Source organism: Populus nigra, chromosome 7 (assembly GCF_951802175.1).
Source record: "Populus nigra chromosome 7, ddPopNigr1.1, whole genome shotgun sequence".
NCBI lineage: Eukaryota > Viridiplantae > Streptophyta > Magnoliopsida > Malpighiales > Salicaceae > Populus > Populus nigra.
The window spans coordinates 4,329,932-4,402,020 of record NC_084858.1 but is presented as its reverse complement, the minus strand read 5'-3'; the positions used below and the strand labels follow the sequence as shown (position 1 = coordinate 4,402,020).

Here is a 72,089-nt window from a genome sequence, read left to right as displayed (position 1 = left end):
GTTAAAATAAGAGATAAAAGCTTTTTATTTTTTTCAATTGAGAAGGGGGCATACAACGTATTCCACTAAAGTCAACATCACTAAAATCTAGCACAAGAGGCTTGGGCATTGTCATTTTCAATTAAGAAGAATGATTTGATAAGAGGTCTACCAGTTCTTACTGATAAAATACCAAATTTTCATGCATGTTAATTTTGTAAACAAAAAAGGATGTCATCTCTAAAATCAGCTTGAAGGGTCTTTTGAAAGATGCAACTAGTTCACATGGATGTTGTAAAACCTCAAAGAACACCATCATTAAAAGGTAGTATTTACTATATTGTTTTCATTGATGATTTCACAAGAATATGCTGGATTGTTTTCTTGAGATTCAAGTCAAAAGTGACTAGAGTTTTCTGGAAGTTCAAGAAAATGGTAGAAAATCAAAGTGGTTATAAAACTCAAATTTTAAGATGTAATAATGAAAAGAAATACACCTCAATAAAATTTAATTTGTTCTATGAAGAAGCTGTCATTGAACATTAGCTCAATGCTCCCTACACTCTAGAATAAAATGGAGTTAGAGAAAGGAGAAACAAATATGTAATGGAGATGGCTAGATGTATGTTGCGTGAGAAAAGATTGCCTAAAAGGTTTTGGGTAGAAGCAGTTAACACAATATCTTTTCTATAAAATCAACTTCCAACGATTATGGAAGATAAAACATCATTAGAGGCTTGGTATGGGTAAAAACATCCACTAAGCTTTCTTAAAGTGTTTGGTTGTTTGTGTTTTGTTCATGTTCCACGGGTTAAGCATGATAAACTTAACAAGAATGCAATTTTAGGCATCTTCGTGGATTATACTTCAATTTCAAAATCCTACAAAGTGATCATTCACGAACAAGAAAATTGACTATCACAAGAGATGTGTACACTTTAATGAAACAAGCAATGGTGTTGGAACAATCTATAAAGGACAACTTTTATAAAGAACAAACAACAAACCAATAAACTAGAAAATGATCTTTTAATTAGAGGTACAAGGTCATTTTCTGACATCTATTAATGTGGCAATATATAAGTCTGTTGGACATGAAGAAGCTCTTAAAAGCCTAAAATGGAAGGAATAAAAGGAAGAGGAAATGTCAATGATTCAGAAAAGTAAAACTTCTGAATTAGCTAACAAACCTAAAGGTAAAAAAGTCACTAGAGTGAAGTGGGTATACAAAACAAAGCTGAATGCAGATAAGTTCATAAAAAAAATACAAGTGTAGGTTTACAGTTAAAGGATATGCTTAGATTTTTAGTATTGATTACTCTGATATCTTTTCTCTTGCTGCTGGATTAGATACAATTAGATTGTTGTTAGTCATAGCAATACAAAAGGGTTGGAAAGTGTTCTAACTATATGTCAAAACAGCATTTTTAAATGGTGTTTTACAGGAAGAAATATATATGGAGATGCTAAATGGATTTGTGATTCAAGGCGAAGAGGATACAGTCTACTTGCTAATAAAAGGTTCTTTATAGGCTAAAACAAGCGCCTAAAGCCTAGTACAGTAGGATAAATGGTCATTTGCTAAGCTTAGGTTTTGTAAAAAGCCTATATACGACCACTCTTTATGTAAAACAAAAGGACAATGATGTTCTTATAGTGTCTCTTTATATTGATGCTCTTTTGATAATCAGAAGTAATGCACAGCTGGTTAAAAAGTTCAAGCAAGAAATGATGCATGTTTTTTAAATGACAAATCTTGGTCTTGTGACTTACTTTCTTAAAATAGAGGTCAAGCAAAGTCAAAATGAAGTGTTCCTCTATTAATATATGTATACAAAGGAAAAACTGAAGAATTTTCAAATAAAAGAATGCAAAGCAAACAAACACACCAATCAAAAAGAGAAGTTGAGCAAGGAATAGTATTGATAAAGTTGATGAAGGATACTTTAGAAGTTTGATTAGTTACTTAATGTATTTTATTACAACAAGGCCTGAAATTCTATTTGTTGTAAGTCTCTTATCTCAAGTTACGCATTGTGCTCATGAAATGCATTTAAAAGTAGTAAAAAGAATATTAAGGTATATCAAAAAGATTGTTAATTATAGTGTTAAGTTTGAGAAGTGTCAAAGCTTTAAGTAATGTCGATTCTCATATAGTAATTGGGTTGAATCTATTGATGACATGAAAAGTACTTCAAGATATTATTTCAGTCTAGGTTCAGAAGTTTTCTTATGGTGCTCAGAGAAACAGGAGATTGTAGCACAATCCACTACAAAGGCAGAATTTATTGCAGCAACAATAACAATAAACCAAGTTTTATGGTTGAAAAAAAATTCAATGTGATCTACATATGAAGTAAAAGAATAACATAGAGATTCTCATTGACAATTAGGCAACAATTGTAATCTCTTATAATTCAATGTTTCATAGAAAGATTAAACATTTTAACATCAAGTTTTACTTCTCAAGGGAGGTGCAGAAAAATAGAGAAGTGACATTAGTTTACTGCAAATCTGAAAATCAGCTGGCAGACTTATTTACAAAACCACTTCAAGTAAGCAAGCTTAAGCTTCTAAGGCAGAAAAATAGAATTTGTTATTCCTAAAGCAAGGATGAGTATTGAGAATTGCTTCAAAACTGCTATAAGTCTATGTTATCTTTTATTTTATTAGTTTCGAATATTTTGTTTCTCGCAAATAAAGTTGTTCTAGTTTTTAGGAGTTGTTAATTTGTTAACCACTTATAGCAAATTATAGCTTGAATTTCAGCTATTAATTTGCATTTCAATTTGTTTTTCAGCTATTTAAATGTAAAAAAATAATAATAATAATTAAGCAAATGTAATCAAACATCCCTTATATGTTGCATTTTTGTATTCTCTATTATTCTCTGCAGTTTTAATTTCTTCTATCTCCCTATCTTCTTTAAATTTTCACCAAAGAATTGTTTTTTACATTTTCATTGAAGTTTGGCAAACGTAGCGCAAAATTTAAGACATCTCAAGACTTCAGTATTCTTTGGAATTTAAAAAAAAAACGTCCAGGCAACCTCTCTCCCAAAGCATCAAAAGTGTGATTGTGTAGGGAATGGAATCAAGGAAGAAACTTCTCCTCCTCAGGTGTGCAAAAAGCAACCTGCCCTCACCAACAAAACCCACCATTCTCTTACATAATCATATTCTCGTATTCTCGCTCCAAAGCTGTAAGTGCATAGACAAATAGTCGGTGCTTGACCCCATCATCTCTAGGTTCTAGCCGCGTCTTCTATCGTTCTCTTTCCTATGGAAAACCTCCACTTCTGAGCATATTTTTTATTTTATACATATGAAATAATAAAGTTCATCAAGATATTCGACCTTTTTTATGGGTCTAATGCTGACCTGTAGTCCACACCGCAGCCATAACTGCCCTATAAATACCTCTGTTATTTCTTCCTCTCATGTCATCAAATATCAATCCTGTTTTTATACGTTCACTAGCCTCCATTGCTTAATTTCTTTTCTGACATCTTGAAGAACAAAATGGCTATCTTTATTTGCTTTCTTTTCCTGGCTATCTCCTATGCTACTGCTTGTGATCGATGTGTCCACCAATCTAAGGTCGCATATTTCTCCAGAGCCTCAGCACTCTCATGTAAGGGGGTCGTGATTTCTTTTTCAATTTTGATTTTTTTTTATCATATTTTAATGAGATTTTTAATTGGTAATATGTTTTTTTGTTTTGGTGCAGCTGGGGCTTGTGGATATGGTTCCATGGCGACAGGATTTAACAGTGGACACCTCGCAGCTGCTGTTTCTTCCCTTTATAAAGATGGATCTGGATGTGGTGCTTGTTTTCAGGTCAGCACCGGAGACCACACCACTTGCCTGCTTTACCTCTTGTGGAATTTTCAGTTCATTGATCATGTTATTGTAATTACTCGCAGATAAGATGCAAAGACACAACTGTATGCAGTAGAGAAGGGACTAGAGTGATTGTGACTGATCTCAATCGCAATAACCAGACTGACTTTGTTCTTAGCAGCAGAGCCTTCATGGCCATGGCCAACAAGGATATGGGTCGGAACATCTTGAAACAAGGGATTGTGGAAGTGGAATACAAGAGGTGAGACCATGTATTCAAGGATTTATGTTATCTTAATTATCATGATTGATATTAATCTCTCTTGGTTAAGTTAATGATCATCTATTTAATTAATCAGCATGATGTTTTATTTCCTAGTTGCTTTTTCCAGTAATGATTTGGTTACACCAACCACAAGAAGATATCAATATGGCATGGACAAACTTCATATAATTTTATACAGTAAAGTTGGTCCGGTTCCGTGGGACAGAGAACCAGGACAATAAATGCTAGTAACGGTCAAAATAGGCTGTCCACAAAATCGTAGGTAACCTGACTATGACTGATGGGGATTTGCATAAATTTAGACAGCTAGCATTGTCCACGTTTTAGGGTTCCATTGCTAAAGAATTATTATGCAAACACCAAAAAAAAACTTGTCAAAAAAGTGATCTTATGCTAATTTGAATCTGCTTTGTTTCATTGATCAGGGTACCTTGTGAATACAAAAACCAGAATATGGCTGTCCGAGTAGAAGAATCAAGCAAAAACTCAAATTACTTGGCCATTAAATTGTTGTATCAAGGTGGTCAGACAGAAGTGGTAGCTATTGACTTTGCCAAGGTTAGCTTGAACATACCCATGTTACGGTGTTGTTGTTTTTTAAAAATTTTTATTTAAAAATATATTAAAATAATATATTTTTTATTTTTTAAAATTTATTTTTAATATTATCATATCAAAATTATTTAAAAAATAAAAATAAATAAATTTTTATGACATCATTTAGAACGCATTTTCAAACCATGTTTACACGTGCCATTGCAATTCTTAAACTTGTGCTGACGTTTGGATGGTTTTGCTAAATTTTCATAGGTTGGTTCTTCGAACTGGGGTTTCATGAGCCGGAACTATGGGGCAGTGTGGGACTCGGACAGAGTTCCATCAGGGGCACTTCAATTCAGATTCGTGATAACAGCTGGATTTGATGGGAAATGGATTTGGGCTCGGAATGTCCTGCCTGAAGATTGGAAGCCCGGGATGACATACGATTCAGGAGTCCAGATCACCGATATTGCACAAGAGGGTTGCTCTCCATGTGACGATGGGATTTGGAAATGAGGGTCTTGCCTTCCCCACTAATGTGAATATCTATCTCTACGCACAGAGTTTGATCTGATATCATTCTACACGACAGAACTAAATAATGTAGAAGAATAGTATAAAGTTAGCACTATATATTATAGTATTATCCACTACGCTTCAATGTTCTTTTCTTCTTCTCTTTTCTTGCCTTGTGGGGAGGGCATGTCCTTGCTTGTGTTTGATATGTTTCTTTTTCTACACCAGTAAATAAATGCTGTCCCTCTCTCTATCAAATGGCGGGGCAAGGCATGGATGTTGAAGGGGGTAAAGGCCCTTTTAAGATTATTAATAAAATGCTGGATCATAAGTAAAAGCAAAAAAAAAAAAAATGTACATGCAACTGGTTAAGAGGGACAAAAAAATGGCAAAAAGATATAAAATTAGATAATATTTTTCACTTTAACACCTCGTTGTCATGCAATTTTTTTGTGGTCAGATGGGCTTTTGGGATAGAATAGAATAAAAGCCAGTTATTGGCATGTCATGGGTTTATAATAAAGACCCAGCTTGCATATATAATCATCAGCTCAAAGCAGGACTAAGTTTTTTATGGGCTTAAGTGTAAAAAAATCAAAACTATGTCACTGACTTGTATTTTGACTAGTTCGTGAACTATTGCAATATTGGGTAACAGTAAAAAAGAAAGATCAAATAAAGGCCCAGATTTTGTAACTTCAACTCATCACCACGACAAATTTCAAGTTGGCCCAGCGTCCTAAAGTTCCTACTTTCGACTCCACAGAAGAAACATATTTGCTATAATTTCAAACTTCTTCTTTATGAGAGCTTGGGGACGTAGTCCACACGAAGAGGGTAACTTTGTAAAAGAACTAATTCAATTTAAAAGTTTATGCGGTTAAATGAGATTTCAAGGTATAATTTATAATTTTTTAAAATAATTTCTCAAGTAAAAGCTTTTCGGCTTTGAAACTTGCACATATCCATATTACCTTGTGCTTTATTTTTATCAAATAAATAAAGATGGTGAAATTTAAACTTGTGACCACCTGATTATCAAAATTTTAATATCATATTAAAAAACTAATTCAATTTAAAAACTTAAACAATTAGTTGAAATTACAGAAAATGATTTATTATATTCTAACAAACTCTTCATATTCTATTGTAACAGAAGAAAACTGTGGCTGGAGGAGGGTCTCAAACTTGATACGTTAAATGATCTGTGTTGTTCACAGCTGTTATGGCAAACACTGTGTGTGCCTCCTTGACCTTTCAAAGGGATATATATTAGACAATAATCAATCTGTAAAGTTGAGAGAGCTAGATGAGTACGTATAGCATAGTAACAACACAGAGACCCTATGAGATTCTAAGTTCGAAAAGCCTGAGATTAGGTGTTAATCCACTAGGTGTATTATTTGCTAGCTTTAAGCTAAGGTAGGTATACAGACTGCTAAATGTCCCATCCTTGACCCAGTCAAGCTGAACGCTCCGACCCCAGGTTAACAGGACACTACCCTCTTGATGCTTATACTTGGATTTATTAATATTTTGTAGTATTATGGTGAGGGAAGGAATTGCCCGCCAAATCATAGAGTTGTTCTCCTTGCTATTTATGATTGTCAAATTCATTCGTTCATGTCCTTTTCTTCGAGTTGCATCTTTTCCATGGTGCGGCAGCTAAAATTTCCATGCTGTTAATGTGAATTGCTTGGTGTAAAGTGCTCTTGATGGTGGTTTATTTTTTAAAAAGTAAAAAATAAAAGATGATCCGGTGATATAAGAAAGATGTTTATATCATATTTTAAATAAATACAGCTACTATTAACTGTTTAAATTACTCTCAAATTAACGTCGAGCATAATGAACAATTAATCCACTTTTAATGTATAAACAAAAAGGCAACAAATAAACAAAATAAAAAATTAAATTTCCACTTCAAGGTAATGCATGCACGGGGGTGCCACAGTGCATGGAAGCCATGATTCAGAATGTTCTACTAACAAGATCCAAAAACCTCTGATTATTCGGAATTTTCTTTCCAAGTCCTAATATACATTATAATGATTAATGAAGTCAATGATTGGAAAAGCACGTATCTCATGTAGAACATTGAGGAGCATTTCTTAGTAAAGATTTATCGCTAACCTTTTTGCTTTATCCCATGGGTCGTCGTCGTTGTCTTTGTTTCTTGAAATTGCCTGTCGGTATGGAGTTCAAAGATACTAATTAAACTCCTTTTGATACAGTAGAAGACGATTACTGTATTTAAATGGCAAGATGAGAAAAAAAAAATTAGTTAACAAACCAAAAAGGTTGTTCTCTTTTCAAAGTCCGCGTTGAAATCGTGCTCCGATGTATCTCTCTCTCACTTTCACACGTTATTATAGCGAGGTGTAGATTCGAAGCAAAAAGAAAAGGAAAAGGAAATGACAAGGGAAAATTATCCTTTGAATGAGAGGGATTTTTGAAAAAAAAAAATTAGCATAGATTGCTTTGAGTTTTAGATCAATAATATATATTGAAAAGTTATTTGATAATTTAAAAACAATCATATTTTAGAATATTATTTTTGTGGACACACGATCATGTCTCAAAATATATTTTTCTATATAACTGTTGTTTGAAATAATGATATTCAATGAATGTTTCAAAACATCTTTCTCTTGCAAATTAATTAACCTAAATAAAAATAAATAAAAAATTTATGAAAATCTAATTATCAAAAAATAAGATTCAAAATTCAATAGTCAAGAAAGAAAAAAAAGATAACGTGATATGACGAGAGAGGGAAAAGGAAAAAGAAAGAAGAGTTCATCGTGAATACATAGACTTTATTTTCAACATACTCGATACTGTTAGAAAGACCTCAACAAGAATATTCTAACTACACTTTAAAAGAACATAAAAAAATATTGTAATTAACCCTAGATTAACCTCAAACAAAATACCTAATAAATTATGATCAGTTTTTCAAGTTGTGGTTAGAATTATCTTGTTAAGATCTTTTAAATGTTACTAGATGTGTTAGAAACAGAACTCCAGTATATTTCTGATGACCCATTATTTATTAGCCATTGAGTTTTTATAAAATTTTAAATTTATTTTTTATATACGTTGATTAAATTAAGAGGGATATTATTTTTAGAACTGGATTATTTTCAAGAATGATTGTGTTCGGTCGTTGTTTTTAATAGCAATTATGTTTAAATTATGTAATTTTTCTACAATTACTATTACCCTGGAACTTTTATAAAAATGTGACAGGATTCTAAAATATCCAAAGAGAAGTAGAAACGCAAGAGGCTTAAATTCGTTTGAAAAGCACGCTGTCATGGGAATAGCATTGTTTGGCATCCTTCTCAACGTGCAGTAACTTGATGGAATCCATTGATTGACATGCTGGGAGTCCGAAAAGAACACAGTTAACTTAATGTGGAAATAAATCCCTGCCAAAAAGAATCAATAACTTCTTTTGCTCTGATTTAACGGAACAAACACTGTTTCAAGATTTTACTCCTCGAGGGTTTTTTTTCTGGTTGGTAGCTGTGTTTCAATTTTTTTTTATTTTGTGTAAAATTAATTTTTTATATTCTTTAATATTGTGATATTAAAAATTATTTTAATATATTTTTAAATATAAAATACTTTAAAAAACAATTGTTAAGTCTATTATTACATATTTAGATTTTTTTTTCAATTCACAGTAACACACGCATATGAATTCAAAGGAAATGAAAGAATTCAAGTACGGGTTTAGCATATTTTCTTGATAAATTGCACGTTGAAAACTTAGATTTAACATGTAATCCAGCCTAACAGGATAATCCTTTTGATATATCTTGTTCTAGACAAATTGCACCCTGAAAACTTGGTTTTTAACATAAGTTTTTTTTTTTTTTCAAAAAGATAAATCGCACCAGAAGGAATTTTAGATTTATTATGTCCATTGGGTCCTAATGTAAATGAAATATTCTTACAATATTCCTGCAGCAGTTATCCGGTAATTACACAAGTACACTGTACACTGTAAGAAAAATTACATCTTGCTGCAAGCAAGGAAGAAAGAGCAAATCACTGAGAGGCACAACAACGTTGTGGCAGAAACAAGTTAAATCAAAAGGATGGTCGCTCATCACGGTCTTAATTGTATGTATCAGACTCGAGCTCGAGACCCAATATTCATAAAGTGCCTAATGATTCAACTTTTTTTGAATTCCTTGGGAACCACACCCCCTCCCTGCAAATTTCATTTCATATAATTGGCAAAATCTGACGGCTAACATTTTGGGATTATCGTAGCCTGTATAATCCTAGCTAACTTCATTTCTTGGCACCGAGACTGGCTATGGCTCCATGGCTGTGGCACATGCATGCGTGCAAGAAAAGGTCGACAGTTAGCCAATGGCATGTTTTCTGACATTTGAATTAACTTGTCAAAAAGAAAAGCTGGAGTGGAACAGACGAACAGTGATTTTTATGCGAATGCCGACTAAAATCACATCATTTTGCGAGTATTTTCGCAGCACAGTCAAAAAAACTTGTTTTCCAAACTGGCAGATTTGTGAAAATAACTTTCATTCTAACACATAAAATCGTACGTATACTATATACGCGACCAATTAAAATAACAGACGCTTTCAATCTCCACTATCTCAGTTTCCTGTCCATCAAAAACACAGTTTTGCATAGTACAGAAACAAAAACAATAGTTCAAGCCAATATTTTACATGATCACAAAAACAACAGCAATGCCAACAGCCAATATAATCACCTAATTTTCTTAATACTTCTAATTAAAAAAAATTAATCTCATCATCAAAATAATTCATTACAATAAAGAATATCAAACAATTTCATAATTAAATGTCTAACAAATTAGCCCGTTAATGGGCCTACACCATCAGGACCACATGCATGTCGTTGTCGTGTATGATAAACACAATCATCCTCCTTTACTGCACTGTCCAAACGCTATGCCTCTCTAACCTAATCAGGTGAAGAACAACATGATGAGAACTCAGTATTATATCTTGGTGCACAAAGCTTATAATTATCTAGATTACATGTTGGTTAATGCAAAGTACCACGTGGACGTCTCATAACATGCTCTCGTGGTGGTGTTATAAATCTCTTTGTTATATTGATGTACTAAGACATGTAAAGATTTAATTTGATAGGTGGATACAACTCTGTAAGTATATGATCTCTTTTAACGTTCCATAAATTAACATTTTGTGCATGAACCATTGACTAATCATCTTTCTCTTTATGATGATTAATAATATAGAGGTCATCAAGTGTGCCAACATCATCATGTATATGTTGATACAATCCAAATTAATACACTATTCAATCAAGAAAATGCACCTCAATTATGAAAAAACAATGCATAGGGACCACTAATAGTTATAAATCACTTCTCTCCATGCATAATAGAGATGCTCTTCTAATTAGATTCACTCGATGTATGATGTTCATATCACCTATGAAAACCATAAAACACATATATTAAAACATTCACACAAAAAAGAGAGAGCTTGTCAATTAATGGTGAACATGGAGGGAAAGGTGAATGTAACTCAAATTGGTTAAATATATAGCTTATGAGTGGTGGCAGTGACAATGAGAGAAATCCATGGTTATCACGGATGGATAGCTAGAGAGAGGAGTGATGAAGAAAATAAAGAGAGAAAGGTGAGGTATGCCAAGGATATGAGATATGAGACATGGATGGTTTTTTATGGTGAAGACAAAGATAAAATTGCCTCAGTTGAGAGTGGCGCTGGAGGATGGAGAAACAGTGGGAGATACAAAAAAGTAAGGGGAGAAGAAAAAATTAATCAAGAGGTCACGCATGTTGTACATGTGCGACCACCATTTATGTGATAGAAAGAAAATTATTTTTTTATCTGTGCTAGTTTAGAAAATAAGTGTTTTCACTTTGCTAATATTAATGTGGGAAAATAATCTTATTTTGCTGGGAAAAAAAGATGGTAAAATGTTTATTATTGTTAAAACATTAAAAATATGGTCCAACTAGTCTTATCCTTAAAAATAAAAAATAAATACTTTATTTTTCATTTGTGTTTTCATTCGAATTATAGTTTTTCTAAATGATATTATAAAGATTTAATGTTTATTTTAACAAAAAAATCATTATCAAGAAATCAAAATAACACAATGATAAAATTGATTTAAGCAATAATTCTGGTGTGCACAGTAATTTGGAGTTATATTTCAGAGGTAGTTATGCACAAAACTTTTAATAATTGCAAAAATTACAGTATAGATAGTTCAGTGATGACCTCCCACTTACATACCATTTAAGATTAATTTAATTACGTGTTGGGATTTTAGCGATGATCACTACTTCTTTTCATTTATAATTAATTAAATTAAATCATCTAATCATTTCGATTATTCTTGATCACCTCTTGGAACGTTCAAATTTAAAAGGTGTTTTAACACGGTAATTTTTATTTTTAAAATTCACCATGTAAATATTATATTTGATAATGGCTAAAAACTTAATTCAGAATAGTGAAGTATGTTTTCACCGTTAATTTTTAAGTGCATAGTGGAGACATGCATCACTGTTCACGTGAACAGTGTGCATGATTCTGGTCGGATCGGGTCTGATTCAAATTTAAATGCGTTGAACCGGATCCGACCTAGTAAAAAAATTAAATTTTATTTTTTATTTTTTATTTTTAATCGTGTTTTATTGATGATGTAGCATTTGCAGAATTTGATCACAATTTCAATTTTATTCCTGATTATATTTTACCTGATATTGTTGCGCGCTTAAAAAATCAAGAAAACTATATCATTGTCAGATGTATTTCATACGTGATGAAATTGTAAATAGTTTAATTGAACAATAAAAAATATTTTATATAAAGTATTATTTATTTCACGATATAATAACAATAGTTAAATTTACAATATTTAAATTAAAAATCATTAATATATATATATATATATATTAATGATTTTTAATTTAAATATTGTAAATTTAACTATTGTTATTATAAAAGAAGAAGAGGGGACCTCATGTTAAACTTCTGTTTATTTTTACGTTTTAAAAATATTTTTAAAAAAATTTAAAAATTTATTATATATTTTTTTTAAATTAATATTTTTAAATCATTTTAATGTGTTAATATTAAAAATAATTTTTTAAAAATAAAAAATATATTATTTTAATATACTAATATAAAAAATATATTTTAAAAAATAATTATCATTACTATTCCAAACACTCCACGGGAAAGCCACTCCTACAGAGGGTGAGAATGGAGACGCATTCCATGTACGCAAGAGTCGGCGAAGAATAATCATTGCGCCGCTCTTGCTCAGCGTGCCATTACCCTTTACCATTCCCCAGTTCTTCCCTGCACGGCATTTTCAAGTTACCATGGCAGCGCGCGCGCACCCTCAGCTATTCACTGTGGCTTTGTCATCTGATAGCTAGAGCTAGGGGCACACTGATACATTTCTCTCTCCCTTTCTTCGATATGGGCCATGCCCTTCCTATCAGCATAGTTAAACAGTAGCAGCTTAATTAACAGCCTTTTGCCAGCCCAACTTCACATGCTTTAACAGTTTGGCCTGGTTTCTCATTGCCCTCCAGCTGTATTTTTTATTTTGTTTTTGTTTTTTAAATTATATGCTGAAGTTAAAACATTTTTAAAAATTATTCTAATATATTTTCAAATAAAAAAAATACTACAAGTCGCTTAATTACTGCCTATTTACCTTGCATATGTTGAGAGCTAAATAGTTTAATGTCGGCAACAAATCATGTTGGGCTTCGGTGTTGGGTGTTTGGACTCATTTCCTTCGCATCTGACCTCATTTACATGCTTATCAACTGCTGCAAGAAAACTAGATTAGATGCACGTTTATCTTCTTCGTTGTAATGGTTTTGCTGGCCTTGTGTATGCCGAAAAGTATACACAGGACTCTATATTTGATCTATTCCTTGACATTATCATTGGATAATGATGTTTATTACGTGGTTAATTTTATATTTTAAAATAATTTTTACTCGAAAATATATTATTTTACAAACACCAATCCAAGCATAGATTGCAGGTCAATCAGCATGACTTGATTGTCCACCTGGTTTTTTTTTTTTTCTAATTTCAAGTGGTACACACACGTAGTCAATTGTTTCCACAGATCAAATCCCGGCCCTTGCACAAGTTCAACCAGACGTCTAACATATTTTTGACAGAAATATTGAAAATAGTTCTTTTCTGATACTTAAAAATCTCTATTTCATCTCCTTAAAAATTTAAATTTGAAACTTTATAATAAAAATCTAAAAATTTGATTATTAAATTGGGTCCACGAGCATCCTGTCATCAAATTAAGAGTGTGTTTGTTTTTTAGATAAATTTTATAATTATGGTTTGAAAAAAGTAAGTTTTTAAAAAATATGGTTAGGTGTGATTAGTTGAATTTAGATACGTGTTTGATAAAAATTAGGGTTGAGGTTTATATGCAGCAAAAAAAAAAAATGTTTGGTAATTATGTGGTTATGATTGTTTTTCAAAGTATTTTTTACTTAGAAATGCATCAAAATAATTTTTTTATTTTTTAAAAATTATTTTTGATATCAACGCATTAAAATAATATGAAAACATAAAAAAAAATATGAATTTGAAATAAAAAAATTAGATTTTTTCAAAAACGCTTTTAAATCGCAAAAATAAACAAAGTTTTACAAAATTTTGTTTCAAAAACATGTAAAAGCTGCTTCTTAAAAACTGCATTTCAAACTCAATAACTTATTTTTTTTAGTAGATTCTATTATAAAAATACAATTTAGTGTGTTACCAAATATTTTATTCTGTTTTTTACACTATAAACACAAAAACTATAAGTAAACAAACGAAGCTAAACCACAACTTCAACTGTAGCAAGATGTTAACACCAAGACACAACGTGCCCTGATGGGGCCTATCAGGAGTAGAAACGTGCTACTACAAGAGCCCCTATGATCAGCTCGATAGCGCCAATCAAAAGTCATAAAAAATATCTTTCAAGTGAATCCCACGGCCACCCTGTCCCTCCGATAACCGAACGCGCCTTCATTAACAAGATGTGACAAGTGAGGAGGAGGAGGAGGAGGAGGTTTCGTGTGATTTCTACAAGTAAAAGAATTTGAGAGGCGGCTGCTGCTGCTGCTGCTGCAGACTTGACGTTTCAAGTGGGCATTCTTTCATTGATGTGTTGCTTGATAAATTCCTTTTACATGCAAGGCTGAGCTTAATTATGGTCAGTTTTGTTGGAATATACCCATTACCAGCTTGTCTGATTAGTTGAGTTCCTTTTGCTGTCTTGTCTCTTAATTAACATGGTAAGCTAAGGTTGCCGTGAATTTAAGCTGTTAATAACTTAACCGATATTATCCATGTATAATGATAATAGCGATATAACAAGATGAGCTAGCTTTTTACATATTCAAATTGATTTTCTTTCTAATTGATCTTTTAATACGTTATTTCTTGTTTTTACAATTCCTTTCAAAGGCAAATATTGATAAAATTACATTTTCAGTGCCATAAATTTTTTCGTATCCATTTGCTAATTGGCCCGGAGGATCGAGAGCTAATAATACTAATCAAAATTAGTGTACAAACAAGTAATCAATACGTATAATTAATTAATAAATCCTTGTCCTGTCGTTAAATCTTTCTTACGAAAGATGAACAAGACGAGACGCTTGCTAGCTTTCACCATTAGTGAAATATAAATGAAAAAAATTACGTAGAAGATCCCCATGAGATCTCCCTGTTGATATGAACCATGGTTGCTTGTTTAACTGATCTAAGCCCTAAAACGTATCAGAGACAGTCGTAAAGTAGATTAAAAAAAAAAGAAAAAAGATAAAGAAAAGCCCTAAACTAAGTGGGTTAGCGTTGTTCTTTAGCAGTAAAAAGGTCTCAACTACGTACGTCATTAAGGAGGTCTGGATTTAACGAGCTGTGTTAGCTGACAACTCGTGTTTTCTGGGGGACAAGCAAATCTAGTGAAAGTTTAACTTGATATTGAAGTTTATGGACAAGTGACTGTAATGTTCTAAATACATAGTTCCTGGTAGGGTGGAGAGAACAAGAGTCAATTTCTTTGATTTGGCTCAGCAGCAAACAGATTGATTACTTATACTGCACACTTGTGCCCAAAACCTTAATCGTGGAAGTGATAACATAATGATTAGTATTATTATCATTACTGTGATGTTTTAACTACTACAACCACACTTCATTGCAGTTGGGGGTAAATAGGGAGATTAGCAGCAAAATACAAATAAATGATGAATTAACACAGGAACAAAAGGTTGTGATGGAATAGTATATGTTTAGGAGGTTGTGGTTTTAAAAAATATATTTAATTAATATTGTGGGTCAGAAAAATAATATCAATTATAATTTTATTATGGATAAATATTGTTGTTCTAAATCGAAATATAAGATCAAATAACAATTTAGTATGTTTATCTTTCATGTAAGACTAGAAAAAAAGAGTCGAGAAGGTGATGGCAACAAAAGTACGATCAATTTCAAACCTGAAATATGTCTTTCAAACCTGAAATATGTCCAAGGATGCTTAGATACTATGATAGATTTGATTTTTGATTGTTTTAGTACTTGGTGAGTTATTTTAAAGAAATTACAAGGGCATCGTTTGATTTTTAGAGAAAAAATATGGTCTATATGTTATTTAATACAAAGAAGAGTTTAAATTTTAATTAATATTATATTTCAGAAGTGTGATATCTTGAATTGTCATAATTTTTTAATAATATAATTTACTAAAAATCATGTTATCGAATCATTGTGATAATATCAAAACATAGTATTTTGTAAAACTTTAAGAGTACTTCGCTAATTAAAAAAACAACCCGCAGTTGGGTTCTGATTATCCCCTGTCTTACCAGTAGTTAACTAATTACAGTGGGATTAGTTGTACTTGGCAGTTGATGTATTTTCATCCCAAGATTAGCGTTTCTAGAAAATGTTAGAAAATGTTTGGAAACACGATATAAATTATATTTTTAAAATTTTTTAATTTTTTTTTAAAAAATTTAATATAATTTGTATGTTTTGAATTGTTTTAATATATTGATGTTAAAAATAATTTTTTAAAAATAAAAAACCATAATTATCATGTATTTCAACACAAAATTTTTTTAAAAAAACAATCACTACCGTACCTTACTGCCAAGCAACATTTAAAAGAAATTAAACATGCGAGCAGCAATCGTTATTAAATTTCAAACAGGAGAGAGTTTTTCTTGAACCTATTAACTAAATTTTAGAATATTTAGTATTACATTAATTTAGGTCTGACGATGATGTGCACATTATACCTTATATTCCTGCATGGACCGTGATAAGATCTGCTAACAGGCGTATATTTCCAACCCCAAGTGTAGTTCTTCCTCTTTTCGACTGAGTTTTTCAATTCCATTTCTAGGAAGACTTTGCTCGTGGATAAAAAAGCTTGTTGGCGGAGAGCAAGATAGGGTTTTTCTGGGAATGATAGTATCAGGCAATATATTCAAGCATGCAACACAAGGATTGGTACATGATTAATAGATGGGGTGCTTGAGAATACGATGATAATTGTTTTTTATCTGAAAATATATTATTATAATATTTTTTAAAATTTATTTTTAATACTATTGTGTTAAAATATTTTAAAAAATTAATTTAAAATAAAAAATTAGATTTTTATAAAAAATAAATTGTACCGCAGCTTTAAACTGTCACTAATAACTTATCATAATTATCAGGCCAAGCCTCCGTACATCTAATCTAAGCATTCACAGTTCACACACTGCCAATACCTGCTTTCCCCTGCATTGGCTACTAGCTAGTTATGGCTCATCCCCAACTGGCTGTTGAATTGTGATTATGAAAAATTTTAATTTTTTAATTTTAAATTAGTTTTTTAATATTTTTAGATTATTTTAACATTAAAAATAAATTTTAAAAAATAAAATATATTATTTTAATACATTTTAAAAATAAAAACATTTTAAAAAATAACCTTCATTAACTTAAATAATAAAATATAAATTTTGCCCTGATTTGATTATAGAGAAGGGAGCCGCTGCACGCGTTATAACCTCCAAGTTATAATTGCATTGCATTATAAAAATGTCACAGAAAGGGAGAGGCGGAGTTTGATTATGTCTATGCTACAATCAAGAACTTGAAAGGTTCATGATTCAAGGCACCACAATAAGACACGTGTAAGTAAGGGTGGATAGCACAGACTGTCCATCTGTCCATTTAAGCCTTTTTGTCTTACATAGCTATGTATGTGTTTGATTTTGGTGTGTAATACTGTTTTTTTTTAAAATATATTTTTTTAATATTTTAAATTACGTTTTTAATATTTTTAAAGTTATTATATTAAAAATAAATTTTAAAAATAAAAAAATATTATTTTAATTTATTTTTAAACAGAAAATTTTTTAAAAGGTATCCTTTTCAAGTTTTTTGTATTTTTATTTTTTTAAGTAATGTTTGGAAAAGTTACCATATTTTTTTTAAAATAATTTTTTAAAATTTTAAAATTATTATTATATGTTATCAAAAATAATTTTTTAAAAATAAAAAAATATTATTTTAATATATTTTTGTATAAAAATAACTTAGAAAAAGCAACTGTCACGTCCATAAACACCTCTTTTATCTTGTTGGTTTTAATCGCTGTAGTATTTGGTTTTCTTTTTAATACTATTGTTTTGTTGTGTCTATAAATAGTGGCTGTTCTGTTTCATTTAACTTTGTATAGTATTCACACAAAACCTCCAAGCGTTTCTTAGTTCCTTTAGTGATTGATCTAGAGACGCCAAATTTTGCAAAAAGAGAGTAGGATAATGGAGGGGAAAACAGTGAAACCTTCAAGATTCAAAAGTGTTTGTGTGTTTTGTGGTAGCAGTACTGGGAAAAGAAACTGCTACAGAGATGCTGCCATTGAACTAGCCCAAGAGCTGGTATAACTACTTCAAAGGCTAGACCTTTTCTGAGTTATCCTTGTGTTTTCTGGGGTTTTTGTGCTTGGTGTTTAAGGTTTTTCATGTTTTATGTTTAAGGTGGCGAAAAGGTTGGATCTTGTGTATGGAGGTGGAAGCATTGGACTAATGGGTTTGGTTTCTCAAGCAGTTCATAGAGGTGGAGGCAATGTTCTTGGGTACAATATACAACTACTCTTTTTTGCCTCCTCTGGTTTGTTTAGGTTTTTGGTTTCTCATTTTTCTGCATGACTAGCCTAATTTTGATTTTGGGTTTTGTTTATAGGATCATACCAAGGACTTTGATGAGTAAAGAGGTGCAAAATCTAATTTGTGATGTATTTTCTTCATGTTATGTTTTAATTGTTGGTTGTTTTTCAGTTAGAGGAGTCTAAAGTTTGAAACTTTTAGCTTTCATTGGATGTAAAGATTGCGTCTTTATATGCGTATGTGTGTGGAACCCCAGATCACAGGAGAAACAGTTGGAGAGGTTAAACCAGTAGCCGACATGCACCAAAGAAAGGCAGAAATGGCCCGCAATTCTGATTGTTTTATAGCCCTACCAGGTCCTATACATTTCTCTCTTTTCCTGTATTAATAGATCATGTAAACACCTTTTGTCTCCTTTTTGCTCTTGTAGTAATCAATTGTGTTTTTAATTTCTCCTTTTTGATCCCTCGACTTCGGTTTCAGGTGGCTATGGCACTCTGGAGGAATTATTAGAAGTGATTACTTGGGCTCAGTTAGGCATCCATGACAAACCTGTGAGTTTCCTTATATGCCCAACAAAAACATCACGAGTTCTCTATTTCAAGCTCTTGACCCTGTTTCCAAAAAATGAGCAGGTGGGTTTGCTCAACGTTGATGGTTACTACAATTATCTTCTGACTTTCATTGACAAAGCCGTGGATGATGGCTTTATCAAGCCTTCCCAACGAAACATCATTGTCTCTGCACCAAGTGCCAAAGAACTCGTTCAAAAACTTGAGGTGGGTGGGTTACTGATGTTTTGCTTTATTTTTTATCGTATCATAACATGTTGAAGTAACTCATAAATATGGAAAAGACAATCTGGTGTTTGAAGAAAGAATCTATCCCAGTTTTCTATCTTGGTGTTCCTTTTCTTTTTCTGGTGTATTGTTTGCTTGTGAATGATTGCACTGTTTTTTGTTTTTATCAGGAGTACGTGCCTGTGCATGATGGAGTTATAGCCAAGGCAAGCTGGGAGATTGAGCAGCAGCAATCACCACAGCAACACCAACAACAGGTGGGGTTCAATACTACAACTTTGCAGACTGAAGTCGCTCTATAAAGGAGGGATATTAAAAAAAAGATGATATGAAGTTAGCCAGAAAAAAAGGTGTTTTAGGCTTTCTTTCTTTGCTTTTTAGTCTTGATTTTGGGTCATATACCAACCGTTCCATAATGGTTTGGCACGGTATAAATGACTTGGGTGATAAAGGAATGGAAAAAGTGGGGGTCTTTTGTGTATTTTAGCAAGCACTTTATCAAAAGGAGGCAGTCTAATTTAACTTTGGGTATTAAGATTGTAGTGGGAGTATCCTGTATCTTGAATTATGTACAAAGGATTATATCTATATAGAAACAAGAAGCAAAAATTAAAAAAAAAAACTGCAGCTTTATTCTTCGTTCACAATGCTCTCTAGTGTCATGCACATCTATATGCCATCTTGCTGATTCTTTAGTGTTATTTTGTGTGATGATCTGTGCATTTGACATCACCTCGGGACCTTGAAATGGTGGGGCTCGCATTTGCCTGTTTGTGGTGGGCGTGTAGACTGCTTTGTACCAACTTGGTGTTTGGCTGGGTTGGCTGGTTGGGAGTGGTCAGGGAGCACTCCTACTGCTACAGTCTAGTAGCCACGGACAGGGATTTTTCCAACTGTAGCCAGAGAGGCTGGAGGCTGTCTGTTTTGTGCTATTGTAAAAGCACTGTAGAGAGAGAGAGAGAGAGAGAGAGAGAGAGAGTTAATGATGGCCTGAAACAAAAAGAACTGACCAATCATGGTGATGACATAACAAACCACCAAACTAGCTTCTTTTGTTTTATTTATTAAACTAGCCTTTTTGCAACTGGTAATGGCCAAGTAATATTTCGGAGTCGCTCAAATCTTCACCTCAGCTTCTAGCAGCAGCAGCAGCAGAAGCAAATACTTCTGTGAAAATTCAGGAACAAACAACCTCCACTAAATGGTTCTGGTGTAGTTACTTGACAAATTTCCTGTGGATGGATCCCGGCCATTTGGTTGGGATGTAACAGTAGGATAATTTAGGGAAATTCATTCTTTTGATATTATGTGTTTTTTTCCTGTCCAATTCTTGCTAGTGTGTGGAAGTTTTATTCGAATTTAAGTTTCTTCATCATCAAGTTTTAGGTCGTTAGAAGAGATAATGTCAGAAACAAATCCATTTACTATTAAATCTGTAAGAAAATGATGTTCCTATAAAGTCAGAAGATAATTAACTACTAAAACTTTGGAAAACAATTTTCCATGACCGGTGATAGGGGATAACACCATGTATTTTCAGCAGCCAGCCAATATCAGAAGTTGGTCAAAAAATGATCCTCCGGAGCATCTGAATATGGGCCTGATTTAAAGTGTCAACAATGATGTTTGGAGAAGCTAATAACAGGCCGAGGTAGGAACACAGTTAGGCTAGACATGAAGTGCCTATAGCTTCAACTTAGGAGAGTTAATTAATGCAACTCTCTCTTTCACTGGGCGCATCGTTTGACAATCTAGCTTGTGACTAGACCACACAGGGTCTGATATATCAACTTAGTTACAGCAAGTCGAGCCAATACCAGGTCTTGTAAGTGTAATACATGCGTGTCGCATGGTGACTGCAGCCAATAAACTTGTGCTGGGATATATGTTCATCAATCAACATATGCAAGAAAGGGTTTGGAGGCAAGTCTCACGCCATTAAACCTTGTGGGACACAGTTTCTGCTAGCCATTTGGCATGAGGAGCTGTTGGAGAGCTGCTGGATACCATTTTGTCTGTCTGGTTCATGAAAGACATGGAAAGCATTAGCTTGGGTCGCCACCCAAAAGAATTATACGAAGGAGCGTTCACAAGGTCCAGGTTTTGGGGCAATGTGACTGTAGCTTGGGACCGGTTTAAGTTTCTTGCAGTTATGCCTGCCATTTTGGCCCTGTACTGTTCTCAAAGTTGGTCCATTCCTTTAGCAAAGGCAAAATGATCATGATGCAGAGAGACTGCCGCCCTCAAGAGCTTGTCCCAAGAGACTGATGACTACAAGCCAACAAAAACAGGTAGAGGTCATTGTCTTAACTCTAGTGGGGACCATGATAATCCCTTACATAACAAAGTGATTCTCCCCCTAAGAGCTCCGAACAAGAAATGGAAACCAAACATAAGATGGGAAATTTGAGGTATGGAAGTGTGTAGTAGTATCACATGAAACTGAAAGTGAAGTTTCATGAAAAAGTTGGCAAACGTTAAAACTTTGGGGAAACTAGAAAGTAGGCCTGGAAAAAGAAATGTCTTCGGAACCAAAATTAACTAAAAACTTGAAAATGAAGCCAGCAAATGAAAATAAGAACTGAAAAGATACGTATTTTTTTTAGTTTAAATATAACGATTCTAGTCCGAGTAACTTGAATAGAACCAGATCAAATAATTTTTTATTTTATTTTTTTAAAAAAAGATACAGTTATCGACTGCAATATCCATAGGAATTTTCAAAACCAAACAATGAATTTGGTTTTTACGTGTCAGTGGTCTCATGGACCCTACATACAGATCTTCATTTATAAATTGATAGAATTCCTACTTATTTTCTTACCTTTTATAAAAATTTATTACATGTGGATTCAATTTCTATACACGATTAGTTTTGTATATATTATTGTCTTTTTTTATTCTATTTTACTACTATATTCTTCATTTTTTTTTATAATAGATTTTATGAGTAAGTATGACACTTTATGTTTGCAGTTTTATGCAGGTTTAATTAATGACATGAAATTGTATTCATTAAAAAAACAAAGAAGAAGAAGCAGATCGGTTTGGTCGTGGCCCAACGAGTTTCATCCTTTTGTTTTCTCTCACTTCTTAACTTGGTATAATCTTATTTACTATTTATAAATATTATTTGTCATGCAAAGCTTATTTAGAATGAGTCTCGAGTCTCTAGGTTTGGTTAGATCAAGTTTCATCCCTTCTTTCTTTCTCTATTTTTAGGCCGGTCTGACTGAGCTATTTTGTCTCAACTTTCTTTACTTTTCTTGAATATTAATTAATGAATAGTATTATTTACATGGTCTTATTCCTGCATGATACTATTCATTATTATTTATAAATAATATTTTTTCTTAGATATTTTTATCGATATTCTTAAGATATTTTTTAAGTTATATATTCTCTGATTTCGAGAGAGAGAATCTAAAGGATTATTTATCGATGACTCGATATATTTTTCATCTCTTTACTACAGAGAAAATACATTTAATGAGACAGAGAACATGATTTTGTATCTGCATGTCATGTGAGAAAAAACTCAAATGCTAATTTAAATATCAAAATATCTCTCATTCTATAAGGGAATTATTTGACCGTGGCGACTCAAGTGCATAACTCATTGACTCGGAAAAGTTAATATTTTCATGTGAAGTTTTTCGACAGTTTCATTAGTGCACTGGTACCATGTATTTAAAAGGGGTGACCAAAAATCTCAATAGTAAAAGATGGGGGACGACACCATGGCTGAGTGAGGAACGCTATTGATGTAAAAGATGCAATCCTTTCAGTTGAAAAGGCTAACAGTAGCTGATAGACCTTCCATATCAGATGCCTACCACTACCCCGCCCGCCATCACTCCTGAGTCCTGACACCTTCATCAAGTTTTCTTCTTTTTTGCTCCCTCGTTCCTCTGCCGCCCTCCTGACTTCTTTCACTCATTTGTTGATTGTCTCCGGTTCAATCCTAACTTAAGGGCCTTTGGAAAAACTTGCAATCAAACCATGTTCATATTGCTTGCTCGGTTTTTCCTCTTTTGCTAGCGAGTAGGGAGCCCTGTTCCATTTTCCTGGAAAAGCTATGGAATAAACAGTCTTGGGCTAAGGTCCAAATCCAATATGTAGTTTGGGTCCCTATTTTTCAACGAAAAATCTTGATGGATTGGTCATGCCTGTCCCATTTGAAGTGGGATTCAATTCCAGACCTTTTGTACCATGTAAGACACACTTGTTGGCTCCCACTGTCAAAGATGTTTCCCATTTTGTAAGAACATTGTTCTTGAACTCAAAACACTTGAAAATGTCAAATCCCAAAAGAATCAAGGAGAAGAATGCTGCTAAAACCCCAGCTCAGCAAGTTCTAAATTTGCTACCGCACTTCACTTGTAACCGATCCAATTCTGATTCGGTGGAGTCTTGCAAATTTTCTAGCTTACACCACACTCAATATCTAATACATGGTTTCCTGTAATGCAGAAACGAGAATCTTGACATGAAGCACTGAACATTTTTCTGGAAGTTCCTGTCAATTTGTATTTATGGGGGCCCTTGTGCTTTGACAGTTGCTCTTAATTGATGATTACCTCTCTTGAATTGCGCCTCAACTAAAGGTTAACTTCAACTTTAAGCCCTCCAGCACCTCTCCATGCTGATTTCCAATACCCAATGCCCGCCCAAATCACGCCCCATTTGTAATGTTGAGAGATTGGTCCCGCAACGAAGATGGTTTTTTTTTTTTGTTTTTTTAGCTTTAAATTTAAAATCAATATTAAAAAAGAATTATTCATTGAACTTTTGTGAATTTAATCAATTGATGTGAAATATGTCTTTATGATCATGTGATAGAAAAAAAACTTAATTTCAATTAATGAGCAAATTCACAGGGTGTTTATTTTATTAGTTGATTCTATATTTATTATGGGGTATAACTCTCATCAATATAAAAAAAAGATCGAAAGCATGATTTAATGAAAGATTTTCATTGCTCTTGAAAAAATAACTTCATTTTATTAATAAAATGTTTTCATGAGTAATGGATTTGGGTATAAATTATAAAATTTACATTGAACTTTGGGTTAAATTTAAATTAACCTCTCAATTATAATTTTTTATTTTAGTATTTTAAACTATTTGTTAATAAAAACAAATCCTTATATTAATTTTGATCATAGATGATAATTTAGAAAGACAGAAACATTTTATTTGAAAAATAATAACAATGGAGGAATCGAAACCTAAACAGAGAGGCCTGTGTGTGTGTACATATATGTATATAAATAACTCATGGTTCTCGAATAAAAAAAATAATTTTTTTTTTTAAATCAGAGTTTAAGGAGTCGGGATTATCCACATGATCCGGTCTTTGAATAGGCGTAGCCTGTAACCCTTTATGGACCATTCCGTACCATTTCCTTTCAACTTGGGCTAACCAAGCCTGTTACACGAAATGGATTTATTTGGTCTGGGCTAATTAAAAAAATATAAAAAAAGTTTCAATTTTCAATCATGCCGATAAAGACAAGCATCCTTTTTCTATTCATGTAATGGGTTCCATGTGCAAAGGAATTTCCAGGAAATTGCATGGCACGTTGCAACGAGTAGGAAGTCAAGTCTTTCAATATTGGGTAAATTGATGGCCCAGCCTTGCTATTACTGAAATTTCTATATACATAAAGAAATTTCAGTAATAGCAATGCTCGACCGTAATTTAAAGACTTCCTCCAGGTCTTTAGAGGAGACTTGAGACTTCCGAGTCATTTATACACACCATGAAATTGAAAAATATAATTTTGTTGATCTCCGACTTCACTATTTATTGAAAAATATATGAAGAAAAGCAATGTAAAGAACGCGGAGTTGGCTTTGAATTGAAGAGGTGACCATTTATTCTTCATGATGGATCATTGTTATTATATAGAACCGCTGCAAGTATCGAGGGCTTAGTTTTTAAACACGGCCAAGGTTTACCTGGGGGAGTCTCGAATCATGGTTGATGGGTTTTGTGAGATCACCTGAATCAATTAAATTTATATTTTATTTTTTTAAAAAATAAAAATATCACCATTAAAAAAAAATAAGAAGGAAAAAAGTCATTGGATTTTTACTAGGTTTTTCTTGTGCCGACTAGGTTGCGAGTCAATTCGAGTTTTAGATCGGGTCATTCCAAGTCAATTCTCCTTCTATTTTTATTAAAACCTGGTTCAACTTTAGCTCAAGATCATGAGTCATGGTTTAACCCTGTCAAATCAGGTCGAGTTTAAAATAATGATTGAGAGCATGTATATGCTAATTATAATAAGTTACTAGATGGATGGCTCGAGTTACGTTGCGGGCTAAGTTAATTTTTTGCCAATGTAAACTCAACACCCATACAATTAAATGATGGAGGATGAAATCAATAAATTTAATTCAATCAAAAAACAAAACTCCTTTTAAAAAAGCTAAATTCAACAAAGACAAAAACAAAATCCCTGAGGCAACCTTTTTATTTTAAAAGACAAATAAATCCTATAGAAAATAAATAAAAAGAATGCTTGAGGATGAAGTTGAAAAAAAAACAAAAAAAATAAAAATATAACCAGCAATCCCAAATGAACCTTGTAAATTCAGGTTAAATATATCAAACCTATATTCTGTTAAATTCTCGATCTGGATTCAATTTAAAAGCTTTACACCTGAAAAACTAGCGGATGAAATCAATCAATTTAATTTAATTTAAAAATAAAATTTCTTTTAAAAAAACTGAATTTAATAAAAACAATAAAAAACCATGACGACCCATGTTATTTTTAAAATGATTGAAAAATCTCTTAGAAAACAAATACAAAAAAAACAAAATGAAGTAGGATAAAAAAACTAAGGCAACCATGATATTTTTAAAAAGACATTCTTACTCCTAAGACTATGCTAAATGAGTTTTCATATCTAGGGCAAAATAGTAATATTTTGTGTGGAAATCCACAACAAAATGTGTGTGTGCATAATGAAACTTAATCACGTGTAGCTTTTGATATAATATATATTCAATTATTTATCTAAAAACACCTTTTATTAGTTATATTAACCGAAACATTATAGGGTGGGAGTTTTTCACTGTAGCCATAAACACGGTTTACTGTATATTGTTAAATTGAAATTATATATTTGTCCTTTAATGGAGAAAAAAGAAGTCCGGAGGGTGAGGGTGCTTTGGTTTTTTCTAGTGGCCTATTTGTTATAAAAAAAATGTTCGGGGTGTTTAGGTCTTTTCTATTTTTTGCACAATAAACATGCTCTTTTACCCTAGAGTTAACAAAACTTAGAGATATTGACTAATGGTTTTTTTTTTTAATTTTTCATAAAATTTTAAATAATAAAAATATTTATTTATCTCGTTATCAAAAAGTTGTTGAGTTGTTGTACAAGAGTATTTTTGGTTTTTTCATTATTTATGTATTATTATATTATGTTTTTGGCCTTGGAAGACACAAAAATAAGGCTTGTATTTGGAGGTATTTTTTTAATTTAACATCGACTTTTAGGGTAATTAATCACAATTATAAGGTGTTTTGATATTTTTCATGTTGACTTTTTATTTTTTAAAAAGAAAAGTTGATGGTGCGTGCTCAGCACACGCCATTCAGGCAGTGCATGTGACACCATCCAATGATTAAGCTTGACATTCCGCAATCTCTTTGGATTCTCCGTTGTGTCCTCTTACAGAGGTGTGACACATTACAGTTTATGGTGGTCTGATTGTCTCAAACAGTTGTTTTTCCTCCCTTGTTTTTTCTCTCATTCGAGATAAAATGCATGATTGTTTTTTTTTTTTCAATTTCAATCCTCATTTTTTATTTTCTTTTATAGATGTTTTTTTTTCAATTTAGTCCTTAAATTATAATTTCTTATATTTTTTTTCATTTTGGTTCTTATTCTTTTATTTTTTAATTTTTTACCTTGGTCTTTTTGTTAATTTTTTTTAGTTTTTAATTTCATCATTCAATCAAATTTTTTGTTATTTTATTTTTTCTAATTAAACCCTCATTCTTTTGATTTTCTTTTCCACTTATTAAAGCTATTTTCAATTCAATTTAACTCTCTAATTAAAAATTTTTGTTTGCCTTTTTATTATTGTTTTTTTATTTTTCACCCTTATTTTTTTAGATCATTTTCTGTGATTAATTTTTTTTTCCGTGATTTCATTTCTCGACATTTGACTTGTTAGAGATTCTCTTTTATGCAATCTTATTGTTCCACATTAGTCTTTTTTTTTAAATATAACTTTTGTGATTTTTTTCAATGTTTTTATGAGTTTATTTTGGTCTCATGACCTTAGGTCACGAGTTTTGCATGCCTTTTTAGAATATAAGTTTTTTTAAAAATTGTTTTGTTTGTGTTTGATTTTCAAGATATTATTCTAATTCATCTATATATATATTTTTATACAAATGAACTTTATTTTTTAAAATAAAAAAACATTCTTTTTTAAATAATGTTTCTTATGTGTTCATCGTTACTTAATATTTTTTTTACTGTGTGAGTTTATTCAGTCATTTTTATTTGTGTTTATATTTTAGATCACCTATTTTTTACGGTGTGAATTTATCTTTTTTATTTAAATAAATAAGTTCAGTGAACATAATCGAGTGAATGTTTCATTTTGTGTGATTGAATATCTTAATCTATATTTATTTTTTTTTGTTTGGTTATTTTTAATGATTTTTTAAATTTATGTAGATGATTATTAATTAATTAATTTAATTGGATTCTTATATAAACTTTTTGATTTATATTTTAAATCTTTTAATATAAAAAATTACATTACACTAGCCTGAAAAAAAAAAAATCGCAGCGAAGCTCTGCACGGGTTAGATAGCTAGGGGAGAATAAATGATGATATCATGATACTATTTTGAAATCTAAAAGTGACAAATAAATTAAAGTTATAATTTCATTATTCATACTGATGCATGAGTTAATATTGAAATTTACAGGGCTTATACTGTGAAAACTACAATCAATTGAAAAAAATGATTTATATTTTTATTATTATTTATTAACTATTTAAATCACCATTATTATCTCAACGTACTACTTATTATTATTATATTAAAAAATCAAATACTAATTAAGTAAGAATATTCCAATAAAAAAGTAACTAAGAAAGAGCTATATCATGACAGCATAAAAAAATAACTAGGCACGCTTCTGGACAAATCTCTACGTAGAAAATCAATACGGCCATAATCGTACTGGCAATATAGTAAAAGAATTTGAATCCAGAAAACCAGAAAAGTAGCTAGGAGTTTGCTATACTTTTCAATGCACGAATCCAAGTAATATTCAGGAGGCAAAAGATCTAGTTTCTATGACCAATTCAGTATGTTACTACCAAACTGAAGAGGGAAGAAAGACTGGCTGACCATAACATTTGAAATCTGAAATTTACAAGCAAATGTTTGGTTCAAAAATCAAATCATTTGGATCACACATCTTTTGGAAAAAAATAAAAAATAAAAAATAAAAAATAAAATCCTTGCCTGTAATTTCCAAGTAAAAGTCCAAAACCCGAAGAACATAGAAAAATCGGTCAAGCAAGATACCAAAGACCGACCTGTCATGAGAGTCCCCTTCACAATGGTATTAGTCAGTGGTGACTTTATGACGATAAACCGTGTGGGTTCCACCATTGATGCATCATCCTAGCTTCCCACGTATTTCCAAATTTATCTTTCTGACTAGGTCTTGCTTTGATGCTCTCTCTATCAACCAAAAAAATCACCAAAAAAAAAATAAAATAAAAAAATCACCAACATATCTTACCCTTATAAATAACCTTGTAAGAAATCAGTGTCCATATAGCTACATTTTCAATTTCATATCGAGAATAGCTAGCTAAACTACTACCATACACACACACTAGTCACTAACCACTATAGAGTACTGTCTGCCAATATTATACCATGGATGAAATGCCATTACAGCTTGATCTTCCAGGCTTCCGTTTCCATCCAACTGAAGAGGAACTTCTTGATTTCTACCTCAAAAATATGGTTTTCGGTAGAAAAATGCGTCTAGATGTTATTGGCTACCTCAACATCTATCGTCATGATCCTTCGGAGTTGCCAGGTATATGTATATTGCTCGCACCCTTCTAATAAAATCCTGGTTCATGTTACGACACAGCTAGTTTAATCATGCATGCTTACATCAAAGTTAATGTTGTTGTGTTAACAGGTTTGTCAAAGGTTGGGGAGAGGGAGTGGTATTTTTTTGTGCCTCGAGATAGGAAACATGGCAACGGAGGAAGGCCTAATAGGACCACACAAAATGGATTCTGGAAGGCTACTGGTTCTGATAGGAAAATCGTGAGCTTATCGGACCCGAAGAGAATGATCGGATTTAGAAAGACTCTTGTTTTCTATAAGGGAAGAGCACCGAGAGGGTCCAAGACCGATTGGGTGATGAACGAGTATCGCCTGCCTGAATATTCAAGCCCCCTGCCCAAGGTACTTTCTATATATTAATTAATGTTACCTTTGTTTTTTCTTATTAACTCTTGATATTAAAGGAAGTTCTTGCGTTAATTTCTTACTTTTGGTGGGAGATTATTAAGTCAATGCAAATTATTTACACATATCATCACTTCATAATTTAAAAGAACAGGCAAAAGGAAATTAGAACTAGTTTTAAAAAAACACCCCTTAACATAATTGTTAGGCTAATTCTGATATCCTAGGCATGCATGTTGTCAAGAAACTTCACAGAATTGTTGTCATTTTAGAGAAACAACATCTCATCACTATAGTTAAAACCATTCAATTCCATTTTATTATAAAGTACTTGCTGTGTTTGAATTTTCTTGGGAACCTCTTTTTTTTTTTTTTTTTTTCTGTTGACAAAGAAATGTGTTAATTAGTGTTAGAAGAATGAACACCTTTTTTTTTTTAAAAAAAAAAAATCTGATATAATGATCTTAACTTTATTCGATAGTGCCTGTACCTGTCTTAATTTTCTGATATCGAATGCAGGACATAGTATTGTGCAAGATATATAGGAAGGCAACTTCGTTGAAAGTTCTAGAGCAAAGGGCAGCAATGGAAGAAGAAATGAAGACAATTCATGCATCTCCATCATCATCTTTGGACACCATGTCATTTTGCAGTCAGCCAGAAGATCCAGTCCCACCAGAATTGCCTTCGCAACACTTGGTTTTCAAGAAAGAGATAGAAGATGACATTATTAGATATGAAAAGCCAAGGGAGATTAAAGGGCCAAGTCTTCAATTACCCATGGGGACGGACAAGTTACCAGAGCTCCAAGTTCCCAGCAAATTGAGCATGGAGTGGAACCAAGATCCAATTTGGTCCCTAAATAGTCCCTGGCTTCAAAATTTGATCCCTTATGCAGACATTTTGAATTTCTAATACGGGTATTAAACTCAAAATTTTTGTTTTGTAGATAACTTCTTTCACATCCTAATTATCAACTATTGCCCCACCTAGCTCAGCAAGTAAGAATCTTCAAGATGAGTGCTTAAGAGGGTGGCAATAACTGTGAGTTAAATATGTATTCGAAGCATATAGCTTATCTTTGTTAATGAACTACTTAATTAAGAATTTGATTTACCATTGCTCTGAATAATCAATCCTCAAATACTCCCTTTTGTGAAGTGGAATGTCATTGCATCATGTAGATGGGCCGAGATGTTGGTTCTTTACAATGATGATTACTTGGGCTATGATTTTATGGTATGGGCCAGGTCACCAGCGGGCCAAAATTATTATTTATGTCTAGATGTTCATGGGCCAATATCGTTTTTTTTTTTTGGGTTTTTGGTAACGATCGATATTTTTTGTTTGGAGTCTGGACTTCTCTCGTATTTTTGTCCCTTGAAATTAGTTAAAAAGAATAAAGAGAAAGACATTGACCTCCTAAGCACATTGCTCAGCTGAGATTCCTAGCAGGAAGAAGGACAATAAAGAGAAAAATACCAGTGTCCATGAAGCACAGGCATTGACTGACCGGAGGACTCTTTAAGTTTCCCAATCATCTTGCAGTGACGATCAATCATCCAGTAAATGGGATAGTTTAATCCAATATAATCTCACAATCTTGTTCATGAGCTTGTAGGAATGCATAAGCTTCTTTTATTTTCTAATGTTATTGTCATTTTGAATCACCATGTATCAAATATACATCTTCGAGGCCAACACAAACATAGTCCGAGGAGTGTGCGGCTCTGGTTGAGGATAACCAGGGAGGCCCAGAAATGAGAATACAAAATATAATTCTGGACTCAAAGGCCTCAACATGTTATTAGATAAATTCAGACCATTGTTTTTAAAATCATTAAAATTTAAATTATCGGTAACTTGAGGAAAGCTCATGAAATCACACATATATTGTTTTTATTCAGAACAGGCAACTTCTTGTTTATTTATTTTTAATTTCATCGTACAGAAATTATGTCGCCAAATCACATGGTGTCAACCAAGTCCAGAAGTCCATTTCCAAATGGTCTTTGGTTGTAGCAGTCAAGATTACTTCCATAGCCAACTCCGAGGATATCACAGTACCTCTTGTAGAACCCAATACGATCCTCCACTTGTTGCTTCCACCCCTTACCGCATTCAAGCCCGCCATTGATGATGTTTGTTAACACACCATAGCCTGGAACCCGGCCAGCTGCCGAATCAGCACCAGAAGGTGACCATCTTCCCGTGATGACATTGTGGCATGAGGGCTTTGGAGACTGTGGTGTCATCCAAAACCAAATTGCTGTCTTGAAGGAGATTACTGGATCAGTTGCAACAAGGTCAGGATTGTTTAATAGATCCACCCCTATGGCTCTTCCACATTGCCCGTAGTTGTAGTTCCTGTGTCACATTTATCAAATTAAAATAATAAAATTACTTAAGTGCAAATTCGTGGTCAATTAAAAAATAAATATTGCATTAAATCTGATTTGATGGATGCCCATACAAACTCATCGATGAAGAAAAAATATCTGCAAAATAATAATCGGACTTATATACCATGAAAGTTGCATAGGACCTCGGCCGTAATATTGCTTGCCACTAGCACATGGATATGTGGAGCTTGGAGCACAGTAAGATCCTGGATTTTGTTCCCTCACGTAACAATATCCCCAAGCGTATGGGCCATCAGGTGCAGTTTGCCATCCTCCTATATATAACATACATTCATCAAATGAAGTAATGATTATATTATGATCTGTTTGAGGTAAAGTTGTGCTAGCGTTTTGGTATCGAATAAATATATAAATTAAGGTGATTAATCATGATTAAACGAACCAGTAGTTTCATGAGAGGTCTGGCCGAAGAAAGCAGCAATCTCCCTTTTACGAGTGGCAACATCACCAGTAGTGCCAAAGCCAGGGAAGGCCTTGGCGGCTGAGATGAAAGCATCGTAAGTGTAAAATCCCTTTGCCGGGCATCCGCCATCATTTCTATGTTTGAGCATCTCGTTGAACTTTTCTCTTGAGATGATACTAGTAAGGTCTCCTCCACCGCCACTACCACCACATTGGCTTTGACAGCCGCTACCGCAGTAAGCATCAGTGTTGCCACACCAACCAAATTGGCTACAACATTGACCTCCCGGACAAAGGGCACCCCCAGCCTGCCTTCCACATTGCTCAGCTGAGACTCCTAGGAAACGGGACAGTAATAGAGAGAAAACTGAGAAGACCCAAATCTTCATTTTCTGGATTTGTGTTTGGGATTTTGTTGGATGGCAAGCTTGTTAGAGCACTGGTGTATATATATAAAGGGGAACCATGGCCAATTAATACTTGGGTCTTTTCTTAATAAATACTAGCTGGACTTATTCAATAACGGTGGCTGCCGATTTTTATCTAATCTACACTGCTACATGATTGATATTAAACAATAAAGAGATGAACAGTCCACGACGGCTTTTTAGGTGTCTAGACTTCCGCCTTCATGTGCATGACTTTTGCTGTGAATCATCAGTAGATGTTGCCCTGCTACTCTTTAGGATATGATAAACATTAGTTGATTAGGAACGAAAAAAATTAAGATAATGTCGCATTGACCACTGTTCGTGGGTTGGAAATTTATGGAGACGAGAAGACATATGAGGAGCTCTTATTGTAGAGTTAAAAAAGTATATTTTCAGTATATAATAAATTCTTAAAATTTATAGACAATGATTTTTATAAATTTTTTAAAAATTTATGTTTTGTTTCATAAACATAAATAAAAAGTTTGAAGAGGAAAAATAAAGAAAGAAGAAGATTATTTTCTAATTGATTTCTTTCAATATAAAATTAAAAAATAATTTTTTTTTCAAATCAATGTATCTATAAAAATTTAAAGAAACATCTCTATAAAATATTTATATAATTTAAAATTCTATAGACTAATATGTCTGTAAAATTTTAAAATATAAATTTTTAGTTAAATTAAAAGAATAACGTGCTAGGAGGTATTATGTATAATTAATTAATTAATTAAATTAATTCATTCCTAAAATAAAAATTATTTATTTTTCTTTATAGCTATTATCACACTTGAACATGTAAATAAAATGCAACGAAATATGTCACTGCACCCGTTGAATATTCAACTCTAGAAACCAAATCGTTTTGCCTTTTCAACGATGGAGATTGAAAAGCAGAGGATATGCTCGAGAAAAAAGAGAATAATCCATTCATGGGGTTGCTTTAAACAGGTCGGAAAGTTGGTGATTGCTTGCCGCTAATCACCATTGAAAATAAGGTTTCCTCTGGTGCATGCACTTGGAAAATATTGCTAGAAGATTGACAACGACACCCTCCGAGCAACTCAAAATTGCTTACACTGTATTCTGTATTCAAATATGATGGTTAATACGATGATTATTAAAAATTTATATAATTATTAATTTTAGAATTTATAAAATTAGTTGAGGTACACACAATATAAAATTAGAATTTATAAAATTAGTTGAGGTACACACAATATAACTCGAATATTCACACTCCTTTTCTTTTCCTTCTATGCAATTTAAATAATGCGTGATTAAAAAACTTGCAATCCCATCTTATTAACTAAAAAAATTATAAAATTGTGACTAAGGATAACTCATATAATAATTAAATTGATTGTGTTAATATTATCCAAGGAACAGAGAAGGGATGTAAAGTTTTGACCGGTTTAACATTTTTAATTTCAAAATAAAGTCAATTTATTTTGTGGACTAACCTTCGGTGAAAACTTCGTCTGTTGGGCTAAGGTTGTTCCCTTCCCTGGGCTCATCTCAGTAAGGAGCTGTCTATCACTTTTGTCGGACGAGCGAGCTAGTCGCCGATCCAACTTGTATGGGCTATTTACTGTTGCACCTGCACGCATGCAAGTAAGTAGCTAGTTTCTCTCCATGGGCTGAGCTAGATCAGATTCTTTTTTGTTATAGTGGGCTACAGTTACACATGGTCTCATCTCAAGATTAGGGAAAGGTTTTTATTTTTTTATTTTTTTATTTTTATTATTTTTTTCGTAATCCTAACCAAGGTTGTCAATTCCGTTCCGTTCCGTCTGGAATGGCCGAAACATTCCATACCAATTCAAAAAACGGAACAAAACGGAACAAATTTCATCTCATTTTAAATCTCGGTCCGTTCCGGATTTTTCGGCTAAATTCCACCCGAAACGTTCCGGTTCCATTCCACATGTTCCGTTCCGCTCTTGAAAAGCCATTGAATCAAATTAAACCACCCAATTATAAAAATCTCTTTTTTATTACTATTTTCTATAACAATGATATTAATAATAACATTGAAAATTATTATTACTATTTTCATTAACAATGATATTAATTTTTTAAAATTAGATTTATCACTAATATATATGGTTTATATTCATGTTGTTTTTTTCATGTTTATACTTTGTAGGAATTTGAGCAAAACAAGGGATGCTTTAGATTTCATTAGCCTTAATAACATTGACCAACTTTATATTTAAAATATTTGTGTTAAAACATTTTACTTTCATAATATTTTGATATTTTGTTTAAGTTGAATTACTTTAAGTTAAAGATCTATTTATTCTTGACTATTTAGAAATATTTTAAATTTTGAAATTATATTTGTTTGGCATTGTGTTTGTATTGTATAATTTATAATTAATTTATCTTGAATTTGAATTATGTTTGTTGAATATATATATATATATATATATATATATATATATATATATATATATATATATATATATATATATGAATAGTACAACCCCGAAACGGCACGCCGAAACACTCCGAAACTGAAACATTCCGTTCCAATTGAAAAAACGAAACACCTACCGAAACGGAATTGACAACCTTGATCCTAACAAAGTGATTGAGATTCCCATATTCTCAACAATGTTAAGAATACAGTGTGCATATATATATTGATGTTGCACAAAACTTTTAAAAAATAATTTGTTTCCAGGAATTGTTTTGTTTCCAACAAAAACATTTTAAAATATCACATGCATCTATTAAAAAAATATTTATTAATAATAAAAATATTTTTTTATAAATAAAAAATATAAATATTTTTTTTATAAATAAACCATATAATTTTTTTTATCTTTTCAAAACAATTTTAATCTTACCTTATGTCAAACTCTTAATTTATATAAAAATAGAGCATTTAGTTTTGTAGTGTAAAGTTAGTATAACAACATAACATTTATTTTGTGTAAGAGTAAAATTTAATATTTTTTAAATTTAAATGTTAAATAGCTTCTAAATTTGTTTCTATCTACTTTTTTTAAAATTACAATTTACCAATCATAAATATTATTTGTTATTATTTTTAAACCATATTGTTTTTCTAAAAGTGGTTTGAACTTTTTTATTTCGTACTTTTTTACTAACAAAACTAAAACATTTGTTTTTCTTGATGTAATAGCCTATTTATTTACTTTTTAAAAAAATTAAAAAAATTTATTTTTTTACTTTAAATTATTTTTTTGTATTAATATTAAAAATTAAAATTTTTTACTTTGCCTTATGCATTCTTTACGGGGATGCACCATGCAGCACGATAACATGCCTTCAACACCACAAATTATTTGGTTTTTCTAATTATTTTTTTGTATTAATATTAAAAATTAAAATTTTTTACTTTGCCTTATGCATTCTTTACGGGGATGCACCATGCAGCACGATAACATGCCTTCAACACCACAAATTATTTGGTTTTTCCTCTAGTGTTTTTTAAGAAATTAACCTTATATTTAAATAATTTATTTTGATATATTTTTAAGAAAAAAATATTAAAAAAAAACATTTATCATACTCTCAAATAACCCCTTAATATCCAACCCGTACCTATTGTTGTCCCATAATAATCTACCTGACATGCTCTTTTAAGTATTTTTTTAGGTTCACCGTAGCTATGTAATGGATCAATATATTTTAAGATTTTAATTTTTAACCTAAATTCATGTTTAAAGGGCTAAAGATAAGATGATAACCCAACATCTTTGTGTTTGACAAAATGCGAGGCTTAGAAGACATGAGACCGCCTTACTTTTAAGCTCAATGCCCTCAGATTGAATGAAGTGCTGAGCCACATGTGTCTCGCAATCTACTAGACCCAACGTTATTGGGTTTAGCTACGCGTTGAGCCTATGTACATATGGTCTGTCGAGTTGCCAGACCCAATATTTTTGGGTTCAGCTGCGTGCTAAGCTCAAGTATATATAGGTCTTACGAGTTGCGAGAACCAACATCCATGAGTTCAGTTAAACACTAAACCCAAACAAATGTGGGTTTGGTAAGCTTCCAAACCCAATATCCCTAGTTTTAGCTACATGACGAGCCTAAGCAGATATAAGTCTGACAAGTTATCAGACCTACCACCCGTGAGCTTAGTATTATACCAAGTCTAAGTGGGTATGGGTCTAACGACCATTATAGGCTCTATATTGGAACATAAGGCTTTATTTGTTTATTATTTTGACTTTTAACTTAAAATGCTAATGTCAGAGATATTTATCTCTCTACATTCCTAGGTGTATAAGAGCCTATTATATTTCCATCGCCATTAATATTGTGTAATGAATATTTATCCCTTATTAATATGGTGTAAGAGATATTTGTCTCTCATTTAATGTTGTATAAGAGATATTTATTGCTCATTAATGCTAACTGGAGGAAATGACTATCCAACCCCTCCATTCCAACAACATGACAAGGTTTAAGGAATATAAATACCCCTTGAACCACTTAGGTAAAAGGTTCACATTTTCTATTCTCTAAGTATTCGTACTTTAATTCTCATAACATTTATCATACAAAAAACAAGAACAAACATTCTTGTTCTTAGAATTTAAAGCTCATTCTTTAATTTAATATAATCTTGTACAAAAATGTCATCAATTTTATCATCTGAGGGTCCTAAAACTCCACCAAAATAGGTTATTTTACAGGTGTTGGCTTTTCCACCACCAACCATTTTCTTCCTAAGCTCTAGAGAAAAGAATTTTGATATGAACATATGATTATCCACTATCCAAACATTAAAAAAAATTTCATTCCTAAGCATAATGGATTTGAGAACATCATCAATTAACACTGTTTGTAGGAACGTAATAAAAAAGCCATCAACTGTTATTTTAGAATTGATTTTTAGCATCCTAATCATTATCAATGTCAGACAATCAAGATACACTTGGGATGAAACGCGTCATAGACCTTCCTACTTTGCTGCCACATCTGCTCCATCAAAGTTTCAGCAACTCATCAACCAAGTGCAAGCTCTTACTCAAGCTATATTGGCAACCCAGGGGCAACAAAAAACCTTGCCATACCAATAAATCTTAGCATATGATGTAGCACTTTCAATCCCAACTTCCCAACCATTAGTTATCCTTTCGACCAAGATATAATTGTTATCTAGAGGAGGTTAGGCAAAATAACATGGAGAGATTTCCACCCTAACAATCTCCTAATCCCTCTAAAGGTTGTTCTTATCTATGTGAAGCTATCTAATAAGTGGTCACTCTAGACGTGATCCATTTGTCCAACACAAGATAAAAGTCAGTTATTAACCATGCCATTCTTCCAGCTTCCCAAAGCTTATTAGCAACAACCTGAAAGAAATTTAGCTAGTAGATACATTTAAGAAAATGTCTATAATCCTCATGAGATAAAAATATCATATTTATCTAGATGAGTCTTGCACACGCTCATCCTTAAAGAATATATCTCCTTGAAGATGACTTTGGATAATTATGATAATCTAATAGATCCATAAGAACATGTCCAAAATGTAGGTAGCAATCTAGAGCTTGTCATCCAAGATAGTGATGCTATATGCAAGATACTCCCTATGATTTTCAAGAGTTCAAGAAATATAGGTTGGACATGACAAGAAAAATCTTGGCCCTAACTGTCTCATTTAGTGTTGTAGACCCTCTAAAAAACTCTTAGAACTCCATAGAAGATTTTTTAAGAGCCTATAACTTCATATGAGAGTTTTGAACTTCTTCTATAGCAGCAAAAAACTCAACCCTAGAGCATCCTAGGATTCTCTCATCTTTTTCATCCCCTACTTCAGGGAGTCCATTTCATTATAAGCCAGATATATCTCTTTTTTAATAAAGCTAAGCTGAAAGACCTGGCGTCTCATATCATCCTTCAAACTTGTATAAGCTATCTTGAGGTTCCTCGGCTCAACCTCCACTACAACCTTCTTATCTCTTAACCTTTGAAGGACATTATGATATGCCTTGTGCTTGTTAATAGCTTTCTTCACTTAACTCCCAACCATCCAACACCTCTTAAATTGAGCGCACATCATGACAATGTACTAAAGACAAATGATTGTTAGAAATAGTAGTGATAAACTAAAATAATAAGATCAAATAAGAGAGCTTCTTACATAAAAAGCCATTTGTCTAGTAATATCCAAATAACAGTTATAGCTCTCATAATACATTATTAAGATGTTTGAAGGAATCGTTAAAAGCCTCTTCAGGTGTTTCAACACCTCTAGATCATCCTCCTTGAAGCTAGACTTCTTACCTAGGATAACCTCTATGGATTGCCTTTCCTCCTCGATCAAAGTAGGGAAAAAGTAGGGAGGCTCGACTAAGGATAAGGTTAGCAAAAACATCCTCTAACCTAAACTGTCTAGCTCCTAGAAAAACACCTTTGGTAGAAGTCTCAGCAGCTAAAGAGGCCTTTGTAGTTAAAATCAGGGGTAAAGGCATTGACAATGCAATGATGAGAGAGGTATCTACAACTAAGGCTACAATGCTAAAATTCATAAGGGTGGAAACCCTTTTTCTATTGAAATAAGGAGCAGCACCTACAATCATTTTAGGAGGGTTAGCTTCGATTAACCCCCAGTCAGGGGATAACGGCTTCCCCTACTATCTTTGACCTTCATTTCCATGTGAATAACGACTCTCACCATTATTTTCTTAAGAATTAAAAACCTATCTATGTTGATAGGATCGTTTTTCATCTCTTATCCAATCCTTAATCCATTCAAGTTAAGAGATGGAGATCCCCTCTTTGATGCAGATAAGCTCTCTTTTGCAAACTTTGTTGAAGTTTCTTTTTCTCATTCAAATTTTAACCTTACACAAAACTAAGGTCAGAAATGAATATTTAAATGTATAAAAACAAGAGATAAAAAAGCTGCATACTTTGCAACAAGGATTGTTGATGACCTTTGCCTATTTTATTAAGATCATAATTGGTTGAGTTTGAGGCAAACATAACACATGTTTTTTTTCCTTATTCGAGCTTAAACGAGGCTTATTGTTCACCTCATAAGGAGGTACTCTTTAGTTGCAGGCATAACCCTAGACTTTTTGCATCATATCTATATGGATGATTGTTCTATTATATCTTACTATTAGCCATCTCCCTCTCCACTTCTTGACGTGTGTAGATTTGCCATGTAAGGTTCCTTTCATGGATCCAATGAGGTTGTTTATGAAGGTAAAGAACTAATGAACATTATTGTCACTACCAGTGCCACCAATTAAGTTATGACAAGTCCAAAAGATATTTACAGTAGGTATGATTCTAACAATCTTGAGAAACTTGTCAAAAACAGATAAAATGATCCATTTGTTGGGATGAAGCTGGACTAGACCTAACCTGTAATACCAAAAATCTTCCCTAAAAAACCCTTAAAGAGAGAAGGTATACCCCAACCCATACATACATTTAGGGGGAATGTTTTCAAAGTACTCTTAGGGGTTGGACAACGTTAGTTGGCTAATTCTGTCATCTCTGAAAGGCAATTTAGCCATGTACTCTCTTGGACGCAAACGATTAACAAAGGCCACCTCATTTATGGCCAGGGTGCTAGGTGCATTGTCCTCAGGGGCTTGAGGCATCCTTTATCTATCCCGAGAGTCTCTAAAGGTATTAGAGGAAGGACTTCTTTGATGTTAGAAACTACCTTCCCTTTTTTAGATATAAACGTTGGATTTTCACCCCTTCTAGCTATAAAGCCCAATCTAATAGACCCTTATCCCCTACTGCTTCCTCTAAATTTTGGTTGGAAGCTAAACTCACCACCAAAGAAAGTAACATCATACGCCTAGGGTCAGATCTAATTCTTTTAGAATTCATTTTTCTAACAAAAAACAAGGAATAAGAAAGAGGGTTAAGGTGAGGAATACCTAATGTCGCACCCGACATCGCGGCGACCCTAAAAATAATTTTGGAATATAGAAAAAGAACAGATATCTGACATCTTATTCTTTTAGGGGAAAATGTCTTGTCTGAGGAGTCGCCACCTAGTATTATGGTCACTAGGAACCCTAACTAATCAACAGAGATTTCATGATTCAGGATTGTTACGTAAAAGGGAAGATATTATCACTCCTTAAACGTTCTGCCTAAGGCAAACTGCATTGTTGGTCTTGTCTTCAATTGCTAAATATTTAGTCGCTTATACTATGATGATTTGTTTATAATATTCCTGACTCTAGCACCAGTGAATATTCGAGCTCGAATAATTCCAACTCTGGCGTTGGTAAAAATTCGTAGCTGAAAAAAATTAGATCAATATTTTTTTATTCCCTACTCTAGCACCAGTGAATAAATAAATAAATTTATTTTTATGCATGCACAATTTTTTTTATTTTTATAGCTAAATAAAATAAAATACAATGAATAAAAATAATATAAATTTAAACCGATATTTTTATTCCTGACTCTAGCGTCAGTGAATAAACCAATAAATTTACATTATTTTTATTCATGCATATACATTTTTTTTATTTTTTCTACATTTTTTATTTTTCTGTTATTTATTTATTTATTTATTTTTTATTTTTTTGGGCTGGGGATAGACCCAACTAACTCGGCTGGGTCATTGGCCTAATGAATTACAATTCACTTGCTACAGTAGCAAGTGAATTATAATTCACTTGCTACTGTAGCGGTGAATTAAAATGCATAGGAGAGAAGAGAAGACTTACCAGTGGATTGCTGCTCCTGAAGACGCTGCTCCTCAGGGGCTGAGGCATCTTCTATCTACCCCGAGAGTCTCTAAAGGTATTAGGGGAAGGACTTCTTCGATGTTAGAAACTACCTTTCCTTTTTTAGATATAAACGTTGGATTTTCGCCCCTTCTGGCTATAAAGCACAGTCTAATAGACCCTTATCCCCTACTGCTTCCTCCAAATTTTGGTTGGAAGCTAAACTCACCACCAGAGAAAGTAACATCCTACGCCTAGGGTCAGATCTAATTCTTTTAGAATTCATTTTTTCTAACAAAAAACAAGGAATAAGAAAGAGGGTTAAGGTGAGGAATACCTAATGTTGCACCTGACATCGCGGCGGCCCTAAAAATAATTTTGGAATATGAAAAAAAAAACAGATATCTGACATCTTATTCCTTTAGGGGAAAAGGTCTTGTCTAAGGAGTCGCCACCTAGTATTGTGGTCACTAGAAACCCTAACTGATCAACAGAGATTTCATGGTTTGGGATTGGTTACATAAAAGGGAAGATATTATCACTCCTTAAACGTTCTGCCTAAGGCAAACTGCATTGTTGGTCTTGTCTTCAATTGCTAAATATTTAGTCGCTTATGCTATGATGATTTGTTTATAATATTCCTGACTCTGGCGCCAGTGAATATTCGAGCTCGAATAATTCCAACTCTGGCGTTGGTAAAAATTCGTAGCTGAAAAAAATTAGATCAATATTTTTTTATTCCCTACTCTAGCACCAGTGAATAAATAAATAAATTTATTTTTATGCATGCACAAATTTTTTTTATTTTTATAGCTAAATAAAATAAAATACAATGAATAAAAATAATATAAATTTAAACCGGTATTTTTATTCCTGACTCTGGCGTCAGTGAATAAACCAATAAATTTACATTATTTTTATTCATGCATATACATTTTTTTATTTTTTCTACATTTTTTATTTTTCTGTTTTTTTATTTTTTTTATTTTTTTGGGCTGGGGGATAGCGGGGTCACTGGCCTAAACCAGTGACCCGGCTGGGTGGCAAGCGTGCGTTACGCACGCCTGCCCAATGAATTACAATTCACTTGCTACAGTAGCGAGTGAATTATAATTCACTGCTACTGTAGCGGTGAATTAAAACGCATAGGAGAGAAGAGAAGACTTACCAGTGGACTGCTGCTCCTGAAGACGCTGCTCCTGAAGGTGAAGACGAAGTTGAGGGCGGTCGGTGCTAATCCTCTTTTCTGCTCCCCTTGCTGTGTTCTGTTCTCTCTGCGCTTACTCCCTTGTTCTCCTTCGTGTTCGTCTTTTCAGAGCGGGGAGAAGGTGGTGCCACCAAAGACGAGGCTAACACTGGTCTGGACAATGACGAAGATATATGAAGGTGTGGTGGCTGGCCAAAACTTCTCCTCCAGCTCTGTTTCGTTCCTCCATGTTCGTCTGTATTTGTTTTTGTTGCTGCTCTGTTCGCTCTTTTTCCCCTATCTTCTTCTGGTGTTTCGTCTCTGTTTCCTCGGTGTTTTTCGTTCCTTTCCCCCCCTGTGTCTGCTTCGTTTCTTCTCTGTTTTTGCCCAGTTTTTCCACAGTTTTTCCTTTTCTCCCGTTCGTTGCTTTTTTCTTCTCCTCTTATGTTTTATGTCTGTCCGGAGGGGGAAGGGGGTGGCGCAACCGGAGACGAGGTTGGCACTCCTGTGTTGGCTGGCCAATGCGCCTCACTGTTTTTGTCTCCCCAGTCTTCTCTCTCTCGGCTCCCCTAGTTTTGTTTTCGTCTTCCCCCCCGGTTCCGTGACTCCTTCCCGTGGCTCTTTTTTTGTCTCCTCCCCCCGGTTCTGGGTCTCCTCTTCTCTCAGTTTTCCCCAGGTTTTTTCAGTCTCTCGGTTCTGTTTTTCTCTCCGTCTCTCTCTGCCCAGCCTCTGGCTTTTTTTTCTGTTCCTCCCCTTCCTCCCGTTTTTTTTTCTTCTATGGTTTTTATCCCCCCTTAGAATGCCATCGGTCGACCGTGCCTCTGTTTTAATGCAGGAGTAAAGGCAGCAGTTTTCTTTTTTTCGGGTGAAGAAGATGAACAGTGTTGAGGTTATTTTGCGTTTTGGTCCTTGATGTTTTAAAAGTTTGCAGTCCAGTCCTTGGATAAATTGCAATTGAAACCCTGCATCTCAGCACCATTTACACATTGGTCCTTGGGTTTTAATTTCTTTCAAATTTGACAAGAATCAGCCCTATACTTTGATAAATTTTCAATTAAGTCCCTGATTTCATTAATTTAATTAAATCCAAGTCCAATTAAGTCTCAAAACTTATTAATTTTCCAATTAAACCCTTGATTGGATTAATTAGATTAATTCCAAAGTTTAATTAAATCTCAAAACTTATCAATTCTCCAATTAAACCCTTGATTGGATAAATTAAATTAATTCCAAGCTTAATCAAGTCTCAAAACTTATCAATTCTCCAATTAAACCCTTGATTGGATGAATTAAATTAATTTCAAGCTTAATTAAGTCTCAAAACTTATCAATTCTCCAATTAAACCCTCGATTTGATTAATTTAAACAAGCCAAAAATTTAATTAAATCTTTAAGCTTCCAATCATGTTGCCCTTAACCCAAATTTTAATTCATTCTTCATTTATTTCATTTTTTTCATAATCATTATATATATATATATATATATATATATTTCATCATTTTTTTTATTTTTATCATAAAATTAAAATAAAAGTATCAAAAATTGGGTTATGACACCTAAAATGATGATTTTTCCTGACACAGAGAAAATTTCATTCAAAGCTTTTTTAGCAATATATTTTTACAAAGAAATTTCAAGAGTCAAAGTAAAATAAAAGAATGGAAGCGAGAACCAATATGGTTATAAAGGAAATAATGTTTCATCCTCACTATTAAATACACAACCTTTCATGTCACCATAAATCTCCAGAATCCTACTCAATTACTGTATTAAATACTTACCACCGTTTCTTTTCCCAATAGGCCTTTTTTCAATGAGGATAAGCCACATGACCACATGAATTCCAACAGTTCTATTTGGGGTTGCCTGTCTAATAGGAAAGGTAAAAAGTCTTTTTAAAAAAAAAAAACTGATAACCTTTCAAATCTTTGTGTATTTAATACACAAAGATTTGAGGGGTTACTAATGGATCAATATATTTTAAAATTTTAATTTTTAGCCTAAATTCATGTTTTAAAAGACCAAAGACAGGGTGATAACCCAACATCTCTAGGCCTAGCAAAATGTCAAGTCTAAATGACATGAGTCTAGCTTGCTTCCAAGCCTAATGTTCTTGGGTTCAGCAAAGCATTGAGCCCAAGTAGATATGGATATGATAAATTGCTATACCAAGCTTTTTTGGGTTCGGCTACGTATTAAGCCCAATTACATATAAGTCTGGCAAGCCGCTAGACCCAAGTACATATATATATCTGGCGAGCTCACAAAATCGACATCCTTGGGTTCAGCTGAGCGCTAAGCCTAGGTATATACAAGTCTTATGAGCTACCAAACCCAACATCTTTGGATTCTATTGCACGTTGAGCCCACATACATATATGTTTGGCGAGTTGCCAAACCAACATCCTTATGTTTAGCTACGCGTTAAGCCTAAATGAACATGAATTTGGTGAGCTGATGCTTACCCCAAACATACATAGGTCTAGATAGCTATCATACCCATTACTCGTGAGCTTGGTATCATACCAAGTCGAAGCTGATATGGGTCTAAAGACCATTATAGGTCCTTTATTGGACCATGAGATTTTGTTTATTTATTCTTATGACTTTTAACAGAAAATGTTAATGTAAGGAATGCTTATCTCTCTAAACTTTTAGGTGTAAAAAAGTCTTCTAAGGGCCTATCATAATTTCATCGCCATTAATATTGTGTAAGGGATATTTATCCTTTATTAATATAGTGTAAGAGATATTTGTCCCTAATTTAATGTTGTATAAAAGATATTTATCCCTCATTAATTTTAATAGGAGAAAATAACCCTCCAACCCCTCTATTCCAACAATATAACAAGGTTCAAGGGTTATAAATACTCTCTAAAGCATCTCCGTAAAGGATTCACATTTTCTATTGTCTGAGTATTTATAATTTAATTCTCAAAGTATTTATCATAAAAAATAAAAACAAACACTCTTGTTTTTGAAATTTAAAACTCTTTCTCTAATTTATTGTGATCTTAAACTTAAAACTCATTGATTTTATCATCTGAAAGTCCATAGCCCCACAATAAAAAACTGTTTTATAGGTATTGAAGTTTCTACTAGCAACCATCTGCATCCTAAGCTTCAGAGGAAAAAATATTAACATAAACGTACAATTATATATCCACTATTTAAATACTAAAAAACCTTATAATGAGCGTAACATATTTTAAAACATCATCACCATCCATATACACTACGCGGACATAGTTTTTTTTTTATTTTTATGCAAAGCATATACCTTCTTTGTATCTCCAAACCAATGACAAATGACCATCACCAACCTTTTTCAACAAATAACCTATGATGGCACACGAAATAACAAGTACTGTCATACAATAATTCATAAAATATTGTCACGCTGTCTCATTACAGCGCTGGTTTTTACAGTCAATGAACATGAGACTTTTCATCAAATAAGTTACTGTTAGTTACAGTTGCAAGGGCGAGCTACACTAGCGGTATCACCTTACGATACATGATGTCCTTACATCACGGGTAATTCAGTATTTTATATGCAAAAGGGATAGGTAAAAAGGGAGGCTGGACAATTAATTTGAACATTCTGATATTGTTTTTCAAGACACAAAAAACACGAAAACTAACTGGTCCCATAAACATATAGGAAACTTTATTTTGAAGGTACATATCGGAGAAGTTCAGTCTATTATCAACCCTGGAAGCTCAAGATCCATTGAAATTTTTCAATGAATTCATCACATAATAATTAAAAAAAAATCCATATAGTAGAAGGATATAAAATTCAGTCCGGAAGAAATCTGAAACTTCTTGGATCTTAGATAGCTGCACTTTCATTCTTTCTTTTCTTGAAAAAAAAAATTACGATATGATAGGTCCAACTATTTTAGCCACATATCCATTATGGAGCAAAAGAAAAATCTTTTGTGGCAGGTGTTCTTTTTCCCGGTCCATCTTTTGTATCAGTATGCACAAATAACACACTGGAAAATTGATGAATCTGACCATAAACCTTTAATTTTCTCGGCGCAGTCGTCATTTCATTTGTTAATACATATGAGTTTAGTCCAGTGCACATTCCAGCCAGAGATATAATACTGAGCTAGCTATAAATGGAGTAATAATATATAAGTAATCACTACTAACAAACACAAGCCAAATGCCTTGGCCTTTTATTTATTTATTGCTTGGATTATTTAGTTATATTGGGGACATAGACGACGTCCTTGCTAATTCCAAGCAATAGCCTTAGCATCAAACTACATGGTGCCCACCATTTTCAAGAGTCCATTATCCCCAAATGGCTCTTGGTTGTCGCAATCAAGGTTGTCACTAGGGTCAACCTCTAACATGTCGCAGTACCTCAAATAGTACTCAATGCGATTCTGCTCCCTTGTTTCCTCGTCTTTAGTACATTCACTGCCATTAGTGATAATGTTTGTTAACAAACCAAAGCCTGGATTCCTGCCCGCCCCGCCTCAATATCCGCTTCTGATGGAGACCATTCTCCGGTGATGACTTCATGGCACGACGGTGCACCTGTTGAATGTGGAGTCATCCAGAACCAGAGTGCTGCCTCGAATGAAAGCACTGGATCCGTTGCCACCTTTTCTGGCTCGTCTAATAAGTTTTGCCCTAAATAATTTCCACATTCCCCGTAGTTGTAGTTCCTGTACGACATAATATCGAATTAACACAGTGCAAATATATTACAAATATCACTACAAGATTAATTTAATTTAATATAATATCCAGTTTCTAACCCGGAAAAGGAATAAAGGAACAAAGATTAATTTTAAGATATCTGTTTATTTTTTTAAAGTGAGACACTAGTTTGAAAAGATCAAATTGAAGAAAGAGAATAAAGAGTATGCATGAAAAAATAAATAAATTGTACCCAAGTATATTGTACTCACCACCTAAGTTGGAGAGGGCCTCGGCCATAATAATGCTTGCCGGCTACACATGGATAAGAAGAATTTGTATTTGGATCACAGTAATCAGAATTAGGGTTCAGCTCGTTAACAAGGCAATATCCCCATGTAAATGGAGCATCCTCTCCAATTATCTACCGTCCTATACATCGACCGTGTTAACCGCAAACAATTAGACAACTGATCAAATCAAATGTGAGGTGATGTGATGCCAAAAATTAATGAATATACAGTTTCATTTATAGTATGCCATAAATTACCACTAGTTTCTTGAGAGGTTTGGCCGAAGAAAGCAGCAAGCTCTCTCTTTCTAGTGTCATCATCGCCAGTCATGCCAAATCCAGGGTAGACTTCAGTGGCCTCAATAAAAGCGTCATACGTATAGAATTCCTTTCCAGGACAGCTCTCATTGTTTCTATTCGGTAGCATCTCTTCGAACATCTCTTCTGTGAAGAAGCAGTTACGGCATTGGCTTTGACAGCCTTCACAACAGTAAGCAACTGTTAGACCGCAGTAACCATCGCCGCTACAGCACAGGTCGTTTGGGCATGTGGCATTCCCAGCTTGCGATCCGCATTGTGGAGTATCCGATGAGACTCCTAGTAATAGAGAGAACAATAAAGATAAAACTGTAAGTGCCCAGAACCTCATTTCAGGAATATAGCTATTTGAGTTTTGATGATGTTTAAGAAGGTTTCAGGGATTGGTATTTATAGAGAAGGATGGAGATCATGAACAAGGAGTAAAGTTCTTAAATTATTTTATTCAATACATTATTACTATTTAATCATTAAATCTATAAGAAAATATTAAATAAGATATTAGAAATAATTTTACTGCCACATTATCACTTCTCCTCTATATTTTAGTGAGTAAAATTTGTTTTTCCTCCTGCTATTATCTTGACACGTTAATCATTGATCAAAGGCCATGCATACAATAATATATTGTTTTTAATATGGAGGGGGCCCATCTCATATTTCTAGGGGTTTTTAATATTGAATTTTAATTTATTTTTTATTAAAATTTATTTTTTAGATGTTTTTAAATTATTTATACTAATATTAAAAATCAATTTTTTAAATAAAAAAATTATTTTAATATATTTTCAATTAAAATATATTTTTAAAAAATAATTATTATCATACTTACCGACCATATTGACATTATTAAAAAATTTATACATATTTAATAAATAAATACAACCATCATATCAAGACATGTATGAACACAAAATCATACGTTTAAATTCTCCCTTTGTGAAGAATACAAAAAACGGGACACACGTGAAGAAAATGGTACGGAATAAGTTTGAGCCTCTTCGACTCAAATTTCATCATTTTCTATGTAAAAAAAGAACATTATCTTTTTTGATCATCCGAACCGTGATTTGGACTAAAAAAGGGTAATCTCTACAGGCTATATATGAAAAAAAAAATATTGCAAAATAATTTACTCTATACGGAGATAGAAGAGATTTCATTATTCCTCGGAAATCATTTGAAGGAAGATAATAGCTAGTTTTTTTTTAAGGAATATAAAACTACAAGTGCCCAGAACCTCATTTCACGAATATAGGAACTATTATATATATTAAAAAAAAAAATAAAAGAGATGGAGAATACAGTACTGTTCACCTAAACATAATTCACTATAAACAAGAACATTATTTTCTCCTTCTTGGCCTTGAATAAAAAAGCTGTTTATCATGTGTTTAAAGATAAAAAATCTGTATGAAAATACGGTTAAAACCGCGTTCCCTCATATTTTAATTTATTTTTTTTAATTTATTTTAAATTATTTTATTTCGTTGCTAGATTGTTTTGTGTAATTAATTGGTTGGAGTAGAGTTATTTGAGTATTTTAATAATTAAAAAAATAAAAAAGCATGTATAACTAATTCCAGCAGCCAAAAAAGCTATTTAAGGGTGGATTTAGCTTTGTCTCAACGTCTTTTCTCTGGATATATGATGCGTGCATCGATTGGAGGTCTGGTTTGTCATGGGCAGCAATTTCTTTCTTTTTTGTTATTTCTTTCCTTTCTTTTTCTCAGTGTTTGTGTCCCGTCACCTGATTTTTCAAGTCAGGCCCTAAACTTCAATTTATTTATTATTTAGTCCCTATTTTTTGTAATTTTTTTAAATAATTCATGGGATTATATTTTTCTTTTAATTTCATCCTTATTCAATTTTTTGTTTTGTCAGATTTTATCATCATTTTATTGCTATTTTTTGTAGTCTTACTTTTAGAGTTGTATTTTTTTCAATTCCAACCTCCAAAAATTTCTTTCCGAATAAAGTTCATTCTCATTCTTTTAATTATTTTTTTTATTTTGCAAAATTTTCAAGAGTGGTATTTTTTACCTAATTTAATTTTTTAACATTTAATTAATTTTGATTTGAGCTTAGTTAAACCTATGTATAAGATTTTACAGGTGGCAAACTTTGAAATAGCTTCATAAGGTTTGCCTATGATTGTTGTAGCTTTTTTATCATTTATTTTGCTAATGTTTTATATATATATATATATATATCATCTTTTAGTATTTATTTAATTCAAAATTGAGCTGTGTTTTTTTTTCATGCTTTCTATGACCTTGGTTTTATCATTTCTTTTCTATTTAATTGGGTTACGTAAGGTCTTTTTATTTGTTATTCTTTGTTAAGTTTATTTTTAAAATTTTTTTTTATTATTGAATTAAATAGAATTGATTTATTGAATGTAGGTGGATGCTCACTTCATTTTGTTTTGTTTGATTTGGTTTTCCAGGATGTTGCTCTAACGATTCATGTGACTTCTTCTTATGTCATTGTCCAGAATTTTTGGTCGGGTTTGAATCATCTCAACAAGCTTTTTTTTTTTTGTGATGGATGATGTCCACAACGGAGTGATAGTGGGTTGCCAACAATTTTTTTTCCTTTTCCTTCTAAGTATAATATTAGTGACTCTAGTTCAAAAAATTAACAAATACAAATGCATTTTTTTTTAATGGTTGTTCTAAATAATGTTTTTCCTTATTTCAGTCAGTTTTAAACCGTCTCAACAAATTAATTTGTTTTGGTTGATTGTTGCCAAATGTTTTTTTATGGTTCATCTGCTATTGTTGCCTGTAGTTTAACTCAAATTATTAGATTACCCAATCTTATTGGATCTAGTCGACTTAATGACTTAAGTTTAAAGTTTTTCTTGTTTTATAAATATTGTTGTTGTCTAAATATCTCTTTTGTGTGCTCAAAAGTTTTTTAACTGGCTGGTGCCATAATACAAGTCACCGATCTAGAAAAATGCTAAAGGGTTTGTGTTTTTCAATGTAGATAGCACTATTCACACGCTTACAAAATATTGTTGACCTACTATTTATTTTTAAATAATTTGTTATGGCTTTTATATTAAGATAATTTATTCTTACATACTTCATTTTATTCAATTTTATATTAATTATTTTATATTAATTATTTTATATAATTTTATTTTTTTAAAATATATTTTATTTAGAAATATATAGCACTCTAAAGGCATCAGCCTTTTAGTATATGTTACAATAATAAATGAAAAAAATTAATTAAAAAGAAAAACCAGAAAAAAAATCTGGGTTAACCCGTCAAACCAGAAAAAAAAAATCAGAAAAAAAAATTAATTAAAATCCGTGTCATGAAAGTTTGATAACTAAATAGAAAAAAATTTAACATTAACAAAAAAAAATATTCATTAACAAAAAACAAAGAAAAAAAACTGTTTAAAAAAACAAAGCAAAAGGCCAAAAAAAAAAAGCTCAGCATTTCACTGTGGACTGCACTCGAAAAAATAATTAATTAAAAATAAAACCATAAAAAAATCTGGGTTAACCCGTCAAACTCGGAACCCGTGTCATGAAAGTTTGATAACTAAATAGAAAAAAATTTAATATTAACAAAAAAAAAATTAAACCAAAAAAATATTCATTAAAAAAACAAAAAAAACAGTTTTAAAAAAGAAAAAAAACAGCTTAACAAAAAAGTAAAAAAGCAAAAAAAAAAAAGAAGCAAGCAACTGCTCAACGTTTTACTGTGGACTGCACAACAAAAGGCAAAAAAAAAAAAGATAGCTCAGCATTTCAGTGTGAACTACACTCGAAAAAATAATTAATTAAAAATAAAACCAGAAAAAAAATCTGGGTTAACCCGTCAAACTCAGAACCTGTGTAATGAAAGTTTGATAACTAAATAGAAAAAAAATTAATATTAACAAAAAAAAATTAAACAAAAAATATTCATTAAAAAAACAAAGAAAAAAACAGTTTTAAAAAAGAAAAAAAAACAGCTTAACAAAAAAGTAAAAAAACAAAAAGAAAAAAGAAAAAGAAAAGAAGCAAGTAGCTGCTGGACTGTACTGTACAGTCTACAATAAAACACTGAGCAGTTTTAGTTATAGTTGAACACATATATATATATATATATATATATATATATATATATATATATATAAAGACACACACACTAAGTATAATCTACAGTGCTACGATATTAAACAATAAAGAAATGAACAGTGCTTGGCGGCTTTTGGATGTATAGTCTTCTAGCTTCGTTTGCATTTCACATGACTTTTGCTGTGACTGTGTTGGAAAAACATTAAGCGTGCTTTTGTGGTTGTCGTCTTGGTAATTATTGGTTTTGTTTTGTTATGTAAAAACACGTCTTTAATTCTAAAAGTAATAAAAATTTATTGTTTTGTTTTGGTGGTTTATCATTATTGCATCATTTTCTGTGTTTAATATTTACTCGTAAATTTTAATAAATTTTATTTTAGATACATCAAGACTCGGTTTGGCCACCTACTCATCATTACTAATAGATAAATACTATTGCTAGTGTACAATTGTGAGAAATTTGTTTTTGTGGGCACTCATTTTTGCTCTTGAGTGAGAGCTCGATGAAGAAAACTACAACTTTTGAAGATAAAAATCTTGCTTTACTCTCTCTCCCTTGAAAAAATTAAAAAAAAGTTTTGCTACGTCCCATCATAAAAGGAAAAAAAGTTAAATGGCAAATGGGTTTAGATTGGATTTTGTTTTCCTTTTTTTTATATAAGTGTTATTTTCCAACCGGTTTAAATATTTTTTTTAATGTAATTAAATTATTTTTTTATATCAAGATGTATCCAGAGAATTTTTTTAAAATTATTAATTTTGAATTTAATAAAGTAAAGAAACGGAGCAATTTTTCTCAAGAAAAAGAATGGTATGAGCAATTTTGCTAGTTCAAAAGTAGACTCGGTTCGGCCCCCTACTCATCATTACTGAGATAATTTTCATAGCATTGACGTCCATTTTCTAGATGGAGTTCGCCTGGCAATGTCCCATGGCATTAACATTCAATTCTGTTCTTTAAGATTTCCAGGTAGTACAGTTAATGTTTGGAATTTCCATTGAAAGTGCTTAGTATATTATGAATCATCATGTTTTATATCTTACCTAAAAATACATGTTTTAAAAAAACAAGGATGAGATTTAATATTCTTGAGCTCAGCGCAAAACCTAATATTTTAGGAATTAGCATCTCATATAACCCATGTGAATTTAAGATTGATATTTTTTTCTACTCCATATATTAAGCCACATAACTCCGCTCGATTAGTGATTTTTAATATAAATTTTTGAATATTAAGAATACTCATCTCCCTATGCCTCTAAGGTGTTTTAAAGTCTTCAAAATAACATATCTTTTTTCCTCATTAATAATGTATAGAAAATATTTTTTTTTTGAATATATATGTCATAGATATTTTCTATAACTAGTAACGTGTAAGGAACATTTATTTATTTGAAATACACATGTTAGAGATATTTTCTTTGATCAGGGTATGATGACATTTCATCCCTGTTTCTTCATACAAAAGAAAAAATGCATAGGCTATAAAGACCTGCTCAGGGAATTGCACTATAGGAGCCTTTACGGTCAAGGCTAGAACATTGACCCCCATAAGGGTAGAGACTTTCCTCTTCTTAAAGCGGGTAGCAGGGCCCACAATCAATTCAGGGGGAGTCAAATCTGCCTGACCTCCAGATAACGACTGCCCTTAACTTCCTTTTCTGCGAGAGTTCTGAATCTTGTTGTTCTTCCTTTAAGAATAGAGAGTTCATCGGCAATAATAAGGCAGATCTCCATCACTTTTTCAGCTCAATCTCCACTCACACTAAGAGACGAAGACTTCCTTCGTGAACTGTCCTTTACAAACCTTACTGAAGTTTTCTCTTCTCTTTTAGTTGCTAGTCCTGCACAATAACATAATCAACAATGAACTTAGGTATAACAAAAAAACAAGAGGTAAGAAAGCCTTATACTTTGCAAAGGCTTGATAATTTCTTTTGACCATCCTATTAACTTCATATTCAGTTGAGGCTGATGCCAATGCAATACATGTTTTCTCCTCTTCTAAACTCAGACGATGTCTATTTTTGACATCAACTGAGTGAACATTTTCAGTAATAGAAACAACCCCAAATCTGTTGCATCCTATCTTTGGGCTTAATGACCCATTATACCTCATTATAAGCCACCTTCTCCCTCACTTTTCGACGTGAGCAGGTTTTTCCTACAGAGTTCCCTACATGGCTCTAATGGGTCTTTTAGCAAACATAAAAAGCTAGCGCATGTTATTACCACTATCGGTGCCAACAACTAGAAGGTCATCTGCACCCTAAAGATACTGATTATAGGCTCTATCTCAACAAGCCTAAAAAACTTATCAAAGGTGAATAAGATTATCTACTCGTTAGGGTGTACATGACCTGGACCCAACTAAAAAAATATAAAGAACCAACACATGTCATTACCATTATTGGTGCCAATAACTAGATGGTAACAAGTCCTAAAGACATTGACTATAGGCTTAATCTTGACAAGCCTAAAAAACTTATTAAAGAAAATTAAGATTATCCACCCGTTAGGGTGCAGTTGACCTAGACCAAACTGATAATTTTTGAAAAATTCCTTCACAAACACTTGGAGAGGGAAGGTATACCCAACACATATGTTGACACGACCAAAAGATTGATGTCTTTTCTCAAGTGCAGGAGTGTCGAAGTAATAAATAACCCGGCAATACCGGGGTCGAACCACAGGGAGGTTGCTTGTATAAATTATAAGCAATAATAATACAACAACAATAACAACAACAACAACAACAATGATGATGATAATAATAATAGTAAAGAAGAAGAGGAAGAAGTTGATGAGAACTTTTGAGATGGAAGATTAACGTAGGATTAAACAATGATAACAACAAATGTCAAGGTTAGAGGATCCACTAATGGTACATCAAACAAGTATAGTATAAACTCTTATTATTCAACTGGAAATCACACACAAAGGAGGTTCCAATCGGATTATAAATTGTTAACATGATTACATTAGTTATCTTATTCGAATAATGCTAATACTTGTAAATGTTGTCAGGCATTCATGATTATAACTTATGTTAACAACAAATCAAGTTCCTTTCATAGCTGAGGTGTCGGTTATACCATACAGTATGGGCTATGAAAGTGCCAAGTATTTGTTGTACCAAATGTTATACAACATAAATCTAGATTAACCATTTAACAAGCAAAGTATTATAAGTGAACAAGATAGAAAATATAAAGCATGTTAGTATCCAACATTAAGGTCCATGTTAAGTTTATATTATACTTATTCTTACACCATTAGTGTACCCTTTTCACCTTGACATAATAAACTTAATTAAACATAATGAAAGAAAGAAACATAAATAAACAAGGAAAGGAAATGAAAAGCATAAGCAAGAGACTAATATAAGCAAAACTTAAGCATTACAAAATATAAAGAGAGAAAGCAAGAGCATGATCTTGATCTGAAAACCAAGATGCCTAAATACATGGAAAATGCCTCCTTTTATAGGCCAAAATTCGGAACTATTGATTTGTTGACTAATTGATGAGTGGGTGGCCACATCTTGACTTGGTGACAATTCTTATCTTCTTGTCTGCCAAAAACGTCATTGATGCGGTCATAATTTGAACAAACTTAAATCATGAAAGTTCTAGGAAATTGTCTCATCTTTCTAGGGTAAACATTTGAGATCATTTGAACTTCTAGAACTCGAGATATGGGCTGAACACTGAACAGTGTCTGGGCTGCAGGACAGATTCAGACTTCTTCTTTGTTGCTACAATTTGGACTTGAAAACGGCCTTGTTAAATCTTGGGCTCCACATGAAAGTTGTAGGCCTATGTCTTATCTTTCCATCCATATAAAATGGACCTAAATCCAAGATCTACAGCTCCAGATATGACCCAATTACCGAACTGTGTTCCAATTTGGACTGCACCAGCATCTCTTTGGCCATCTTTTTGTCCTTTCAATTTCAGTACTTCAACTCATCAATCAATTCTTTCATTTATGTGATAGGCCTGCATTTAAGATGAACATTTACCATAAATTAAAGGTATCTTATATAATTAGATATGTTATTATAAAACATGCTTTAGTTAAGGAGTTATTGATACTTCAAGTGCAAAATGATGATATAAAACCTTGATAAAAATGCACTTTTAAGTACTAATCATACATGCAAAAGGGGCTATAATTTCAAAATAATCATAGGAAAAACCTATGGTTAAGTGATTGATGTGCTTGGTATTGGCATGCATTTGAGTTGTGCATTCTCTTGCTTGCTGATCATTGATAAATTCTATATCCTCCACACCTAATGACCTAGAAGAATCATCCTCAAGGGTCTGGGGTAGCCTTTCTCTCTCTTGGGATTCCTTAGTAATTATAGAAGAAGAACTTCTCCTATGTGGAAAGCTATTTTCCCCTTACTAGAAGTAGACGATGGGGTTCCACCTCCTCTAGTTTTGGGGTCTAATCTAATAGACCCCTCCCCTTCCCTCTTTTTCTAATCTAAGGTTAAAACTTGAAACAACTTCCCTAGTTATAGGGGTAGATCTAACTTTCTTTAGGTTCATTTCTGTATTTAAAGTAAAGAAGGAGGTTTATAGTGGTAAATACCTTAGGTGATGTTTTTCTTAGATGAAAACAAGATTGACTCATGATTTTTTCACAAAACTATCTCTCAAGAGTTGTAAAAAGTGAAAGTAAAAGAAAAATTTGGAGCATAAACAACTAGGGTTATAAAGGAAGTAACATTTCGCCTACAACATTCGATGAATGACCTTTCATGTCATCTCGGGCCTTAAAACATCTACTGAATTTTTGTACTATATACACATTGTCATTTTGTTCCTAAGAGACACCTCTTTTTAATTAAGATACACCACTTGTTCATCTCTTTCAATAAGAATGAAACACATGGCCATGAAGATTATCGAAACCTAAACCAACAAAAAAGAAATGGATTTTAATCTAAGAATATCTCAAAAATATTTTTACTTCATCTAGGAATAAAAATAAAAGACAAATGAAAAAAAATCTAAAAGGGAAAAATAGAAAGAAAAATGAAATTAAAAAAGACTTGAAAAAATAATTTGAGTTAAAATATCAAATGCATGATCCAGATCATGAGAATAAGATAAACTAATATTAAAAAAAATAAAAAAAAAGCAATGAAGCTCAATTTCCGACCAACTCAATGTTGGAGGATGAAAATGAAGAAAAAATCAACTTAAAAAGAAGACAAAACAAAAACCTGAGTTTACCCGAGTTAGCCTACTAAACTCATGATTCAAATTGTGAAACTGAGATAATTACATCAAAAGAGAATCAAGAAAAATCCCAAAACTCAATTCCAAACTAACATAATACGGAAAGATGAAAAAAATTATTTAAAAAAGGACAAAACAAAAACATTAGTTTACTTCAGCAAGTCTACTAAACCAGTGACATGAGTTAGCTATTTAAAAATCAAATTGAGAAAAATCATAAAATTCAATTCTAAAATAACTTAATGCAAAAGAATGAAACTATTTTTTTAAAAGGATAAAAAACCTAATAAACCCGAATAAGCCCACAAAACCTTACGACTTGGGTCACATGAATGGAATAACTAATAGAAGGAAAAATGAAAAGAATTAAGATTACCAAATCCTAAACAAACAAAATCAATTTCAAAAGATGATAAAGAAATGACCCGAGTCAAGCCAGGTAAACCTATTAAACTTATGATTCCGGTCATGAAATCGGGATAATTCTATAGAAAACAAATCGAGAAAAAATATGAAGTTCAATTAAAAAAAACAATTTTGAAGGATGAAATAGAAAAAAGAATCAATTAAAAAAAAGGATAGCAAAACATGTAAACCCAGGTAAGCAAGCCCACCGAACCTTGCAACATAGGTCATGCGAATGAGAGAACCTAATAGAAGGAAAAATAAAAAAGATTTATGATAACCGATTCCCAAACTAACCAAATATTAAAGGACAAAATTGAAAATATATTCAATAAAAAAAGAGAATAAAAAACCCAAGTCAACCTAGGTTAACTTGTCAAACTCATGATTTAGGTTATGAGATTAAGGTAATACCATAGAAAGAAAAATGATAAAAATTTCATAGTCTAATCCCAGTTAACTCAATATTGAAGAATAAAATTAAAAAAAAATAAAGTTTATAAGAAGAAATCAAAACAGGAAAAAATTAAAATTAAAATTAAAATAATGAGAAATAAATTTGATATGTAAACAGAATTAGAGGGATCGTAATACACACATAATTTGTTCAAAAAGGATGTCAATTAGTTTCAGAAGATATTTACAAGTATGATTTATTGGTATTTAATTATATTTTTATTGCTACTTAAAAAAACTTATAATTAGTTAGTGACAACATTAAGATGTTTTCATATAACACATTACTTGTTTCTAAATTGACAACATTACCTTCAATATAAAGTAAAAATAATGAAATGCACTTAAAAACAAAACCTTCAATACCACATCAAAAGGAAATATTTGGTACTTTCAAAAAGGTCATTAGATGAATGATAATTTTATATTTGGCCACATATAAATAATAAAAAAATCAAAGCATAGTGAGATGATGAAAATGTAATAGAAAGTAAAAAAATTGAAACTTGTCTCAAGGATTTTTTCATATTTTTCCAAAGATTTTTTTTATTATTATGTCAAATCAGGAGCAATATATAAAGAACATGCGTGTGCACGACATTCAGAAGCACGAGGGAGGCACCCACACACTTTTAAGTGGTGTGTGCAATGCTTCTCAATGTTCAAAAATGCCTTTTCATAGTGTCGTTAGAAGCACCACATTATTCAGCATGTGTCACTAATGGTGGTTCGGTTTGTCGCCGATATGCTTTTTTTTTTCTCTTTTCTTCTCTAAAAACTACAACATGACCCTCTTTATTATTGATGTTTCAACTTCAATCCTTATTCTTTTGATTTTTAATTTTTGGTCTTGACCCTTTTATAGAAGTTTTATTTATTTTCAATATCATTCTTCAATCTTAATTTAGCAAATATTATATTCTTAACTTGGTTCTTATTTTTTTTATTTTTAATTTTTTTCATCAACTCTTTCGTAAAAGTTTTATTGGATTTCAATTTCATCCTTCAACTCAAATTTATGGTATTATGTTATTTAATTTGGTTCTTATTGTTTTGATTTCTATTTTTTTCTTGGACTTTTTGTAAAAGTTATTATTCTTTTTAATTTCACCCTTCAATCAAAGCATTGTTTTTATTTTTTATATCAATTTTGATCCTCATTCTTTTGATTTCTTTTTGTTTTTTTAATAAATTGATTTTTCTTTTCAATTTCACCCTTCAATCAAATATAAAATTTATTTTGTTTTTTAATTTTGATCCTCATTCTTTTTATTAATGTTTTTTGAATTCTTTTGTATAATTGAAATTATTTTCTCAATTTCATCATTCAATATTTGATTAATTGAGAATTGAATTTCATGATTTTTCCATACAAGGTGCTTCAGGTTGAATGACCCAGGTCATGAATTGAAAAGTTAATATAGGTTGGCTTGACCCTGATTACCATGATTACAGGTTTGTCATACTAACTCGGGTTGACCATCATAAATTTGTTTATGACATTATTTTGCACCATTTTGGTCTCTTGTATTTAATAGGTTGTGAATTGAGATACATCGTTTGTCCTCCTATGAAAAAAGAATTTTTTTTCCCTAGGTAATCCTAATCACTTTTCTTTTTAAATTTGATCCATTAACTGTTATTTCTTATTATTTTTCATCTAATTGAAATAAAGTTAATTTGTATGACCTAGCCGAGTCTATGACATAAGTTGTATTTTTCTCTCTTTTTTTAACAAAAACAAAAGTACACCATTTTTTGCAAAAAAAAAAATAGTCCAACCCCATGGCGAAGCGTGGGCACCAACACTAGTTTGGGGTTGTGTCCCTAAAATTAACTCAAATAGGCTTGCTTTGCTGAGATTTTTTTAAGATTGTAGCAAAACTACGCATTATCCAGTAATTCCAACAAATTTCGTTGCATTACTATCACGTAGTGTCTCAAATATTCCTTTAGCGAAACATTTATCTTTTCTATTTTCCCATCAGTTTGCAGATGACACTAGTAGTGAAAAACTTCAGTCTTGTCCCTATCATGTTGAACAACGCTATCCATAATTTACTCGTGAATCGCACAATACGATCACTTATAATGTCAGAAGACACTTCAAAATACTTCACCATATTTTGATAGAATAACCCAGTGGCAACTTCAGTTGTACACACTGTCGGGGCAACCACAAACACTACATACTTGGTGAATCTGTCTATAACAACCATGATAGTGTTCATGCCACCCACCTTCAGAAACCTAACAATAAAGCCCATCAAAATTGATACCCAAGGCTTTTCTAGAATTGGCAATAGCTGTTATAAGCCTACCTCTCGTTACCGTAAGATTTTGTCTTGCTGGCACACTAGACAAGTCTTAACGTAAAGTTCTACGTCGTTATCCATCTAGAGCTGATGCTACCGTTGTCTTCAGCTTCTCAAAGACTTGTTGGCAATCAATTGACCATTCCTATTTCTGATTTTTCTTTAGAAGATCTAAGAGATGATTGTTTTCTTGCTAAAGCACCCAAAAAAAATCTCAACTCCAAGATTAACTTCGATGTTGACCATTCAACGATGACTTAAATCTTCCATGGATCCATCTTCACTTGTCCCTCCCTAATTAAGTGGCCTAAGAACATAATCTCAATTTTTATAAACTCACATTTTTCTCTCTTTGCATATAATTCATGTTCCCTCAATCTACATAGAACTTTAGAAAGATGAATTCCTTGATCTTCAATTCCTCTACTATAGACTAAAATGTCATCTAAGTAGATTATAACAAAGTTGTCTAAGAAATCATATAAAACATTATTCATGGGATTACAAAATATTGCTAGGTCGAATGACATAACTAGAAACTTGTATTGAGTCATATCTTGTCACACAAGTAGTCTTATGCTTGTCATCTTCAGCAATTTGTATTTGCCAATATCGTGATCACAAGTCCAACTTTGTAAAGATAGAGGCTCCATATAATCTGTCCATCAAATCTTAGAATAAAGTAACTAGATACTTATTTTTTATGGTTACCTTGTTAAGTGCTCGGTAGTCCACACACATGCGAAGAATCTTATCTGCTTTATTTTGAAATAAGATTGGAGCACCATATGAAGCCTTAGAAAAACGAATAGACCCCATGTCAATTAGTTCTCCTAATTGCTTCCTTAATTCTACCAATTCCATTGGTGACATGCAATAAGGAGCTTGAGATGGTGGTTTTGTTCCTGGTACCAACTTAATTCAATGGTCTATGACCTTTTTAGGTGGGAGTTTCTTTGGTAGCTAAGGCAACACCACATCCTCAAATTGCTTCAACATACTGCCAATTTCTTTCGGCACCTCCTCATAACAATCCACTTTTTATCCACTGCTATTGCAAGAAACACTTCTCCACCGTTTTTGTAATGCTTTCTTAATAGAAATGACCAAGATTAATCTTTTTTCACCTTCGTTATAGTCTACTTAGATGTCATTCATTATTGCTACATTACAACATAGATATCCCTAACTTGCAATCATGACTCCATTGAGATACAACATCAAAACAATCTTAGTTTTTCTCAAGAAATCAAGACTAAGAATAATATTGTAGTCATCAAGATTTGCAACCATTACGTCCTCCTTACCTCTCTATTGATCTAACGTTTTTGGCACATCACAAGACATACCTGCAATTCTCTATGCCTTTAAGTTTACTATCTTTATCAATGTATGGCTACTACTCAGTCGTATGTCAAATTTCTTTACCAATCGATTAACCACAAATATGTGGCTACTATCATTATGGAACCATAGTTGTGCTAATCGACATTGGGCCATTCCTTGATGCGGAGTAGTACTACCTTCTACATTAACTTCTTCATTAACAGAGTTATACATACTAGGTAAATTTTGTTAGGCTCGACATTCTTTTATTTGGCCTTGCAGTTTGGACTTTAATAATAGTAAGGTTTTTCTTGGTATGCTTTTTTTAAATTAATCTAAGTTATTTTTTAGTTTTTATCTCATAAAAAATTATAAATTTTCTTAGTTAGAATTAATAAGTTTTGATTTAAATAAAAATACTAATTCAATATTTTGTTTTAATTAAAAGTTCAAAATTTTAACTTTAACTCATGCTGCATTTATTTTTTCAAAAAATTGATATGATTAATTTCTTTAAAGTTGAGAATAATTGGGAGGTTTGACCTAATGGTTAGTCAACCATTTCTATATATATGTGTAGGGTAATATACAATAGCAATGGTGAAGGTTACCACACAAGAGTATGTAGACAATATTTCCTATACAGTATTTCCTATATAAGTACATTCTATAATATGCCCTCTCAAGTTGAGGGTGGAGGATCAACCCGAAGCTTGAAATGAAAAGCAGTAAAGGAAGAAGTAGGAAGTGGCTTAGTGAAGACATCAACAAGTTGGTCCCGAGAGGATAAAATGAATCTGAACAGGAAGACACATGAGTGGTGATTCATTAATTGCTATCACTATAATTTCTCCACTGTTTTATATTTAGGATATAACAAAGTGTTGAAATTTATATACAATAAATTTTACAAGTTTCTTAAGAATTTGTATTTTATTTTTTTATGAACGTAAATAAAGAATTTACAGAGAAAAAATAGAGAAAGAAAAAAAATATTTTTAATTAATTTTTATCAATATCAAACTAAAAAATAATAATATTTTTTCAGGCCAATATGTTTGTCGAAGTTTAAAGACATATTTTAAAGAGAGTTTATGAAATTTAAAAAGACACATCTCTACATAGAATTCAAAAATACAACTTTTCAGTTAAATCAAAAAAATAACTTGATAGGAGGTATTATGAATAATTAATTAATTGATTTTAAATTAATTCTGAATATATATATATATCACTACATCGTATCTTCTCTCCAACATTCAATTCTATTAATTAAATATTTTTTATTTTATAAAAAACAACAAAACCTCTCTCTTTTTCTATATGGATTTTATCTCATATTTAAGATATTATCACAGTAAAAAATGTAAATAAAATGCAACAAAATATGTCTCTTCACCCATTGAACATTTAACTCTAGAAACCAAATCGTTTTGCCTTTCTGACGATGGAGATTGAAAAGCAGAGGATATGCTCGAGAAGAAAGCGAATAATCCATTCATGGGGTTGCTTTAAACAGGTCGGAAAGTGGGTTATTGCTTGCCACTAATCACCATTGAAAATAACCTAGCATGCATGAAACCACAAGACCTCAGTCAAATCAAGTCAAGTCACGGGTGGGCAAGGTTTTCTTGAACGTTTTATTTTTTTACTTTGCCTTATGCATGCTCTACGTGCCTGCACCATGCGGCACGATAATATGCATTCAACAATACAAATTATTTTTTTACTTTGCCTTAAGCATGCTTTACGTGCCTGCACCACGCGGCACGATAATATGCATTCAACAATACAAATTATTTTTTCAAAGGTCTTTAACAAAAGAGATGGGGAGATGAGTATTTTGAAAAAAAGTTAATTTAGCATTAAATTTGTTTTATTTGGAATTGTAAATTGGAGAAGTTGATTTCTAATTTATTTTTTTAGTATTTTAAAATATTAAATTTTATTTGAAATTTAATTCTTAATACGAAAAAGAAATTCAAATATGAGATTTTATTAAAATTTTTGAATTGAATTCAATGATGAGAATTCAAACATTCTAACAAAGTGTTACAATGTTGGACACCACAATCCCAATTCATTTTTGTGATGAGCACAGTCATACACATGTGGAAGCAAAGGATAACATTGTATTAATTGTGGTTGTTTTTTAAAATATTCTTTACTTGGAAATGCATTATAATAATAATATTATTTTTATTTTATTAAAATCCACTTTTAACATAAGCACATGAAAACGGTCAAAAATATAAATTTTTTTTAATTTAAAGCAAAAACAATTTCAGAATTTTAAAAAACTCCAGTTGAAACACCCAAACACCTCCACAAGTTTAATAAGTTAGCATGCTTTATAGTTTTATTGAAACCTTGATAGAAAGACAAATAAAGTATTTTTCAATGAAGTTTTATTCATATCTACCATGCCAACATATTTTATTAAATTTTGATTAGTTTAATCATAACTTTTGAAAATATAAAATATAATTATTAAACTCGACTTTTCTTACAAATTCATTAAAAAACTCACAATTTGAAATCTTATTTGGGTCAAGATTTCAATTTACATTAAAAAAATCATCCGATTTGATAAAATATAGTTATTCTAAATGATTGACCTCATTACATCTAATTAGATTAATTTTATTTTAAAAAAACACTAAACAATATTATTTTTAAAAAAATATAATAATTGACTCGCAACCTCTAGGTTGCCCAACAATCTAATAAGATTGTGTTTGTTTTTATATTTAAAAAGTGCTTTTGAATTTTTATTTACTTTAAATTAATTTTTTTATAATTTTGGATCGTTTAATTTGAAATGTTGATATTAAAAATAAATTTTAAAAAATAAAAAAAATATTTTAATATATTTTCAAGTAAAAACTGTTTTGAAAAGTAACCACTAACATAATTTTAAATCCAAAAAATTTCAGCATATATATTACGTAAGCTCGATATTTAATATAGAAACTATTGTGACCATCAAGTTATCAAAAAATAATTATCTTGATTGTCAAAGTTTCTTAAGCATAACTAAATCAATTTACTAACTTGGATATCTAATCCGTTATTATATATTTATTTGCAGTTTTAAATCACAACTCTCTTGGTTTACAACACACGAGTGGTGATTTATTAATGGATACAATATTAAATGTCATGAAGCCTATGTTGTAAAACAGGAAGACACACGAGTGGTGATTTATTAATTGTTATCTCTATATTTGCTCCAATCTTAAAATAATTATCTTTAAGATATAACAAATCCATGTTTTATTTTTGATTAACGTAAATAAAGAATTTGTAGAGTACAAATAGAAAAAGAAAAAAATTATTTTTTAATTGATTTCTGTTAATATCAAACTGTGAAAAATAAAATGTTTTCAAATCTATATATCTATAGAAGTTTAAAGACATACATTTAAAGATAGTTTATGAAATTTTAAAAAGTACTTCTCTGGAGAACTAATATGTTTGTAGAATTCAAAAATACAACTTTTTAATTAAATTAAAAAAATAACTTGGCAGGAGGTATTATGAATAATTAATTAATTAAATTAAATTAATTTCAAAATTAATTATATATATAGGTTAATATTACTATGAATATTTTCTCTAATATCCAAATCTATTAATTGATTATTTTTCACTTCATAAAAAACAACAAAACCTCTCTCTTTTTCTATAAGTATTTTATCTAATATTCAAGCTATTATCACAGTAAAAAATGTATATAAAATGCAACAAAATATGTCACTTCACCCATTGAACATTCAACTCTAGAAACCAAATCGTTTTGCCTTTCAGAGGATGGAGATTGAAAAGCAGATGATATGCTCGGGAAGAAAGAGAATAATCCATCATCGGTTGCTTTAGAGTCTGTTTGTTTTTATATTTTAAAAATATTTTTAATAAAATATAATTTTTTTTATTTTTTTATTAATTTCAAATTAATATATTTTAAATAGGTCGGAAAGTAGATCATTGCTTGCCACTAATCACCATTGAAAATAACGTTTATTTTGGTTCATGCGCTTAAGAAATATTGTTAAAAGATCGATAATGACACCTTCTGAGCAGCTCTAAATTGAAAATAAATTGTGACTAAGAATAAATTTGAAGTAATTTTTTTTAAAAAAATTATTTTAATGTGTTAATATTAAAAAATAATATTTTTTTAAATAAAAAAATATTATTTAAATATATTTTACAATAAAAAACATACTAAAAACAATTACTATTAGATTACTAGAAACACCTTGAAAAAAAAAAAGTTGGCCTTACGATTAAATACGTACGCGACACAACTGCATGTCTTGTCAATTCAATGTCAGCCACGTTGTTTGGATATGAAGTGTAATAAAAAAAATTATTAAAAAAAAAACACATTTCTAAAACAAAATTGAACGTAATTCTTCCAAAACTTGGCAACAATTAAAACCCATCTAGGCCTATCAAGTCAAGATAAAGTCACGGTAAGGCTAAGTTTAAGGTTTATTTCTTGTTTTTTTGTTAAATATCAATGTTCACGTGATTTATATATTTTTTGATTAATTTTACGAATCTTAAAATTAATAATTATATAAAAATATCATAATTTTAAAATTTATAAAACACAAAATAATAATTTAAAAAAAAAACAAACAATTCCGTGGGTTGAAATATACCCTTCCCTTTACATTTTCTTTTGAATATCTTATGACACAAACATCAAATGTACTTGCCGGCACCTAGCATGCATGAAACCACAAGACCTCAATAGCACTTGTCAAATCAAGCCAAGTCACGGGTGGGCAAGGTTTTCTTTAAACGTTTTATTTTTTTACTTTGCCTTATGCATGCTTTACGTGCATGCACCATGCGGCACGATAATATGCATTTAACAATACAAATTATTTGGTTTTTCCTCTAGCGTTTTTTAAGAAACTAACCTTATATTTAAACAAAATATTTTGATATATTAAAAAAAACCACACTTTAAAAATAACATTTATCATATTTTCAAATAACCCTTTAATATCTAACCCAAACCCAGTGTTGTCCTATAATAATCTACCCAACATGCTCTTTTAAGTACTTTTTTATGTTCAACATAGCTATCTAATGGATCAACATATTTTAAAATTTTAATTTTAATTTATAGCTTAAGTTTATGTTTATAAATGTCAAAGATAAGATGATAACCCAACTTTCTTGAGTTTGACAAAACGCTAGGCTTAGAAGATGTCATAACTCAATTTTTGACATTTTTTATTTTAATTATTTTATTTACTAAAAAATGATGAAAAAAACAAGTAAAAATAAAATAAATAAAGAATGAATTAAAATTTGGGTTAAGAGCAACATGATTAGAAGTTTTTGGGGTTTAATTAAACTTTGGAATTAATCTAATTAATCCAATCAAGGGCTTAATTGAAGAATTGATAAGTTTTGAGACTTAATTGAGCTTGAAATTAATTTAATTAATCCAATTAAGGGTTTAATTGGAGAATTGATAAGTTTTGAGACTTAATTAAGCTTGAAAAGGGTTAATTAGGGGCAAAATTGGAACAGATTAAAGTCCAAGGATTAGTTTGTAAACAGCGCCGAAATACAGGGGTCCAATTACAATTTATCCAGGGGCTTGATTACACGATTTCAGAAATTCAGTGACTAGATTGCAAATGGCCATTCCCATCACACAAACGGCGCCGTTTCTAGAAATCAGCCGTCGCCTTCTTCATCTCCTTCCACAGGAACGGTTTCTGCAGTAATGGCTTTGAAGCCGTTTCAATTGTAGAGATGCTTGGCATTCTCTGGCTATAAAGCCAGAGAAGATGAGAGAGCGCAGGGGGAGGGAAAAGAAAAACTGGAGGGACAAAAGGAAAACCAGAGAAAAAGGGGCAGAACCGCGAGAACAGAGACAGAAAAATAAACAGGGGGGGAAGAGAGAACCGAGAAACCAGAAGAGAAAAGCAGAACAGGAGGAAAAAAAGAGAGGAAAAACTAGGGGGAAGACAGGGGAAATCACAGAACCGGGGGAAGACAAAAGCAACACCAAAAAAGACTGAGAGAGAAACAAAACCAAGGGAGAATTTTGGTCCATTACCACCATTGTCTTCATCTTGAACGGAGAAGACTGGACGGAAAAAAAAGGAAAAAAAAAGAACAAAAAAACACCGAGGAGCCCCCGAAAAATCAACCCAGAAAACAGAGACAAAGAAAACAGTATATAGAGCAAAAACAGAGACAAAAGCAAGCAACAAACCCAGAATACCAACATTAACATCACCGTCTTCTTGATCGCCTCCTGCAAATAAAAAAGAACCCCCAGCATCGCCATCGTCTTCGTTCCTTCATCTCAAAGAACTGGGAGATAATAGGCTAGATAACCAGAAGCAAAGGAAACACAAAACCCAGAGAGAAAGAACGCAAGGAAAGGTGGAGAGGGTGCCCTGCCAAGCGTGGTTCAATCACACAGAAGGAACTTTGTCATCGTCTTCGTCGCCTTCGGCCAACCAGGTAAGCCGCTCCTCTGCCTTTCGTTCGGTTTCGACTTATTAGCAGCATACTGTGCAAGTGAATTTTAATTCACTTGCACAACGCAGCAACACGCGTGGCTTGTCGCACGCGTGTTGCTTTTGCTCGGCCAGGTCACTGGCTTGGGCTAGTGACCGGGCCGGGCTGACTGGGTTTAGCCCAGCCCAAAAAAATAAAAATAAAAATAAAATATAAAAAAATAGAAAAACAGAAAAATAGAAAAAGTAGAAAAAATAGTATGCATGAATAAAAATAATGTAAATTTATTGGTTTATTCACTGACGCTAGAGTCAGGAATAAAAATACCAGTTTAAATTTATATTATTTTTATTCGGTGTATTTTATTTTATTTAGCTAGAAAAATAAAAAATATGTGCATGCGTAAAAATCAATTTATTTTTATTTATTTATTCACTGGCGCTAGAGTAGAGAATAAAAAAAATATTGATCTAATTTTTACCAACGCCAGAGTTGGAATTATTTGAGCTTGAATATTCACTGGCGCCAGAGTCAGGAATATTATAAACAAATCATCATAGCATAAGCGAATAAATGTTTAACAATTTAAGACAAAACCAACAATGCAGTCTGCCTCAGGCAGAATGTTTTAGGGGTGATAATATCATTCTTTTTAAGTAACCAATCCCGAGCCATAGAATCTCTGTTGACCAGTTAGGGTTCTTAGTGACCATAATACTAAGTGGCGACTCTTCAAACAAGACCTTTTCCCCTTAAAGAATCAGATGCCAGAAATCTGTTCTTTTTCGCAATCGAGAATTATTTTTAAGGCCGCCGCGATGTCGGGTGCGACAGAAGACATGAGACTGACTTGCTTTCAAGCTCAACACCCTTAGATTCAACTAAACGCTGAGCCAGATGAACCAAGATAGTAATGCGAAAATTCAAGAAATATTAGTTGGACATGACAAGAAAAATCATGGCCCCAACTGTCTCATTTAGTGTTGTAAACCCTCTAAAAAACTTTTTAGAGACTATAACTTCATACGAGAGCTCTGAACCTCTTCTCTAGCAAGAAAAAACTCAACCCCTGGAGCATCCTAAGATTCCCTCATCTCCTTCATCCCCTATTTCAGAGAGTCCATTTCATTATAAGCCAGACATAGCTTCTTTTTAATAAAGCTAGGCTAAAACACCTGGCCTCTCATATCATCCTTCAAATTGTATAAGTGATATTGAGGTCCATCGGCTCAATCTTCACTGTAGCTTTCTAATCTCTTAGCTTTTGAAGGACAATATGGTTCGCCTTGTGTTTGTTAGTATCTTTCTTCACTTGACTCATCTTAACTATCCAACGCCTTTTAGAATGAATGCACATCATGACAATCTATCAAAGACAAATAATTGTTAGAAGCAGTAGTAATAAACTAAAATAAAGGATTATATAAGAGAGCTTCTTACCTGAAGAGCCATTTGTTCAGTAATAGCCAAATAACTAAAATTATGACTTTTAACACAAAATGCTAATGTCAAGAATACTCATCTCTCTATACCTTTAGGTGTAAAAAAATCTTCTAAAGGCCTCCCATAATTTCATCACCATTAATATTATGTAAGAGATATTTATCCTTCATTAATATAGTGTAAGTAATATTTGTTCCTAATTTAATATTATGTAAAAGATATTTATCCCTCATTAATTTTGATAGGAGAAAATGACTTTCCAACCCCTCTATTATAGTAATATGACACTGTTTAAGGGTTATAAATACCGTCTGAACCATCCAGGTAAATGATTCATATTTTCTATTCTTTGAGTATTTACACTTTAATTCTCAAAATATTTATCATACAAAAAATAAAAATAAATACTTTTGTTTTTGGAATTTAAAGTCCATTTTCTAATTTATTCTAATCCCAAACTTAAAACTCGCTCATTTTATTATCATCTGAAGGTTCATAAACCCCACAATAAAGAACTTTGTGGTTATTGAATTCTCTACCACTAACCATCTACTTCCTAAGCTTCAAAGAAAAAAATATTAACATAAATGTATGATTATATATCCATTATTCAAATACTAAAATCTCAAGTATAATGTATTTTAAAACATCATCACCATTTATATAAACTATGCGCACATAATTTTTTTTTTAATGCAAAGCATATACCTTCTTTGGATCTCCACACCATTGACAAATCATCACCAATCTTTTTCAACAAATAAACTATGATGTCACAAGAAATAACACGTACTGCCATATAATAATTCATAAAATTTTGTCACGCTGTCTCATTACAGCGCTGGTTTTTACAGTCAATGAACATGAGACTTTTCATCAAATAAGTTACTGTTAGTTACAGTTGCAAGGGCGAGCTACACTAGCGGTATCACCTTACGATACATAATGTCCTTACATCACGGGTAATTCAGTATTTTATATGCAAAAGGGATAGGTAAAAAGGGAGGCTGGACAATTAATTTGGACATTCTGATATTGTTTTTCAAGACACCAAAAACACGAAAACTAACTGGTGCCGGAAACATATAGGAAACTTTATTTTGAAGGTACATCGGAGAAGTTCAGTTTATTATCAACCATGGAAGCTCAAGATCCATTGAACTTTTTCTATGAATTCATCACATATTAAAAAAAAATCTATGTAGTAGAAGGATAAAAAATTCGGTCCGGAAGAAATCTGATACTTCTTGGATCTTAGATAGCTCCACTTTCATTCTTTCTTTTCTTGAAAAAAAAATTACGATATGATAGGTCTAACAATTTTAGCCACATATCCAATATGGAGCAAAAGAAAAATCTTTTGTGGCAGGTGTTCTTCTTCCCGGTCCATCTTTTGTATCAGTATGCACAAATAACACACTAGAAAATTGATGAATCTGACCATAAACCTTTAATTTTCTCGCGCAGTCCTCATTTTATTTGTTAATACATATGAGTTTTGTCCAGCGCACATTCCAGACAGAGATATAATACTGAGCTAGCTATAAAAGTAGTAATAATATTGCCGGAAGTGTGCCGCGTTGCTATCAAAACATCCACCTTTAAAATCTTATCTAATATGACAAATGTGGAGAGACAAGGAATTCTTGTCTTTTATTAGTGAAAAAATAGAAAGAGAGTTGTCACCTAGTATTTTGGTCACTAAGAACCCTAACTGGTCTCAGAGATCGGGTGCGGGGACTGATTGCGTAAAGGGAAGATATTAGCACCCCAAATACGCCCTACCTAAGGTAAGCTGCATTGTTTTATTGTTTGATAAAATCTAAAGTCTTATCGTGTTTTCTAGTTGTTGGTCCATCTGTGATTTAAAAAAAATTCTCATCGTAAGAAGATTCTTATCTTATCGCGTAAAAGCTAACCATTCTAACCTCAACAAAAAAAATTAATATTCATAATACGTCTTACGTATAAGATCATAACCCTAGATATTAAAAGAAAACAAAATAATTTTTTTTGAATTTTTGAAATATTGGCCTAGTTCTCGTGATTTTAATAAATTGGTTATTAAAGCCAAAATGCATGCTAATACCTATTTTTTTGAATTTTTGTTGTATGAAAATATGATATGAATTTTTTTTCTTAGAGACTTAGCCGTATGCATGAAAACAAAATATTTTTTTATGTTTTGACAAAAACCAGGTATT

At 32.0% G+C, this 72,089-nt stretch overlaps 4 protein-coding genes and 1 pseudogene across 4 annotated transcripts; 3 read left to right on the top strand and 2 right to left on the bottom strand.

The window, feature by feature from the left end:
• The first annotated feature begins 3,235 nt into the window (after positions 1–3,235).
• LOC133698826 (expansin-like A2) lies at positions 3,236–5,421 on the top strand. The gene is made up of 5 exons (XM_062121909.1): positions 3,236–3,612; positions 3,709–3,818; positions 3,905–4,083; positions 4,533–4,665; positions 4,918–5,421. The coding sequence occupies exons 1-5, from the start codon at positions 3,501–3,503 to the stop codon at positions 5,161–5,163; spliced, it is 780 nt and encodes a 259-aa protein (XP_061977893.1). The 5' UTR covers positions 3,236–3,500; the 3' UTR covers positions 5,164–5,421.
• A 12,503-nt stretch (positions 5,422–17,924) lies between these two features.
• LOC133698143 (cytokinin riboside 5'-monophosphate phosphoribohydrolase LOG5-like) lies at positions 17,925–19,940 on the top strand. Its single transcript, XM_062120977.1, has 7 exons — positions 17,925–18,169; positions 18,269–18,366; positions 18,474–18,504; positions 18,654–18,753; positions 18,881–18,951; positions 19,033–19,176; positions 19,368–19,940. Exons 1-7 carry the CDS (start codon positions 18,053–18,055, stop codon positions 19,497–19,499), a joined length of 693 nt encoding a protein of 230 aa, XP_061976961.1. The 5' UTR covers positions 17,925–18,052; the 3' UTR covers positions 19,500–19,940.
• Positions 19,941–29,022: 9,082 nt separating this feature from the next.
• LOC133698677 (NAC domain-containing protein 6-like) lies at positions 29,023–30,816 on the top strand. The gene is made up of 3 exons (XM_062121693.1): positions 29,023–29,301; positions 29,410–29,681; positions 30,204–30,816. Exons 1-3 carry the CDS (start codon positions 29,136–29,138, stop codon positions 30,597–30,599), a joined length of 834 nt encoding a protein of 277 aa, XP_061977677.1. The 5' UTR covers positions 29,023–29,135; the 3' UTR covers positions 30,600–30,816.
• Positions 30,817–31,577: 761 nt separating this feature from the next.
• LOC133698676 (probable inactive chitinase-like protein LaCIC) lies at positions 31,578–32,946 on the bottom strand. The gene is made up of 3 exons (XM_062121692.1): positions 32,490–32,946; positions 32,211–32,361; positions 31,578–32,051 (listed from the first exon to the last, which is right to left on the bottom strand). The coding sequence occupies exons 1-3, from the start codon at positions 32,896–32,898 to the stop codon at positions 31,652–31,654; spliced, it is 960 nt and encodes a 319-aa protein (XP_061977676.1). The 5' UTR covers positions 32,899–32,946; the 3' UTR covers positions 31,578–31,651.
• A 13,889-nt stretch (positions 32,947–46,835) lies between these two features.
• On the bottom strand, positions 46,836–48,472 carry LOC133699012 (endochitinase WIN8-like; annotated as a pseudogene).
• Between the last annotated feature and the right edge of the window lie 23,617 nt (positions 48,473–72,089).

Bases quoted from the DNA above. Each gene is read 5' to 3' on its own strand.
- LOC133698826 (XM_062121909.1), top strand. From the start codon at position 3,501: ATGGCTATCTTTATTTGCTTTCTTTTCCTGGCTATCTCCTATGCTACT. The intron at 3,613-3,708 runs GTAAGGGGGTCG...GTTTTGGTGCAG, and splicing joins CAGAGCCTCAGCACTCTCAT to CTGGGGCTTGTGGATATGGT. The intron at 4,084-4,532 runs GTGAGACCATGT...TTCATTGATCAG, and splicing joins GTGGAAGTGGAATACAAGAG to GGTACCTTGTGAATACAAAA.
- LOC133698143 (XM_062120977.1), top strand. From the start codon at position 18,053: ATGGAGGGGAAAACAGTGAAACCTTCAAGATTCAAAAGTGTTTGTGTG. The intron at 18,367-18,473 runs GTACAATATACA...TTTTGTTTATAG, and splicing joins GGTGGAGGCAATGTTCTTGG to GATCATACCAAGGACTTTGA. The intron at 18,505-18,653 runs GTGCAAAATCTA...GTGGAACCCCAG, and splicing joins GGACTTTGATGAGTAAAGAG to ATCACAGGAGAAACAGTTGG.
- LOC133698677 (XM_062121693.1), top strand. From the start codon at position 29,136: ATGGATGAAATGCCATTACAGCTTGATCTTCCAGGCTTCCGTTTCCAT. The intron at 29,302-29,409 runs GTATATGTATAT...TTGTGTTAACAG, and splicing joins TGATCCTTCGGAGTTGCCAG to GTTTGTCAAAGGTTGGGGAG. The intron at 29,682-30,203 runs GTACTTTCTATA...TATCGAATGCAG, and splicing joins ATTCAAGCCCCCTGCCCAAG to GACATAGTATTGTGCAAGAT.
- LOC133698676 (XM_062121692.1), bottom strand. From the start codon at position 32,898: ATGAAGATTTGGGTCTTCTCAGTTTTCTCTCTATTACTGTCCCGTTTC. The intron at 32,362-32,489 runs GTTCGTTTAATC...TGTTATATATAG, and splicing joins GACCTCTCATGAAACTACTG to GAGGATGGCAAACTGCACCT. The intron at 32,052-32,210 runs GTATATAAGTCC...AATGTGACACAG, and splicing joins GGTCCTATGCAACTTTCATG to GAACTACAACTACGGGCAAT.